Raw genomic sequence first — 72,089 nt, 5'->3', positions numbered from 1 at the left:
ATTTGACCACTGCAGTGAGCCCCAGTAACCTGGGAAAATATAGGCAGACTCCCTTAATCAATGAGAAACTGGCTTACGCCTACAGGGACACTTGTGCCAGTGTCACTATGGTTTGACCTCTCCCCAAGAATTGGGAAAGAAAACAGACAAATGGGTCAGAACAAGGATTAAGCAGAAACCCCAGAACCATGGTGACCAGAAGAAAACAGACCAGAAGGGTGGGAATCAGAAAGATAAAGATCAAGAAAAGGACCAGAAGTCTTCAGGCCCCCAAACTAGTAATGAGGAGGGTGGTTCCCAAAATGACAAAAAGAAAAAGAAGAATGATGGCCCAAAGAAACCTTAGTGTAATACCGGCAAATCAGTTTCACACTGGGGCAGTTAATGCACTAAGAAAAATCCAGTTCCTACCACTGCAGCTCCTAAAGCAGCTGCACCCCCTAGTACAGTCAGCCGTGGTAGTGCACAGCCTAAGGGGATAGTAGGGTTAACCTTGGGTACTGAGGTAGAATCTGGCCTAGTCAGAATCCCCACACAGGCAGTTCTCCTATATGATGTGGATTATATTTGAGCACTGCAGTGAGCCCCAGTAACCTGGGAAAATATAGGCAGACTCCCTTAATCAATGAGAAACTGGCTTACGCCTACAGGGACACTTGTGCCAGTGTCACTATGGTGACACCAGACTTTGTGGACCCTGGTCAGATTGTACTAGGTGAAAGTTACCTAGTGACCAATGCAAGCAACTCCACTACTTCACATAGTGTGGCTGTTGTGAACTTCTCCTGGGGAGGGGTAGATGGCCTAAAGATAGTTGTTGTGAGTGCAGACCTCCCAGTAGACTGTCTGTTAGGCAATGATCTTGAAAGCTCAGTTTGGTCAGAAGTGGAGTACAGGACCCATGCAGAAATGCTAGGGATTTCAGCTCATGTCCTTGCAGTGACAAGGTCTCAGGCTAAGAAGTGCCTTTCTGAACCAGTGGTGGATCTTGAAACATTAGACCAACCACAACCCAAGAGAAGGAGCAAGAGGGTTAAGGCTGTGCCTTCCCACTTGCCCCAGGTTGAGGATCAAGTTTCACAGGAAACTGATTCTGCAGTCCAAGAGGAGACTGTCTCTGAGGAGCTTGAACCTGACCAGGTTGAGTTTCTGGGGACAGGGGGACCCTCAAGGGCAGACCTGGGGCAGGCCCAATTAGATTGTCCTTCACTTGAACCCCTCAGACAGCAAGCTGCTGCTGAGGCTGCAGGGAATGCTCAAGGTGCCCATAAAGTTTATTGGGATGAAGGACTCCTTTATTCAGAGGCTAGAGACCCCAAGCCTGGCACAACCAGGAGGTTGGTTATACCTTTAAAGTTTAGGGGTTTCCTTCTCACCTTGGCCCATGATATTCCCCTTGCAGGACACTTAGGCCAGAATAAGACTTGGGACAGGCTTGTTCCACACTTTCACTGGCCTCACATGTCAGAAAATGTCGAAGAGTTTTGTCGCTCCTGTGTCACTTGCCAAACCAGTGGTAAGTCAGGTGGCACAACAAAGGCCCCCCTGATACCACTACCTGTGGTGGGGGTACCCTTAGAAAGAGTTGGAATAGATATTGTGGGTCCCATGGATCCTCAAACAGCATCTGGGCACAGATTTATACTGGTGGTAGTGGATCATGCCACCAGGTACCCAGAGGCAATTCCCCTGAGGACCACCACAACACCTGTGGTGGCAAAAGCCCTCATTGCAGTTTTCTCAAGAGTGGGCTTTCCAAAGGAGGTTCTTTCAGACAGAGGTACCAACTTTATGTCTGGATACTTAAAAGCAATGTGGAAAGAGTGTGGAGTAAACTATAAGTTTACCACACCCTACCATCCACAGTGCAATGGGCTTGTTGAAAGGTTCAACAAGACCCTAAAGGGAATGATATAAGGTTTACCAGAGAAGCTTAGGCGGAAATGGGACCTCCTTTTACCCTGCTTGCTCTTTGCTTACAGAGCGGTCCCACAGAAGGGGGTTGGGTACAGCTCTTTTGAACTTTTGTTTGGCCACCCTGTGAGGGGTCCATTGTGTTTGGTGAAGGAAGGATGGGAGTTACCTCTCAAAAAGCCTAAGCTAGATATTGTGGACTATGTACTTGGTCTCCGCTCCAGGATGGCTGAATACATGGAGAGAGCATCTAAAAACCTTGAGGCCAGTCAAGAATTACAGAAAGCTTGGCATGACCAAAAGGCTGTTCTGGTTGAGTTCCAGCCAGGGCAGAAGGTGTGGGTGTTGGACCCAGTGGGCCCAGCAGCACTCCAGGACAAATGGACTGGACCCTACCCTATCATTGAGAAAAAGGGAGAAGTCACCTATGTGATTGACTTTGGCACCCCTAGGAGCCCCCACAGGGTGCTCCATGTAAACCGTTTGAAAGCATTTGCTGACAGGGAGGACATGAGTCTCCTCATGGCCACAGATGGGGATCAGGAGGAAGAGAGTGACCCTCTCCCAGACCTGCTTTCTCAGAACCCTGATGATGGTTCAGTTGATGGAGTAGCCTTGGCAGGCAGCCTCACTGAGCAGCAACAGGTGGACTGCAGACAGGTGTTGCAGGCCAACAGGCATATGTTTTCACTCACACCCAGCCAGACTAATTGGTGCACCCATGAGGTGGACACTGGTGACAGTCTGCCTATGAAGAATAAGATCTACAGGCAACCTGACCATGTCAGGGATTGTATAAAGGCTGAGGTGCAAAAGATGTTGGAGCTTGGAGTGATTGAGCCATCAGAGAGCCCATGGGCTAGCCCAGTGGTCCTTGGCCAAAACCTCATACCCAAGATGGAAAGAGAGAAATGAGGTTTTGTGTGGACTACAGAGGTCTCAATGCTGTCACTAGGACAGATGCACATCCCATCCCAAGAGCAGATGAGCTCATTGATAAATTGGCTTCTGCCAAGTTTCTGAGCACATTTGATTTGACAGCTGGCTACTGGCAAATCAGACTAGCTGAAGAGTCAAAAGCCAAAACAGCATTCTCTACCCCTAGTGGACATTATCAATTTGTGGTAATGCCCTTTGGTTTGAAGAATGCACCTGCCACCTTCCAAAGGTTGGTGAATCAAGTCCTTGCTGGGTTGGATGACTTTGTGCAGCATATCTAGATGATATTGCTGTCTTTAGCTCCACCTGGGAGGATCACCTGATCCACCTGAAGAAGGTTCTAGAGGCCCTGCAAAAGGCAGGCCTGACTATCAAGGCTACTAAGTGCCAGATAGGGCAGAGCAAGGTTGTGTACCTGGGCCACCTAGTCGGTGGGGTCAGGTTCAACCACTGGAGAGCAAGATCCAGACCATACAGGACTGGGCTCCTCCAACTACCCAGACACAAGTCAGAGCCTTCTTGGGCCTGACTGGGTATTACAGAAAATTTGTAAAGAACTATGGGTCCATTGCGACACCATTGAATGACTTGACATCCAAGAAGATGCCAAAAAAGGTTCAGTGGACAGTTAGCTGTCAAAAGGCATTTGATGACCTGAAGAAGGCCATGTGCTCTGCACCTATCCTGAAGAGTCCTGACTACTCCAAACAGTTCATTGTACAGACAGATGCTTCTGAATTGGGGGTGGGAGCTGTGCTTTCACAACTTAATCAAGATGGTCAAGACCAGCCCATTGCTTTTATTAGCAGAAGGCTGACCCCCAGGGAGAAACGTTGGTCAGCTATTGAGAGGGAGGCCTTTGCTGTGGTTTGGGCCCTGAAGACGTTGAGGCCATACTTGTTTGGTACTCACTTCCTAATTCAGACAGACCATAAGCCCCTCTTGTGGCTAAATCAGATGAAGGGTGAAAATCCCAAACTGCTCAGGTGGTCCATTTCCCTACAGGGGATGGACTTTACAGTAGAGCACCGCCCAGGGACTGACCATGGTAATGCAGATGGTCTCTCCAGGTACTTCCACTTAGAACATGAAGACTTATCTGGTCAAGGTTAAGTTTAATGTCCCTTCGTTTGGGGGCGGGGGGGTGTGTAGGAGAGTAGGGTCTGCTATCCTATTGTCACCCCAATTTTATGCTTTTTGCTTCACTGGTTTTCGACTTACTGAGGCTGTGGGCCTGCTAATCAGACCCCCAGCCTGCTGTTCTCTCTCTAAATTTATAATACATGTGCTATAGGTACATACCACAATTGGAAATGGACTCCTTGTCAGCCCCTGTACTATGCACTATAGGTGCTCAGGGCATAGGTGCCACCAAGGCCTACCAGGGGCTGAAGCATAGCTTTTGCCACCCCTGGCTGGTTCTTAAATTGACACAACTGGCTGATCACTCAGCTGGGGCAAGTGGGTGTACTCACCCCTTGCTTAGATATAGTATACCTATATCTAAACCTATATCTGGACACATATAAACCTGTGAGTCACTCCTATGGAAGGCCTCATCAATCCTGGAGGCAAAGTGCGTGGTTTTATGTGAGCTGGAGCTCTGGCATGAGCTGAGCCTGTCTGCAGCTGTCGGGAACAACTCCCTAAGCTGATCCGGGATAATGCCTCGCGGTTATATAGCAACTTTGGTTTGGCTTTATCAAAACATGTCGTGTAAGGTGTTCTACGAATTGGAATACTACCCCCTCGCCAGTCCTGGCGACGGGGGTAGCATTCCACCCTTCTAGAGGGATAAGACATGTTACTTTACTGAAACGCGGTTGATTTAAAATGAGCCTCAGATCCACAAAATGGATGCCTCTGCCACAGACACGGGTCTGGCCTCCTGCTGCTGACCGAAACTCAGCAAATGGTGGCCTGGACAAAAGGTTTCCTGTCGCAGGGTGGTGTCAAACCACCCCAGACAGGAGATAGTGGATTGTAGCAGGGAGGTTTCAAAGAAACCAGACACTGCCTGGGGAGCACAAGGCTGCCCCTTGCATAATCCGGCCAAACCGGTTCTGGGGCATCCCAGCCCCAGTCCCAGCGCGGCCTGGATCAAAGGAAAGGGGTGTAACCACCCCCTTCCTGGGTCCCACCCATAGGAGGGGACCTAGCAGGATGTCCAGCCCACCAGATTCGAATAAGAGTGGGAGCAGTGCCAATGCAACTCAGATCTCCTGAAGAAACATAAGAAACGAATTCTGGACCCTTCGACATTCTACTCAACATAGAAGACTGAAGAATCTCCCTTGGGGTCAAGGAGTGACCACCCTGTGCAAACAGGCACCATCCAGCCCTTGACCCTTGCTTTGTTGCAGTTCCCGCCGGAACTCGAGCAATAGAGATCAACGAGATCCAGCTTGCCTGCCTTCTCGCAGCCCGATCCACAGTCCCTGCAGAGCTGAGACCCGTGGAGGCGACCGGAAGCGTGGGGCACGCCATCTTGAAAAGGCCATGAGACGCTGACCGTGCAGCCCACGAGTGACCCTTGAAGCTGTACACCGGGGTTTGAGAAGCCCCCACCCCGAGCTACACTTGCACCAAAGCTCAGCCCTCCACACTCGACAAGTGCTGCGTGGGGCCCTTCTGCTTGTGTTGGCTCGACTCATTGGCCCGGTCACTTGCCAGCTGGCTTGCGGCCCCTGTGCCGACGAAAACTTAAATACGACTTGCTTTTCTGGTTGCTCCAGATCTGCACTCGCTCCTGTGAAAAGGAGCCCCCACTCTGACCCTCCTGGTTCGAGTGAGAAGCAATCTCCCGGTTCCGCATGGATTGCTTTTGCCAAGTGCTGTTTGCTGCAATCTTGAAGCCGACGGTGCTGACGGCGAGAACCTGCGTGGGACAAATTGTGACCTGCTTCTGGACATCACAGATGCCCCAGAGCCCACGTGACAGCGGAGAGAAGCCTCTCGGCAACCATCTGATTGCGCCCAACATTGCCTGGTTCCGTCCTGGTTCCACCCTGGTCACTGCTGAGTGACTCAGACTCTGTCCCCTCTGCTTTCAGATACATCTCGACTTCGATCCGCCCTTGGATCACACCGGACACTTCTGCTTCCCATCGCCTGCAGCTTCTTCAGCTCCAAGCACCAAGAGACTGCGTGTCAAAACCCGACGCCACTTCGACCCTGTGCACCCACTTCCTGTGGGTGAGGTAACATTGCAACGCCAGTGTTCCTACACTGGTCCACACCTCTAGGGTCTGTGTCTTAAGTTTTGTTCCTCTAGGTTCAGCGGAAGTATCTTTAAACTCATTTTGTGTAACTTTTACGCACCATTGACATTGCATTGGTGTAAGCCGCACTTCCCGTGCTGCACCCGAATTCCGTGGGCTACACCCGACTTCAGCATTGCTAGTCCTGACTGCTCCCAGCGATTCTCTAGGCCCTAGGCCTAACCACTGTTCGATTGGTATCTCTTATACCACTTTTTTAGTATATGGTTTGAGTGGCCACCGGCCCTCATCCAAAATTGTGCAACTTTGTATGTTATACTGTGCTTTTGATTTAACGCTTGTGCCCCTTTGCTCATAAAGAGTACTGGGGATTACTTTAGAAATAAACACATATATTTTCATAAAATATACTTGTGTGGTGTCCTTTCATTTGATTGCAGGATTGTATGTGGTAAAACAGCTCGCTTAACACGACCTCTTAAGCTTAGCCTTTAAGGCTGCTTAGTCCATGCTACCACTAGGATAGCTTGTTGTGAGAAGTTGGCCTGATAGGTAGTGTTTCCAATTCTGGAACCACTGGTTATCAGTCCAAACAAACCCCAAAGATGTCAGGTTGTAAGTCAACCTTGTAGACAAGCTATCCTAGTGGTAGCATGGACTAAGCAGCCTTAAAGGCTTAACTTAAGAGGTCGTGTTAAGCGAGCTTGTTTTACCACATACAATCCTGTAATCAAATGAAAGGACACCACACAAGTATATATTATAAAAATATATGTATTTATTTCTAAATTACTCCCCAGTACTCTTTATGAGGAAAGGGGCACAAGCGTTAAATCAAAAGCACTGTTACACATATAAAGTTGCACGTTTATGGATGAGGGCGGGTGGCCACTCAGACCATATATTAAAAAAGTGGTATAAGTAACACTTATCGAACAATGGTTAGGCCTAGGGCCTAGAGATTCGCTGGGAGCAGTCAGGACAAGCAATGAAGAAGTCGGGAGTAGCCCACAGGAGACGGGTGCAGCACGGAAAGTGCAGCGCGCACCAATGCACTGTCAATGGTGCGTAAAAGTCAATTAAAGTGAATAAAAAGATACTTCCGCTGAACCTAGGAACACAAAACTTTAGACACAGACCCTAGAGGTGTGTACCAGTGTAAAGACACCGGCGTTGCAAAGTTACCTCACCCACAGGCCGTGGGTGCACAGGGTCGAAGTGGCGTCGGGTTCTGTCACGCAGGTTCTTGGTGCTTGAAGCTGTTGCAGCTGCAGGCGCTGTGAAGCAGAAGTGTCCGGTGGATCCAAGGGTGGATCTGAAGTGGTGAAGACCTGAAAGCAGAGGGGACAATGTTCAAAGTCACTGACCAGTGACCACCGTGGAACCAGATTGGAACCAGGCAAAGTCGGGTGCAAACAGGTGATCAGGGGTTGCTTCTCTCTGCAGCCACGTGGACACGAAGAAGTCAAGGACGTCCAGGAGTCGATCACGAGCTGTCCTTCGAAGGCTCTAGCTGATGGCGGTGTCGGCAACTCGATTGAAGCAAACAAGCCTTGGCTAATGCAAGCCACGGGGAAAGTAAAAAAAGGCTTATTACTCGGACCAGCAAGGTCAGAGCGGGTACTCCTTTCTACAGGAGCGAGGGCAGGTCTGGAGCAACCAGACCCACAGTGTAAATCGTAGGATTCGTCGCCAATATGGCCCCTGACCACGTGACAAGCGGCCGGGATGGCGAGTCGAGTGGCACAAAACAAAAGAGCCCCACGCAGATCGTGGAGATGCTGGAGGGCTGATCCTTGGTGCAAATGCTGCTCGGTTGTGGGGCTTCTCAAACCCCAAAGCACAGAGTCGAGGGTGCCTCGGGTGCTGCGCAGTCAGCGTTTCGGGGGTCTTTCAAGATGGCCGCTCCCACGTCTCTCAGTGCCTCCACGGGTCCCTTCTTTGCAGGGACTGTGGATCGGGCTGAGAGAAGTCTGGGAAGCTGGGTCTTGTCAGGCTCTGCACTCGGGCTCCGGCGGGAGGCGGCGGCAAAGCAGACGTCGAGGTGCTGGGTGGTGCCTGTGTTCACAGGGTGGCCCCTCCTAGGCCACAAGGGAGATGCTCTTCAGTCTTCTATCATCAGAATGTCGAAGTCCAGTCTTCTTCTTAGTTTAAAGTTGATTTCAGGATGATCTGAGTTGCATTGGCACTGCTCCCCCTCTTATTCCAATCTGGGGGTTGGATCTCCTGCTAGGTCCCTCCCCTATGGGTGGGACCAGGCAGGGGGGTGGTTACACCCCCTTTCCTTTGTCCAGGTCTCACTGGAGCTGGGGCTGGGCTGCCCCAGAACCGGTTTGACCGGATTATGCAAGGGGAAGCCTTGTGCTCCCCAGGCACTGTCTGGTTTCATTCAAACCTCCCTGCTACAATCCACTATCTCCTGTCTGGGGTGGTGTCACACCTCCCTGTGACAGGAAATCCTTTGTCCAGGCCTCCTCTGCTGAGTTTCGGTCAGCAGCAGGAGGTCAGACATGTGTCTGTGGCAGAAGCATCCATTTTGTGGATCTGAGGCTCTTTTAAAAATCAACCGCGTTTTAGCAAAAGTAACATGTCGTCCCCTCTAGAGGGGTGGAATGCTACCCCCATCGCCAGGACTGGCAAGGGGGTAGTATTCCAAATCGTATGACACCTTACACGACATGTTTTGATAAAGCCAAACCAAAGTTGACATATAACCGCGAGGATTATAATGCACTTAATAGTATATGGTATGGCATTATCCCGGATCAGCTTAGGGAGTTGTTCCCGACAGCTGCAGACAGGCTCAGCTCATGCCAGAGCTCCATCTCACATAAAACCACGCACTCTGCCCCCAGGATTGATGAGGCCTTCCATAGGAGTGGCTTAAAGGCTATATATGTGTCCAGATATAGGTTTAGATATAGGTATACTATATCTAAGCAAGGGGTGATTACACCCACTTGCCCCAGCTGAGTGATCAGCCAGTTGTGTCAATTTTAGATAGCCAGCCAGGGGTGGCAAAAGATATGCTGCAGCCCCTGGTAGGCCTTGGATGCACCTATGCCCTGGGCACCTATAGTGCTCTGTACAGGGGCTGATAAGGTGACCCAAGCCAATCTAGTTATGCACCTAGGGTACATGGAATCCATTTTACAGAGATAGCAGATAGCCTGGGGCCCTGATTAGCAGGGAACCAGGCCAACTAAGTCGAAAACCAGCTAAACACAGGGCAAAAAATCTGGGGTAACCATAGTCAGGTAGCCACCTTCCTACATAACCCCCCCCCCCAAACGAAAGGAGATAAGGCTATCCTTGGCCAGGTAAGCCTTTATTGCCTGAGTGGCCATATAAGGAAGTACCTGCACTAGCATGGGTACCCCCTGTCTCATGGTCCACTAAGCAGTCCCTCACCCTAGGGGTATTAGAGGGTCTCCACCATAGGGAATCACTACCTTGGGTGTGTTTATGCAAAGTTAAAGGCTGGTTTGGATATGGAGTATTGAAGTGAGGCTCCACTATTTTTGGGCTCAACTTCCTCCAATTATCTTCCACCATGTGTGCCTTTCTTTCTTCAACTGAGTTGCACTGAGCTCTCAGGGTCAACCTCTGGCTACCTAAAGCTGGAGGCTGGGTCCCTCTGTTTGGCTTGCTGGAGGGACAGTTCAGGTTTGGGCCCTTTGGGTCCCAGGTTTGGCTGTGCCCAACAGAATCCATCTGTGGGAGGTCCCTAACTGTTTTTAAGGGGGCTCCCTCAGGAGTTTTTAAAGTTTTCACCTTACTAGGCCTACTAGTTTTGGTGCCCCTAATCTGTTGATGGGGGTGCTTTATTTGACAGGGGGCCCTCTGGGTCTCACTGTCCTTCTTGTCCTCTGCAGCCCTGGGCGGACTGAGGCAAGGTAGAGAGGGGCAGGTTACCTGCTCCAGACTGGATCCCACCTGAGAAGGGTCCACTGCCATCAGAGGCTCGGTCAGGCCAGGCCTAACAACCTCTGGGGCAGTTCCTTCATCAGGGGTAAGATCAGTTCCCTGAGGAGGCTGATCCTGTCCTACTGTCTGGTGAGGGGGAGATTTCTCTTCCTCCTCCATGCTCTCAGTTTGGGTGGAGTGATCCATCATTTCAGGCTTCACAACACACATATCTGTTTGAGTTTGGGCTGTGGCCATCACAGCCCCACCAACCTTTTCAGGAGGAGACTCAGTTTGGGTTTCTGCTGTTATCATAACAGCTTTGCTATTCTGTTTTGGAAGAGCTTCTGGTAAAGATGGGGCAGAGAGTTGCTCAGCCCTACCAACCCTTTCAGGAAGGACATCTTGAATTGGGGCTATAGCCAGTACAGCCCCACTAACCTTTCCATTGGAATTTACCATTCTAGAATGGATTTCCTGTTCAACCTCAGCCCAGGCTGAGATTTCCAAATCATTACCCAGTAGACAGTCTACAGGCAAGTTTGGTGACACTGCCACTCTCTTTGGGCCAATGACACCTCCCCAGCTGAGACTTACTACTGCCATGGGATGATTTGTTTGGATGCCATCAATGTTTGTTACCTGGTATGTGGCACCAGGTAAAAGTTGCTTAGAGGGGACTATACAGTCAGCCACCATGGTGATGCTAGCCCCTGTGTCTCTAAAAGCTTCAACTTTCAAACCATTGATGATGGGTTCTTGTTTATATTTGCTCAAGGTATTTGGGCAAACAGAGAAGTTGGCAAACCCCATGCCAGTCTGATAAACAAGATCATTTGGGGATGGGGACCTGGATAGGCCAGGGTCCCCTTGGGCTCCAAAAGTAAACCCACCCAGATTCCTGGGTGTGCTCCCACTTCCTGGGGGATTACTGCTGACAGTAACAGGAGGTGTTGGAGCTGGCTTTGGAGGTATGTTCTCTTTATTGCCATTCTTGGGACAACAGTTGTCTGTTTTGTAATGCCCAACCTGTTTACAGGCATGACAATAAGGCTTTTTCTCTGTGGATGAAGTGTCTTGGGACCCACCCCCATTCTTGGAGTTTTGGGGCCCTGGGGAAGTCTTTTCTTTACTTTTATCCCCACCCTTATCTTGAGGCTTGGTAGACTCCTTCTTCTGGTTATTGTCCTGATTCTTAGGCCTAATCCTGGTTCTGACCCATTTATCTGCCCTCTTTCCCAATTCTTGGGGAGAGGTCAAATCTGAGTCCACCAGGTGCTGGTGTAAGAGCTGGTTCTGACAATTACTTAGGATCTGCTCCCTCATAATCAAATTATACAATCCTGTGAAGTCATGTACTTTGCTGCCATTTAGCCAACCCTCCAGAGCCTTAGTTGCACAATCAACAAAATCAGTCCAGTCCTGAGTCTGTGTCTTCTGGGTATCTCTGAACTTTAACCTGTACTGTTCAGTGGTTAAGCCAAACCCATCTATTAGGACACTCTTCAGGACTTTGTAATTGCTGGCATCCTCATGTCTGACAGTGAGGAGCCTATCTCTCCCTTTCTCTGAAAAGGAGTACCATAAGATTGCTGCCCACTGTTCCTCAGGAACCTGCTGAACCATGCAGGCTCTCTCCAGAGCAGTCATCCATTTGTGGATGTCATCCCCTTCCTGATAGGGGGGCACAATCTTTGTCAGGTTTCTACTATCATAGGACCTGTCTTTAGGAATTTTGCTGCCACCAGTGGCATCTAAGCCACTTAATTTCTGTTCCCTAGCCAAGGTAAGTTTAGCTTGAGCCAGAGCTACCTCCTCCCTCTCTATCTGGAGTTGGACAGCCCTCATTCTGGCCCTATGCTCTTTCCTCTGGGAGGGAGTCATCCCTCTTTGAGATTCTCTTGAGGCACTAGAAAGATGAGAGTCCCTTGATTGAGATCTCACCCTCCTGTTACCTGGGAGAATTTGGTTCTGAGATCTGGAGTGGTGCTGGCCCTCTCCATTCTCATGTAGGTCCAGGTTGGCCTGGTTAAGCCTGGCAACCTGTACCTGGTTTCCCCTCTGATCCTGATCTTCAGGCTCTTCTAAATCAGAGCCTTCCTCTTCCTCCTCCTCTTCTTCTTCTGGAAGATTCTCATTCTCAGGGGAGTTTATCCCTTCACCTGAATCTAAGGGAGCCTGACTCACCTTATCTAGATCATCCTTTTCTAGGAGAGCTATTAGGGAAGGAATGGTAGGGCCTCTGCCCTTTTTTAGCCCCCTGGCTGTGCACAAGGCACTCAGGTCTTTGTGGCTAAGGTTGTCATATCTGGATGTTGTCCCTATAGGATCAACTATTACAGGAGCAGAGCCTGAGGCTCTACCTGTATCAGACATGACTGCTAGTGAGGTGTAAGTGATGCACTTACCTACACTAAGTGTTTTCCTACTGTACCTTGCTAGTGAGTTGTAGGCAGGGTGTGCTAATCCCTTTAATCTACAACTACTAAGTTCAGTAGAACTTAATATGCTAAGCTTTTGATTTATATGTACCTAGAGGTACTTGATGTGATCTTTCAATTTGATAAAGATTGCAATGGTAAAACAAACAGCAAGCTCAAATCCGCACCGCTGCACACCAATGTGAGAAGTTGGCCTGATAGGTAGTGTTTCCAATTCTGGAACCACTGGTTATCAGTCCAAACAAACCCCAAAGATGTCAGGTTGTAAGTCAACCTTGTAGACAAGCTATCCTAGTGGTAGCATGGACTAAGCAGCCTTAAAGGCTTAACTTAAGAGGTCGTGTTAAGCGAGCTTGTTTTACCACATACAATCCTGTAATCAAATGAAAGGACACCACACAAGTATATATTATAAAAATATATGTATTTATTTCTAAATTACTGTGAGAAGTTGGCCTGATATGTAGTGTTTCCAATTCTGGAACCACTGGGTATCAGTCCAAACAAACCCCAAAGATGTCTGGTTGTAAGTCAACCTTGTTAGACAAGCTATCCTAGTGGTAGCATGGACTAAGCAGCCTAAAGGCTAAACTTAAGAGGTCGTGTTAAGCGAGCTGTTTTACCACATACAATCCTGTAATCAAATGAAAGGACACCACACAAGTATATATTGTAAAAATATATGTATTTATTTCTAAATTACTCCCCAGTACTCTTTATGAGGAAAGGGGCACAAGCGTTAAATCAAAAGCACTGCTAAACATATAAAGTTGGCACAATTATGGCTGAGGGCGGGGGGCCACTCAGACCATATACTAAAAAAATGGTATAAGTAACACTTATCGAATATTGGTTAGGCCTAGGGCCTAGAGATTCGCTGGGAGCAGTCAGGACAAGCAATGAAGAAGTCGGGAGTAGCCCACAGGATACGGGTGCAGCACGGAAAGTGCGGCGCGCACCAATGTAAAGTCAATGGTGCGTAAAAGTTAGTTAAAGTGAATTAAATGATACTTCCGCTGAACCTAGGAACACAAAACTTCAGACACAGACCCTAGAGGTGTGTACCAGTGTAAGGACACCGGCGTTGCAAAGTTACCTCACCCACAGGCCGTGGGTGCACAGGGTCGAAGTGGCGTCGGGTTCTGTCACGCAGGTTCTTGGTGCTTGGAGCTGTTGCAGCTGCAGGCGCTGTGAAGCAGAAGTGTCCGGTGCGATCCAAGGGTGGATCGAAGTAGAAAAGTACCTGAAAGCAGAGGGGACAGAGTCTGGGTCACTCAGCAGTGACCAGGGTGGAACCAGGACGGAACCAGGCAATGTCGGGCGCAATCAGGCGGTTGTCGATAGGCTTCTCTCCGCTGTCACGTGGGCTCTGGGGCATCTGCGACGTCCAGGAGCAGGTCACGATCTGTCCCACGTAGGCTCTCGCCGTCAGCACCGTCGGCTTGAAGATTGTAGCAAACAGCACTTGGCAAAAGCAATCCACGCGGAACCGGGAGATTGCTTATCACTCGAACCAGGAGGGTCAGAGTGGGTGCTCCTTTTCACAGGAGCTGGTGCAGATCTGGAGCAACCAGAAAAGCAAGTCGGTTTTCAAGTTTCGTCGGCACAGGGGCCACAAGCCAGCTGGCAAGTGACCGGGCCAACGCGTCGAGCACACACAGGCAGAAGGGCCCCACGCAGCACTCGTCGAGTGTGGAGGGGTGAGCTTTGGTGCAAGTGGAGCTCGGGGCTGGGGCTTCTCAAACCCCGGTGTACAGCTTCGAGGGTCACTCGTGGGCTGCACGGTCAGCGTCTCGTGGCCTTTTCAAGATGGCGTGCCCCACGCTTCCGGTCGCCTCCACGGGTCTCAGCTCTGCAGGGACTGTGGATCGGGCAGGTAGAAGGCAGGCAAGCTTGATCTCGTCGATCTCTGTCGCTCGAGTTCCGGCGGGAACTGCAACAAAGCAAGGGTCGAGGGCTGGATGGTGCCTGTTTGCACAGGGTGGTCACTCCTTGACCACAAGGGAGATTCTTCAGTCTTCTCACGTCGTGTAGAAAGTCGAAGGGTCCAGATTTCGTTTCTTATGTTTCTTCAGGATGATCTGAGGTCCGTTGGGACTGCTCCCCCTCTTATTCGAATCTAGGGGGTTGGACATCCTGCTAGGTCCCCTCCTATGGGTGGGACCCAGGAAGGGGGTGGTTACACCCCTCTCCTTTGATCCTGGCCGCGCTGGGACAGGGGCTGGGAGGCCCCAGAACCGGTTTGGCCGGATCCTGCAAGGGGCAGCCTTGTGCTCCCCAGGCAGTGTCTGGTTTCATTGAAACCTCCCTACTCCAATCCACTATCTCCTGTCTGGGGTGGTTTGACACCGCCCTGTGACAGGAAACTCTTTGTCCAGGCCTCCTCTGCCGGGTTTCGGTCAGCAGCAGGAGGTCAGACCCGTGTCTGTGGCAGGGGCATCCATTTTGTGGATCTGAGGCTCATTTTAAATCAACCGCGTTTCAGTAAAGTAACATGTCTTCTCCCTCTAGAAGGGTGGAATGCTATCCCCGTCGCCAGAACTGGCGAGGGGATAGTATTCCAATTCGTATGACACCTTACACGACATGTTTTGATAAAGCCAAACCAAAGTTGCTATATAACCGCGAGGATTATAATGCGCTTAAGAGTATATGGTATGGCATTATCCCGGATCAGCTTAGGGAGTTGTTCCCGACAGCTGCAGACAGGCTCAGCTCACGCCAGAGCACCATCTCACATAAAACCACGCACTCTGCCTCCAGGATTGATGAGGCCTTCCATAGGAGTGGCTTACAGGCTATATATGTGTCCAGATATAGGTTTAGATATAGGTATACGATATCTAAGCAAGGGGTGATTACACCCACTTGCCCCAGCTGAGTGATCAGCCAGTTGTGTCAATTTAGATAGCCAGCCAGGGGTGGCAAAAGATATGCTGCAGCCCCTGGTAGGCCTTGGATGCACCTATGCCCTGGGCACCTATAGTGCTCTGTACAGGGGCTGATAAGGTGACCCAAGCCAATCTAGTTATGCACCTAGGGTACATGGAATCCATTTTACAGAGAGAGCAGATAGCCTGGGGCCCTGATTAGCAGGGAACCAGGCCAACTAAGTCGAAAACCAGCTAAACACAGGGCAAAAAATCTGGGGTAACCATAGTCAGGTAGCCACCTTCCTACATAACCCCCCCCCAAACGAAAGGAGATAAGGCTATCCTTGGCCAGGTAAGCCTTTATTGCCTGAGTGGCCATATAAGGAAGTACCTGCACTAGCATGGGTACCCCCTGTCTCATGGTCCACTAAGCAGTCCCTCACCCTAGGGGTATTAGAGGGTCTCCACCATAGGGAATCACTACCTTGGGTGTGTTTATGCAAAGTTAAAGGCTGGTTTGGATATGGAGTATTGAAGTGAGGCTCCACTATTTTTGGGCTCAACTTCCTCCAATTATCTTCCACCATATGTGCCTTTCTTTCTTCAACTGAGTTGCACTGAGCTCTCAGGGTCAACCTCTGGCTACCTAAAGCTGGAGGCTGGGTCCCTCTGTTTGGCTTGCTGGAGGGACAGTTCAGGTTTGGGCCCTTTGGGTCCCAGGTTTGGCTGTGCCCAACAGAATCCATCTGTGGGAGGTCCCTAACTGTTTTTAAGGGGGCTCCCTCAGGAGTTTTTAAAGTTTTCACCTTACTAGGCCTACTAGTTTTGGTGCCCCTAATCTGTTGATGGGGGTGCTTTATTTGACAGGGGGCCCTCTGGGTCTCACTGTCCTTCTTGCCCTCTGCAGCCCTGGGCTGACTGAGGCAAGGTAGAGAGGGGCAGGTTACCTGCTCCAGACTGGATCCCACCTGAGAAGGGTCCACTGCCATCAGAGGCTCTGTCAGGCCAGGCCTAATAACCTCTGGGGCAGTTCCTTCATCAGGGGTAAGATCAGTTCCCTGAGGAGGCTGATCCTGTCCTAATGTCTGGTGAGGGGGAGATTTCTCTTCCTCCTCCATGCTCTCAGTTTGGGTGGAGTGATCCATCATTTCAGGCTTCACAACACACATATCTGTTTGAGTTTGGGCTGTGGCCATCACAGCCCCACCAACCTTTTCAGGAGGAGACTCAGTTTGGGTTTCTGCTGTTATCATAACAGCTTTGCTACTCTGTCTTGGAAGAGCTTCTGGTAAAGATGGGGCAGAGAGTTGCTCAGCCCTACCAACCTTTTCAGGAAGGACATCTTGAATTGGGGCTATAGCCAGTACAGCCCCACTAACCTTTCCATTGGAATTTACCATTCTAGAATGGATTTTCTGTTCAACCTCAGCCCAGGCTGAGATTTCCAAATCATTACCCAGTAGACAGTCTACAGGCAAGTTTGGTGACACTGCCACTCTCTTTGGGCCAATGACACCTCCCCAGCTGAGACTTACTACTGCCATGGGATGATTTGTTTGGATACCATCAATGTTTGTTACCTGGTATGTGGCACCTGGTAAAAGTTGCTTAGAGGGGACTATACAGTCAGCCACCATGGTGATGCTAGCCCCTGTGTCTCTAAAAGCTTCAACTTTCAAACCATTGATGATGGGTTCCTGTCTATATTTGCTCAAGGTATTTGGGCAAACAGAGAAGTTGGCAAACCCCATGCCAGTCTCATAGACAAGATCATTTGGGGATGGAGACCTGGATAGGCCAGGGTCCCCTTGGGCTCCAAAAGTAAACCCACCCAGATTCCTGGGTGTGCTCCCACTTCCTGGGGGATTACTGCTGACAGTAACAGGAGGTGTTGGAGCTGGCTTTGGAGGTATATTTTCTTTATTGCCATTCTTGGGACAACAGCTGTCTGTTTTGTAATGCCCCACCTGTTTACAGGCATGGCAATAAGGTTTTTTCTCTGTTGAAGAAGTGTCTTGGGACCCACCCCCCTTTTTGGAGTTTTGGGGCCCTGGGGAAGTGTTTTCTTTACTTTTATCCCCACCCTTATCTTGAGGCTTGGTAGACTCCTTCTTCTGGTTATTGTCCTGATTCTTAGGCCTAATCCTGGTTCTGACCCACTTATCTGCCCTCTTTCCCAATTCTTGGGGAGAGGTCAAATCTGAGTCCACCAGGTGCTGGTGTAAGAGCTGGTTCTGACAATTACTAAGGATCTGCTCCCTCATAATCAAATTATACAATCCTGTGAAGTCATGTACTTTGCTGCCATTCAGCCAACCCTCCAGAGCCTTAGTTGCACAATCAACAAAATCAGTCCAGTCCTGAGTCTGTGTCTTCTGGGTATCTCTGAACTTTAACCTGTACTGTTCAGTGGTTAAGCCAAACCCATCTATCAGAACACTCTTCAGGACTTTGTAATTGCTGGCATCCTCATGTCTGACAGTGAGGAGCCTATCCCTCCCTTTCTCTGAAAAGGAGTACCATAAGATTGCTGCCCACTGTTCCTCAGGAACCTGCTGTACCATGCAGGCTCTCTCCAGAGCAGTCATCCATTTGTGGATGTCATCCCCTTCCTGATAGGGGGGCACAATCTTTGTCAGGTTTCTACTATCATAGGACCTGGGTTTCTCTTTAGGAATTTTGCTGCCACCAGTGGCATCTAAGCCACTTATTTTTTTCTCCCTTGCCAAGGTAAGTTTAGCTTGTTCCAAAGTAAGCTTAGCTTGAGCCAGGGCTACCTCTTCCCTCTCTATCTGGAGTTGGACAGCCCTCATTCTGGCCCTATGCTCTTTTCTCTGGGAGGAAGTCATCCCTCTTTGAGATTCTCTTGAGGCACTAGAAAGGTGAGAGTCCTCTGATGGAGATCTCTCCCTTCTATTGCCTGGGAGAATTTGGTTATGAGATCTGGGGTGGTGCTGGCCCCCCCCATTCCCATGTAGGTCCAAGTTGGCCTGGTTAAGGCTGGCAACCTGTACCTGGTTTCCCTGCTGATCCTGATCTTCAGGCTCTTCTACATCAGAGCCTTCCTCTTCCTCTTCCTCCTCCACTACATCATCATCTGGAAGATCCTCATTCTCAGGGGAGTTTATCCCTTCCTCTGTTTCTAAGGGAGTCTGACTCACCTTATCTAGGTCATCCTTTTCTAGGAGAGCTATTAGGGAAGGAATGGTAGGGCCTCTGCCCTTTTTTAGCCCCCTGGCTGTGCACAAGGCACTCAGGTCTTTGTGGCTAAGGTTGTCATATCTGGATGTTGTCCCTATAGGATCAACTTCTACAGGAGCAGAACCTGAGGGTCTACCTGTATCAGACATGACTGCTAGTGAGGTGTAAGTGGTGCACTTACCTACACTAAGTGGTTTCCTACTGTACCTTGCTAGTGAGTTGTAGTCAGGGTGTGCTACTCCCTTTTATCTACAACTACTAAGTTCAGTAGAACTTAATATGCTAAGCTTTTGATTTATATGTACCTAGAGGTACTTGATGTGATCTTTCAATTTGATAAAGATTGCAATGGTAAAACAAACAGCAAGCTCAAATCCGCACCGCTGCACACCAATGTGAGAAGTTGGCCTGATATGTAGTGTTTCCAATTCTGGAACCACTGGGTATCAGTCCAAACAAACCCCAAAGATGTCTGGTTGTAAGTCAACCTTGTTAGACAAGCTATCCTAGTGGTAGCATGGACTAAGCAGCCTAAAGGCTAAACTTAAGAGGTCGTGTTAAGCGAGCTGTTTTACCACATACAATCCTGTAATCAAATGAAAGGACACCACACAAGTATATATTGTAAAAATATATGTATTTATTTCTAAATTACTCCCCAGTACTCTTTATGAGGAAAGGGGCACAAGCGTTAAATCAAAAGCACTGCTAAACATATAAAGTTGGCACAATTATGGCTGAGGGCGGGGGGCCACTCAGACCATATACTAAAAAAATGGTATAAGTAACACTTATCGAATATTGGTTAGGCCTAGGGCCTAGAGATTCGCTGGGAGCAGTCAGGACAAGCAATGAAGAAGTCGGGAGTAGCCCACAGGATACGGGTGCAGCACGGAAAGTGCGGCGCGCACCAATGTAAAGTCAATGGTGCGTAAAAGTTAGTTAAAGTGAATTAAATGATACTTCCGCTGAACCTAGGAACACAAAACTTCAGACACAGACCCTAGAGGTGTGTACCAGTGTAAGGACACCGGCGTTGCAAAGTTACCTCACCCACAGGCCGTGGGTGCACAGGGTCGAAGTGGCGTCGGGTTCTGTCACGCAGGTTCTTGGTGCTTGGAGCTGTTGCAGCTGCAGGCGCTGTGAAGCAGAAGTGTCCGGTGCGATCCAAGGGTGGATCGAAGTAGAAAAGTACCTGAAAGCAGAGGGGACAGAGTCTGGGTCACTCAGCAGTGACCAGGGTGGAACCAGGACGGAACCAGGCAATGTCGGGCGCAATCAGGCGGTTGTCGATAGGCTTCTCTCCGCTGTCACGTGGGCTCTGGGGCATCTGCGACGTCCAGGAGCAGGTCACGATCTGTCCCACGTAGGCTCTCGCCGTCAGCACCGTCGGCTTGAAGATTGTAGCAAACAGCACTTGGCAAAAGCAATCCACGCGGAACCGGGAGATTGCTTATCACTCGAACCAGGAGGGTCAGAGTGGGTGCTCCTTTTCACAGGAGCTGGTGCAGATCTGGAGCAACCAGAAAAGCAAGTCGGTTTTCAAGTTTCGTCGGCACAGGGGCCACAAGCCAGCTGGCAAGTGACCGGGCCAACGCGTCGAGCACACACAGGCAGAAGGGCCCCACGCAGCACTCGTCGAGTGTGGAGGGGTGAGCTTTGGTGCAAGTGGAGCTCGGGGCTGGGGCTTCTCAAACCCCGGTGTACAGCTTCGAGGGTCACTCGTGGGCTGCACGGTCAGCGTCTCGTGGCCTTTTCAAGATGGCGTGCCCCACGCTTCCGGTCGCCTCCACGGGTCTCAGCTCTGCAGGGACTGTGGATCGGGCAGGTAGAAGGCAGGCAAGCTTGATCTCGTCGATCTCTGTCGCTCGAGTTCCGGCGGGAACTGCAACAAAGCAAGGGTCGAGGGCTGGATGGTGCCTGTTTGCACAGGGTGGTCACTCCTTGACCACAAGGGAGATTCTTCAGTCTTCTCACGTCGTGTAGAAAGTCGAAGGGTCCAGATTTCGTTTCTTATGTTTCTTCAGGATGATCTGAGGTCCGTTGGGACTGCTCCCCCTCTTATTCGAATCTAGGGGGTTGGACATCCTGCTAGGTCCCCTCCTATGGGTGGGACCCAGGAAGGGGGTGGTTACACCCCTCTCCTTTGATCCTGGCCGCGCTGGGACAGGGGCTGGGAGGCCCCAGAACCGGTTTGGCCGGATCCTGCAAGGGGCAGCCTTGTGCTCCCCAGGCAGTGTCTGGTTTCATTGAAACCTCCCTACTCCAATCCACTATCTCCTGTCTGGGGTGGTTTGACACCGCCCTGTGACAGGAAACTCTTTGTCCAGGCCTCCTCTGCCGGGTTTCGGTCAGCAGCAGGAGGTCAGACCCGTGTCTGTGGCAGGGGCATCCATTTTGTGGATCTGAGGCTCATTTTAAATCAACCGCGTTTCAGTAAAGTAACATGTCTTCTCCCTCTAGAAGGGTGGAATGCTATCCCCGTCGCCAGAACTGGCGAGGGGATAGTATTCCAATTCGTATGACACCTTACACGACATGTTTTGATAAAGCCAAACCAAAGTTGCTATATAACCGCGAGGATTATAATGCGCTTAAGAGTATATGGTATGGCATTATCCCGGATCAGCTTAGGGAGTTGTTCCCGACAGCTGCAGACAGGCTCAGCTCACGCCAGAGCACCATCTCACATAAAACCACGCACTCTGCCTCCAGGATTGATGAGGCCTTCCATAGGAGTGGCTTACAGGCTATATATGTGTCCAGATATAGGTTTAGATATAGGTATACGATATCTAAGCAAGGGGTGATTACACCCACTTGCCCCAGCTGAGTGATCAGCCAGTTGTGTCAATTTAGATAGCCAGCCAGGGGTGGCAAAAGATATGCTGCAGCCCCTGGTAGGCCTTGGATGCACCTATGCCCTGGGCACCTATAGTGCTCTGTACAGGGGCTGATAAGGTGACCCAAGCCAATCTAGTTATGCACCTAGGGTACATGGAATCCATTTTACAGAGAGAGCAGATAGCCTGGGGCCCTGATTAGCAGGGAACCAGGCCAACTAAGTCGAAAACCAGCTAAACACAGGGCAAAAAATCTGGGGTAACCATAGTCAGGTAGCCACCTTCCTACAATTACTCCCCAGTACTCTTTATGAGGAAAGGGGCACAAGCGTTAAATCAAAAGCACTGTTACACATATAAAGTTGCACGTTTATGGATGAGGGCGGGTGGCCACTCAGACCATATATTAAAAAAGTGGTATAAGTAACACTTATCGAACAATGGTTAGGCCTAGGGCCTAGAGATTCGCTGGGAGCAGTCAGGACAAGCAATGAAGAAGTCGGGAGTAGCCCACAGGAGACGGGTGCAGCACGGAAAGTGCAGCGCGCACCAATGCACTGTCAATGGTGCGTAAAAGTCAATTAAAGTGAATAAAAAGATACTTCCGCTGAACCTAGGAACACAAAACTTTAGACACAGACCCTAGAGGTGTGTACCAGTGTAAAGACACCGGCGTTGCAAAGTTACCTCACCCACAGGCCGTGGGTGCACAGGGTCGAAGTGGCGTCGGGTTCTGTCACGCAGGTTCTTGGTGCTTGAAGCTGTTGCAGCTGCAGGCGCTGTGAAGCAGAAGTGTCCGGTGGATCCAAGGGTGGATCTGAAGTGGTGAACACCTGAAAGCAGAGGGGACAATGTTCAAAGTCACTGACCAGTGACCACCGTGGAACCAGATTGGAACCAGGCAAAGTCGGGTGCAAACAGGTGATCAGGGGTTGCTTCTCTCTGCAGCCACGTGGACACGAAGAAGTCAAGGACGTCCAGGAGTCGATCACGAGCTGTCCTTTGAAGGCTCTAGCTGATGGCGGTGTCGGCAACTCGATTGAAGCAAACAAGCCTTGGCTAATGCAAGCCACGGGGAAAGTAAAAAAAGGCTTATTACTCGGACCAGCAAGGTCAGAGCGGGTACTCCTTTCTACAGGAGCGAGGGCAGGTCTGGAGCAACCAGACCCACAGTGTAAATCGTAGGATTCGTCGCCAATATGGCCCCTGACCACGTGACAAGCGGCCGGGATGGCGAGTCGAGTGGCACAAAACAAAAGAGCCCCACGCAGATCGTGGAGATGCTGGAGGGCTGATCCTTGGTGCAAATGCTGCTCGGTTGTGGGGCTTCTCAAACCCCAAAGCACAGAGTCGAGGGTGCCTCGGTTGCTGCGCAGTCAGCGTTTCGGGGGTCTTTCAAGATGGCCGCTCCCACGTCTCTCGGTGCCTCCACGGGTCCCTTCTTTGCAGGGACTGTGGATCGGGCTGAGAGAAGTCTGGGAAGCTGGGTCTTGTCAGGCTCTGCACTCGGGCTCCGGCGGGAGGCGGCGGCAAAGCAGACGTCGAGGTGCTGGGTGGTGCCTGTGTTCACAGGGTGGCCCCTCCTAGGCCACAAGGGAGATGCTCTTCAGTCTTCTATCATCAGAATGTCGAAGTCCAGTCTTCTTCTTAGTTTAAAGTTGATTTCAGGATGATCTGAGTTGCATTGGCACTGCTCCCCCTCTTATTCCAATCTGGGGGTTGGATCTCCTGCTAGGTCCCTCCCCTATGGGTGGGACCAGGAAGGGGGGTGGTTACACCCCCTTTCCTTTGTCCAGGTCTCACTGGAGCTGGGGCTGGGCTGCCCCAGAACCGGTTTGACCGGATTATGCAAGGGGAAGCCTTGTGCTCCCCAGGCACTGTCTGGTTTCATTCAAACCTCCCTGCTACAATCCACTATCTCCTGTCTGGGGTGGTGTCACACCTCCCTGTGACAGGAAATCCTTTGTCCCGGCCTCCTCTGCTGAGTTTCGGTCAGCAGCAGGAGGTCAGACATGTGTCTGTGGCAGAAGCATCCATTTTGTGGATCTGAGGCTCTTTTAAAAATCAACCGCGTTTTAGCAAAAGTAACATGTCGTCCCCTCTAGAGGGGTGGAATGCTACCCCCATCGCCAGGACTGGCAAGGGGGTAGTATTCCAAATCGTATGACACCTTACACGACATGTTTTGATAAAGCCAAACCAAAGTTGACATATAACCGCGAGGATTATAATGCACTTAATAGTATATGGTATGGCATTATCCCGGATCAGCTTAGGGAGTTGTTCCCGACAGCTGCAGACAGGCTCAGCTCATGCCAGAGCTCCATCTCACATAAAACCACGCACTCTGCCCCCAGGATTGATGAGGCCTTCCATAGGAGTGGCTTAAAGGCTATATATGTGTCCAGATATAGGTTTAGATATAGGTATACTATATCTAAGCAAGGGGTGATTACACCCACTTGCACCAGCTGAGTGATCAGCCAGTTGTGTCAATTTTAGATAGCCAGCCAGGGGTGGCAAAAGATATGCTGCAGCCCCTGGTAGGCCTTGGATGCACCTATGCCCTGGGCACCTATAGTGTTCTGTACAGGGGCTGATAAGGTGACCCAAGCCAATCTAGTTATGCACCTAGGGTACATGGAATCCATTTTACAGAGAGAGCAGATAGCCTGGGGCCCTGATTAGCAGGGAACCAGGCCAACTAAGTCGAAAACCAGCTAAACACAGGGCAAAAAATCTGGGGTAACCATAGTCAGGTAGCCACCTTCCTACACTTGTCTAACAAGGTTGACTTACAACCAGACATCTTTGGGGTTTGTTTGGACTGATACCAAGTGGTTCCAGAATTGGAAACACTACATATCAGGCCAACTTCTCACAACCCTGTTACATCGCCTCAGAAACATCGGAATCCAAGGAAAAGCACAGGAATGGATTACCTTGTTCCTTGCCGGAAGAACCCAGCGAGTCCGCCTCCCACCATTCATGTCAGAGGCCACTGAAGTCATTTGCGGCGTGCCACAAGGATCCTCACTCAGTCCCACCCTCTTCAATTAATACATGAGCCCCCTCGCGGTCATCGCACGCCAACACAACCTCAACATCATCTCCTATGCTGATGACACCCAACTGATCCTCTCACTCACCAAAGACCCTAACAATGCCAAAACCAACCTGCATGAAGGAATGAAAGAAGAAGCCGAGTGGATGAAGCACAGCCGTCTGAAACTGAATTCCAACAAAACAGAAGTCCTTATCTTGGGCACCTCCCCCTCTGCCTGGGATGACTCTTGGTGGCCAGAGTCCCTCGGAAAAGCACCCATCCCGACGGACCACGCACGAAACCTGGGCGTTATTCTGGACTCCTCACTCTCGATGACCAGACAAGTCAATGCCGTTTCATCTTCTTGCTTCAACATTCTTCGCATGCTCAAAAAAACCTTTCGCTGGATCCCCACCGAAACCAGAAAAACGGTCACCCACGCACTGGTTACAAGCCGACTGGACTACTGAAACACCCTATACGCCGGTACCACCGCAAAACTTCAGAAAAAACTCCAACACATCCAAAACGCTTCAGCCAGACTCATACTAGACATCCCACGCAATGACCACATTTCTGGTCACCTGAAAAACCTCCACTGGCTCCCCGTCAATAAGAGGATCACATTCCGTCTCCTAACCCACGCACACAAAGCACTTTACGAACTTGGACCCGAATGCCTCAACACACGACTTTCCTTCTACACCCCCTCCCGCCATCTACGCTCCTCCAACCAAGCCCTGGCTGCTGTACCTCGCATCAACAAAACCACCATGGGAGGAAGATCCTTCTCCTACCTGGAGGCTAAAACCTGGAACTCACTTCCCATTCACCTTCGCCTCACTCAAAATCACCTAGCATTCAGAAAGCAACTTAAAACCTGGATATTCGACAAATAATTCCCCACCCCTCCCCAAGCGCCTTGAGACCCTCTGGGTATTTAGCGCGCTATACAAATTCCCTGAATTGAATTAAATAGGGCATTTATTAAATGTCCTGATGATGGTCTCCATGATTAAGTGGTAGGACCAAAACGCTGTCGGCCTGTTGTGCACCTTATACAAAAACTTGTTCCATATGTTATTTATATGTAATGGTGCGTGCCTGATATTTCTGTACATACAATTTTTACAGAAATTGCTGCTTTTGCCTTAACAAGCCCTGTTTTGTCTTCTGTCAACCTTCTGTACTGATCTGTGTTTGGGTATAGGCTTGTGCCCCAAACTGGTGATTTGTTGATGGTATTCCTTTTGTAGAAAACTTTCAATTGAGTAAAAAATTGAAGATCCTCGTCCGGCTGGACATGTCGCTCCAAATATAGAATTGATTTTGTCTATATTCATTGTCTCACATATATTTCCTATGCATGGGACCGTTGTTTTTTTACAAAAAAAACACATGACACATGACGACACATAACACCACATGAAATGTGATTACACATGACAACACATGACACAACACCACATACCACCACTTGACACATGACACCACATGTCACTACATGACAAATGACTGACACCACATGATGAAACATGACACCACATGACACCACATGACACCACATGACACCACATGACACCACATGACACATGATGACACATGACACATGATGACACATGACACATGACAATACATGACAACACATGACACCACTTGATGCATGACATATGACACCACATGACACATGAAACATGACCCCACATGACACATGATGACACATGACAACAAATGATGACACATGACACCACATGACAACAAATGATGCCAAATGACACCACATGATACCACATGACACCACATGACACCACATGACACATGAGACATTGACACCAAAAGACAATTGATACGTGACACCACATGACACATGAGACATGACACCACAAGACACATGATACGGACACCACATGACACCACATGACATGACACCACATAATATGACACCACATGATACCACATGACACCACATGACACATGACACCACATAACACATGACACCACATAACACATGACATCACATGACTACACAACACTATATGATTCCACATGACAGATGACACCACATGACTACACAACACCACATGACACCACATGACACATGAGATATGACTACACAAGACACATGACACCACGTGACACTACATGACACCACATGAAAACACATGACACATGATGACACATGACAAAACATGACCCCACATGATGACACATGACACCACATGACACCACATGACACCACATGACACATGACGACACATGACGACACATGACGACACATGGCAACACATGGCAACACATGCCGACACATGACACATGATGACACATGATGACACATGACACCACATGACCCACATGATGACACATGATGACACATGACACCACACGACACATGATGACAAATGATGACACATGATGACACATGACACCACATGACACATGATGACACATGACACCACATGGCCCACATGACCCACATGACACATGATGATGCATGACAACACATGACACCACATGACCACATGATGACACATGACACCACATGACGACACATGACAACACATGATGACACATGATGACACATGACACCACATGACACATGATGACACATGACACCACATGGCCCACATGACCCACATGACACATGATGACAAGTGAACAGAAATGTAGTCTCTGCCAAAGAGTACTTGTATCATTAGCAATGGCAGCTTTTCAGAACATATAACAATAAACTGTGACCCAAGTTTTTGGCATGGTGACACATGACACCACATAACACATGACACAACAAAACACATGACACCACATGACATGTCACCACATGACACCACATGACACATGACATCACATGACAGATGACACATGACACCACATGACAACACATGACACCACATGACACCACATGACCCAATTGACACATGATGACGCATGACAACACATGACACCACATGACCCACATGACGCCACATGACACATGAAACCACTTGACACCACATGACACCACATGACAACATATGACACCACATGACACCACATGACACCACTTGACAAATGATGACACATGATGACACATGACACATGACGACACATGACACCACATGACACCACAAGATACCACATGACACATTATAACACATGACACCACATGACACCACATGACACATGACACATGACACCACATGACACCACATGACACATGACACCACATGACAACACATGACACCACATGACACATGATGACACATGACACGACACCAGATGACACAACACCACGTGACACCACATGACACCACATAACACCACATGACACATGACACCACATGACACATGATAACACATGACACCACATGACTACATGACACCACATGACCCACATGACCCACATGACACATGATGACACATGACAACACATGACACCACATGACCCACATGACGCATGATGATGCATGACAACACATGACACCCCATGACCCACATGATGACACATGACACAACATGACAACACATGACGACACATGACAACACATGATGACACATGATGACACATGACACCACATGACACATGATGACACATGACACCACATGACCCACATGACCCACATGACCCACATGACACATGATGACACATGACAACACATGACACCACATGACACCACATGACCCAATTGAAACATGATGATGCATGACAACACATGACACCACATGACCCACATGTCACCACATGACACGTGAAACCACTTGATACCACATGACACCACATGACACCACATGACAACATATGACACCACATGACACCACATGACCCACATGACACATGACACATGACACCACATGACACATTAAACCACATGACACCACATGACGACACATGACGACACATGATGACACATGACGACACATGACGACACATGACACATGATGACACATGATACCACATGACTACATGACACCACATGACCCGAATGACCCACATGACACATGATGAAACATGACAACACATGACACCACATGACACATGATAACACATGATACCACATGACTACATGACACCACATGACCCACATGACCCACATGACACATGATGACACATGACAACACATGACACCACATGACCCACATGACACATGATGATGCATGACAACACATGACACCACATGACCCACATGATGACACATGACAACACATGATGACATATGATGACACATGACACCACATGACACATGATGACACATGACACCACATGACCCACATGACCCACATGACACATGATGACACATGACACCACATGACACCACATGACCCAATTGACATATGATGATGCATGACAACACATGACACCACATGACCCACATGACACCACATGACACATGAAACCACATGACCCACATGACGACACATGACAAAAGATGACAACACATGACAACACATGATGACAAATGATGACACATGACACCACATGACACATGATGACACATGACAGCACATGACACATGATGACAATTGACACAACATGACACATGATGACACATGACACGACATGACACATGACACCACATGACACCACATGACACCACATGACACATGACACCACATGACACATGATAACACATGACACATGATGACACATGACACGACACCACATGACACAACACCACGTGACACCACATGACACCACATGACACCACATGACGACATATTACACCACATGACACCACATGACCCACATGACACATGACACCACATGACACATGAAACCACATGAAACCACATGACGACACATGACGACACATGACAACACATGATGACACATGACAACACATGACACATGACACCACATGACACATGATGACACATGATGACATATGACGACACATGACACATGATGACACATGACACCACATGACACCACTTGACACATGATGACACATGACGACACATGACACATGATGACACATGACACCACATGACACCACAAGATACCACATGACACATGACACATTATAACACATGACACCACATGACACCACATTACACATGACACCACATGACACCACATGACACAAGATGACATATGACACAATATGACACCACATGACACCACTTGACCCCACATGACACATGATGACACATGACACCACATGACAACACATGACACCACATGACACATGATGACACATGACACGACACCACATGACACAACACGTGACACCACATGACACATGATGACACATGACAACACATGACACATGATGGCACATGACACCACATGACACCACAAGATACCACATGACACATGACACATGATAACACATTACACCACATGACTCCACATGATACATGACAACACATGACACATGACACCACATGACACCATATGACACATGACACATGATAACTTATGACACCACATGACTCCACACGATACATGGCACCACATGACTCCACATGATGACACATGACACCCCATGACACCACATGACACATGATACCACATGACACCACATGACACTTGCCACATGATGAGACATGACACATGATGACGCATGACAACAGATGAAACCACATGACCCACATGACACCACATGACAAATGAAACCACATGACACCACATGATGACACATGATGACACATGACAACACATGACACCACATGACCCACATGACACATGCTGACACATGACAACACATGACACCACATGACCCACAAGACACATGATGATGCATGACAACACATTACACCACATGACCCACATGATGACACATGACAACACATGATGACACATGATGACACATGACACCACATGATGATACATGACACCGCATGAGGCACATGACCCACATGACACAAGATGACAACTGACAACACATGACACCACATGACACCACATTACCCAATCGACACATGATGACGCATGACAACACATGACACCACATGACCCACATGACACCACATGACACATGAAACCACATGACACCACAAGACGACACATGACAACACATGACAACACATGACACATGATGACACCTGACACCTCATGATACATGATGACACATGACAGCACATTACACATGATGACACATGACGACACATGACACCACATGACACCACATGATGACATATGACACCACATGACCCACATAACACATGACACCACATGACACATTAAACCACATGACACCACATGACAACACATGATGACACATGATGACACAGGATGACACATGACAACACATGACACATGATGACACATGACACCACTATGACACATGATGACACATGATGACACATGACGACACATGACACATGATGACACATGACACCACATGACACCACTTGACACATGATGACACATGACGACACATGACACATGACGACACATGACACCACATGACACCACAAGATACCACATGACACATGACACATCCAGGTTCTGAAACTGGGATGGTGCAGTGAGCTAAAAAACGGTGTTGGATCTAGCCCTGATCTTTTGACTGGGTGAGAGCTTTCTGCTTAATTCAGAGACTCTGTCCTTCACCACCCCTTGTTGTAATTATTTTTGTCCACCCTAAGCGTGGAAGGGTATTCTCAGATGTGAGACCCTTGCTCATTGCACCATCAGGATTCAAGCAAACTGGGCCGAAGACGGCTGTAATGCCAGAAACCGGTCCCCGGGAGCTTGTTTCCTTCCCAGTGTAAGAATTGGCTTTTGTAGTTTGGTTTGCCCTGTTCCCATCATGCACTGGGACAGGAACAGACTAATTTGCATACAGCCAGGTTCTGAAACTGGGATGGTGCAGTGAGCTAAAAAACGGTTGTGAGAAGTTGGCCTGATATGTAGTGTTTCCAATTCTGGAAGCACTGGGTATCAGTCCAAACAAACTCCAAAGATGTCAGGTTGTAAGTCAACCTTGTTAGACAAGCTATCCTAGTGGTAGCATGGACTAAGCAGCCTTAAAGGCTTACCTTAAGAGGTCGTGTTAAGCGAGCTGTTTTACCACATACAATCCTGTAATCAAATGAAAGGACACCACACAAGTATATATTGTAAAAATATATGTATTTATTTCTAAATTACCCCCCAGTACTCTTTATGAGGAAAGGGGCACAAGCGTTAAATCAAAAGCACAGTAAAACATATAAAGTTGCACAATTATGGATGAGGGCGGGTGGCCACTCAAACCATATACTATAAAAGTGGTATAAGGAACACTTATCGAACAATGGTTAGGCCTAGGGCCTAGAGATTCGCTGGGAGCAGTCAGGACTAGCAATGCTGAAGTCGGGAGTAGCCCACAGGAGACGGGTGCAGCACGGAAAGTGCGGCTCGCACCAATACAAAGTCAATGGTGCGTAAAAGTTGGATAAAGTGAATTAAATGATACTTCCGCTGAACCTAGAGGAACAAAACTTTAGACACAGACCCTAGAGGTGTGTACCAGTGTAAGAACACCGGCGTTGCAAAGTTACCTCACCCAAAGGCCGTGGGTGCACAGGGTCGAAGTGGCGTCGGGTTCTGTCACGCAAGTTCTTGGTGCTTGAAGCTGTTGCAGCTGCAGGCGCTGTGAAGCAGAAGTGTCCGGTGCGATCCAAGGGTGGATCGAAGTAGAAAAGTACCTGAAAGCAGAGGGGACAGAGTCTGGGTCACTCAGCAGTGACCAGGGTGGAACCAGGACGGAACCAGGCAATTTCGGGCGCAATCAGGTGGTTGTTGATAGGCTTCTCTCCGCTGTCACGTGGGCTCTGGGGCATCTGCGACGTCCAGGAGCAGGTCACGATCTGGCCCACGTAGGCTCTCGCCATCAGCACTGTCGGATTCAAGATTGCAGCAAACAGCACTTGGCAAAAGTAATCCACGCGGAACCGGGAGATTGCTTATCACTCGAACCAGGAGGGTCAGAGTGGGGGCTCCTTTTCACAGGAGCTGGTGCAAATCTGGAGCAACCAGAAAAGCAAGTCGTATTTCAAGTTTCGTCGGCACAGGGGCCACAAGCCAGCTGGCAAGTGACCGGGCCAACGCGTCGAGCGCACACAAGCAGAAGGGCCCCATGCAGCACTCGTCGAGTGTGGAGGGGTGAGCTTTGGTGCAAGTGGAGCTCGGGGCTGGGGCTTCTCAAACCCCGGTGTACAGCTTCGAGGGTCACTCGTGGGCTGCACGGTCAGCGTCTCGTGGCCTTTTCAAGATGGCGTGCCCCATGCTTCCGGTCGCCTCCACTGGTCTCAGCTCTGCAGGGACTGTGGATCGGGCAGGGAGAAGGCAGGCAAGCTTGATCTCGTCGATCTCTGTCGCTCGAGTTCCGGCGGGAACTGCAACAAAGCAAGGGTCGAGGGATGGTTGGTACCTGTTTGCACAGGGTGGTCACTCCTTGACCACAAGGGAGATTCTTCAGTCTTCTAACGTCGTGCAGAAAGTCGAAGGGTCCAGAATTCGTTTCTTATGTTTCTTCAGGATGATCTGAGTTGCATTGGCACTGCTCCCCCTCTTATTCGAATCTGGGGGGTTGGACATCCTGCTAGGTGCCCTCCTATGGGTGGGACCCAGGAAGGGGGTGGTTACACCCCTCTCCTTTGATCCTGGCCGCGCTGGGACAGGGGCTGGGAGGCCCCAGAACCGGTTTGGCCGGATTATGCAAGGGGCAGCCTTGTGCTCCCCAGGCAGTGTCTGGTTTCTTTGAAACCTCCCTACTCCAATCCACTATCTCCTGTCTGGGGTGGTTTGACACCGCCCTGTGACAGGAAACTCTTTGTCCAGGCCTCCTCTGCCGAGTTTCGGTCAGCAGCAGGAGGCCAGACCCGTGTCTGTGGCAGGGGCATCCATTTTGTGGATTTGAGGCTCATTTTAAATCAACCGCGTTTCAGTAAAGTAACATGTCTTCTCCCTCTAGAAGGGTGGAATGCTACCCCGTCGCCAGAACTGGCGAGGGGGTAGTATTCCAGTTCGTATGACACCTTACACGACATGTTTTGATAAAGCCAAACCAAAGTTGCTATATAACCGCGAGGATTATAAGGCGCTTAAGAGTATATGGTATGGCATTATCCCGGATCAGCTTAGGGAGTTGTTCCCGACAGCTGCAGACAGGCTCAGCTCATGCCAGAGCTCCATCTCACATAAAACCACGCACTCTGCCTCCAGGATTGATGAGGCCTTCCATAGGAGTGGCTTACAGGCTATATATGTGTCCAGATATAGGTTTAGATATAGGTATACTATATCTAAGCAAGGGGTGATTACACCCACTTGCCCCAGCTGAGTGATCAGCCAGTTGTGTCAATTTAAGAACCAGCCAGGGGTGGCAAAAGCTATGCTTCAGCCCCTGGTAGGCCTTGGTGGCACCTATGCCCTGAGCACCTATAGTGCATGGTACAGGGGCTGACAAGGAGTCCATTTCCAATTGTGGTATGTACCTATAGCACATGTATTATAAATTTAGAGAGAGAACAGCAGGCTGGGGGTCTGATTAGCAGGCCCACAGCCTCAGTAAGTCGAAAACCAGTGAAGCAAAAAGCAAAATTTGGGGTGACCATAGGATAGCAGACCCTACTCTCCTACAACGGTGCTGGATCTAGCCCTGATCTTTTGACTGGGTGAGAGCTTTCTGCTTAATTCAGAGACTCTGTCCTTCACCACCCCTTGTTGTAATTATTTTTGTCCACCCTAAGCGTGGAAGGGTATTCTCAGATGTGAGACCCTTGCTCATTGCACCATCAGGATTCAAGCAAACCGGGCCGAAGACGGCTGTAATGCCAGAAACCGGTCCCCGGGAGCTTGTTTCCTTCCCAGTGCAAGAATTGGCTTTTGTAGTTTGGTTTGCCCTGTTCCCATCATGCACTGGGACAGGAACAGACTAATTTGCATACAGCCAGGTTCTGAAACTGGGATGGTGCAGTGAGCTAAAAAACGGTGTTGGATCTAGCCCTGATCTTTTGACTGGGTGAGAGCTTTCTGCTTAATTCAGAGACTCTGTCCTTCACCACCTCTTGTTGTAATTATTTTTGTCCACCCTAAGCGTGGAAGGGTATTCTCAGATGTGAGACCCTTGCTCATTGCACCATCAGGATTCAAGCAAACCGGGCCGAAGACGGCTGTAATGCCAGAAACCGGTCCCCGGGAGCTTGTTTCCTTCCCAGTGTAAGAATTGGCTTTTGTAGTTTGGTTTGCCCTGTTCCCATCATGCACTGGGACAGGAACAGACTAATTTGCATACAGCCAGGTTCTGAAACTGGGATGGTGCAGTGAGCTAAAAAACGGTGTTGGATCTAGCCCTGATCTTTTGACTGGGTGAGAGCTTTCTGCTTAATTCAGAGACTCTGTCCTTCACCACCCCTTGTTGTAATTATTTTTGTCCACCCTAAGCGTGGAAGGGTATTCTCAGATGTGAGACCCTTGCTCATTGCACCATCAGGATTCAAGCAAACCGGGCCGAAGACGGCTGTAATGCCAGAAACCGGTCCCCGGGAGCTTGTTTCCTTCCCAGTGTAAGAATTGGCTTTTGTAGTTTGGTTTGCCCTGTTCCCATCATGCACTGGGACAGGAACAGACTAATTTGCATATAGCCAGGTTCTGAAACTGGGATGGTGCAGTGAGCTAAAAAACGGTGTTGGATCTAGCCCTGATCTTTTGACTGGGGGAGAGCTTTCTGCTTAATTCAGAGACTCTGTCCTTCACCACCCCTTGATGTAATTATTTTTGTCCACCCTAAGCGTGGAAGGGTATTCTCAGATGTGAGACCCTTGCTCATTGCACCATCAGGATTCAAGCAAACCGGGCCGAAGACGGCTGTAATGCCAGAAACCGGTCCCCGGGAGCTTGTTTCCTTCCCAGTGTAAGAATTGGCTTTTGTAGTTTGGTTTGCCCTGTTCCCATCATGCACTGGGACAGGAACAGACTAATTTGCATACAGCCAGGTTCTGAAACTGGGATGGTGCAGTGAGCTAAAAAACGGTGTTGGATCTAGCCCTGATCTTTTGACTGGGTGAGAGCTTTCTGCTTAATTCAGAGACTCTGTCCTTCACCACCCCTTGTTGTAATTATTTTTGTCCACCCTAAGCGTGGAAGGGTATTCTCAGATGTGAGACCCTTGCTCATTGCACCATCAGGATTCAAGCAAACCGGGCCGAAGACGGCTGTAATGCCAGAAACCGGTCCCCGGGAGCTTGTTTCCTTCCCAGTGTAAGAATTGGCTTTTGTAGTTTGGTTTGCCCTGTTCCCATCATGCACTGGGACAGGAACAGACTAATTTGCATACAGCCAGGTTCTGAAACTGGGATGGTGCAGTGAACTAAAAAACGGTGTTGGATCTAGCCCTGATCTTTTGACTGGGTGAGAGCTTTCTGCTTAATTCAGAGACTCTGTCCTTCACCACCCCTTGTTGTAATTATTTTTGTCCACCCTAAGCGTGGAAGGGTATTCTCAGATGTGAGACCCTTGCTCATTGCACCATCAGGATTCAAGCAAACCGGGCCGAAGACGGCTGTAATGCCAGAAACCGGTCCCCGGGAGCTTGTTTCCTTCCCAGTGTAAGAATTGGCTTTTGTAGTTTGGTTTGCCCTGTTCCCATCATGCACTGGGACAGGAACAGACTAATTTGCATACAGCCAGGTTCTGAAACTGGGATGGTGCAGTGAGCTAAAAAACGGTGTTGGATCTAGCCCTGATCTTTTGACTGGGTGAGAGCTTTCTGCTTAATTTAGAGACTCTGTCCTTCACCACCCCTTGTTGTAATTATTTTTGTCCACCCTAAGCGTGGAAGGGTATTCTCAGATGTGAGACCCTTGCTCATTGCACCATCAGGATTCAAGCAAACCGGGCCGAAGACGGCTGTAATGCCAGAAACCGGTCCCCGGGAGCTTGTTTCCTTCCCAGTGTAAGAATTGGCTTTTGTAGTTTGGTTTGCCCTGTTCCCATCATGCACTGGGACAGGAACAGACTAATTTGCATACAGCCAGGTTCTGAAACTGGGATGGTGCGGTGAGCTAAAAAACGGTGTTGGATCTAGCCCTGATCTTTTGACTGGGTGAGAGCTTTCTGCTTAATTCAGAGACTCTGTCCTTCACCACCCCTTGTTGTAATTATTTTTGTCCACCCTAAGCGTGGAAGGGTATTCTCAGATGTGAGACCCTTGCTCATTGCACCATCAGGATTCAAGCAAACCGGGCCGAAGACGGCTGTAATGCCAGAAACCGGTCCCCGGGAGCTTGTTTCCTTCCCAGTGTAAGAATTGGCTTTTGTAGTTTGGTTTGCCCTGTTCCCATCATGCACTGGGACAGGAACAGACTAATTTGCATACAGCCAGGTTCTGAAACTGGGATGGTGCAGTGAGCTCAAAAACGGTGTTGGATCTAGCCCTGATCTTTTGACTGGGTGAAAGCTTTCTGCTTAATTCAGAGACTCTGTCCTTCACCACCCCTTGTTGTAATTATTTTTGTCCACCCTAAGCGTGGAAGGGTATTCTCAGATGTGAGACCCTTGCTCATTGCACCATCAGGATTCAAGCAAACCGGGCCGAAGACGGCTGTAATGCCAGAAACCGGTCCCCGGGAGCTTGTTTCCTTCCCAGTGTAAGAATTGGCTTTTGTAGTTTGGTTTGCCCTGTTCCCATCATGCACTGGGACAGGAACAGACTAATTTGCATACAGCCAGGTTCTGAAACTGGGATGGTGCAGTGAGCTAAAAAACGGTGTTGGATCTAGCCCTGATCTTTTGACTGGGTGAGAGCTTTCTGCTTAATTCAGAGACTCTGTCCTTCACCACCCCTTGTTGTAATTATTTTTGTCCACCCTAAGCGTGGAAGGGTATTCTCAGATGTGAGACCCTTGCTCATTGCACCATCAGGATTCAAGCAAACCGGGCCGAAGACGGCTGTAATGCCAGAAACCGGTCCCCGGGAGCTTGTTTCCTTCCCAGTGTAAGAATTGGCTTTTGTAGTTTGGTTTGCCCTGTTCCCATCATGCACTGGGACAGGAACAGACTAATTTGCATACAGCCAGGTTCTGAAACTGGGATGGTGCAGTGAGCTAAAAAACGGTGTTGGATCTAGCCCTGATCTTTTGACTGGGTGAGAGCTTTCTGCTTAATTCAGAGACTCTGTCCTTCACCACCCCTTGTTGTAATTACATTATAACACATGACACCACATGACACCACATGACATATGACACCACATGACACCACATGACACAAGATGACATATGACACAACATGACACCACATGACACCACTTGACCCCACATGACACATGATGACACATGACACCACATGACAACACATGACACCACAAGACACATGATGACACATGACACAACACCACATGACACAACACCACGTGACACCACATGACACATGATGACTGTGAGAAGTTGGCCTGATATGTAGTGTTTCCAATTCTGGAACCACTGGGTATCAGTCCAAACAAACTCCAAAGATGTCAGGTTGTAAGTCAACCTTGTTAGACAAGCTATCCTAGTGCTAGCATGGACTAAGCAGCCTTAAAGGCTTAACTTAAGAGGTCGTGTTAAGCGAGCTGTTTTACCACATACAATCCTGTAATCAAATGAAAGGACACCACACAAGTATATATTGTAAAAATATATGTATTTATTTCTAAATTACTCCCCAGTACTCTTTATGAGGAAAGGGGCACAAGCGTTAAATCAAAAGCACAGTAAAACATATAAAGTTGCACAATTATGGATGAGGGCGGGTGGCCACTCAAACCATATACTAAAAAAGTGGTATAAGGAACACTTATCGAACAATGGTTAGGCCTAGGGCCTAGAGATTCGCTGGGAGCAGTCAGGACTAGCAATGCTGAAGTCGGGAGTAGCCCACAGGAGACGGGTGCAGCACGGAAAGTGCGGCTCGCACCAATGCAAAGTCAATGGTGCGTAAAAGTTGGATAAAGTGAATTAAATGATACTTCAGCTGAACCTAGAGGAACAAAACTTTAGACACAGACCCTAGAGGTGTGTACCAGTGTAAGAACACCGGCGTTGCAAAGTTACCTCACCCACAGGCCGTGGGTGCACAGGGTCGAAGTGGCGTCGGGTTCTGTCACGCAGGTTCTTGGTGCTTGAAGCTGTTGCAGCTGCAGGCGCTGTGAAGCAGAAGTGTCCGGTGCGATCCAAGGGTGGATCGAAGTAGAAAAGTACCTGAAAGCAGAGGGGACAGAGTCTGGGTCACTCAGCAGTGACTAGGGTGGAACCAGGACGGAACCAGGCAATGTCGGGTGCAATCAGGTGGTTGTCGATAGGCTTCTCTCCGCTGTCACGTGGGCTCTGGGGCATCTGCGACGTCCAGGAGCAGTTCACGATCTGTCCCACGTAGGCTCTCGCCGTCAGCACCGTCGGCTTCAAGATTACAGCAAACAGCACTTGGCAAAAGCAATCCACGCGGAACCGGGAGATTGCTTATCACTCGAACCAGGAGGGTCAGAGTGGGGTCTCCTTTTCACAGGAGCTGGTGCAGATCTGGAGCAACCAGAAAAGCAAGTCGTATTTCAAGTTTCGTCGGCACAGGGGCCACAAGCCAGCTGGCAAGTGACCGGGCCAACACGTCGAGCGCACACAAGCAGAAGGGCCCCACGCAGCACTCGTCAAGTGTGGAGGGGTGAGCTTTGGTGCAAGTGGAGCTCGGGGCTGGGGCTTCTCAAACCCCGGTGCATAGCTTCGAGGGTCACTCGTGGGCTGCACGGTCAGCGTCTCGTGGCCTTTTCAAGATGGCGTGCCCCGCGTTTCCGGTCGCCTCCACTGGTCTCAGCTCTGCAGGGACTGTGGATCGGGCAGGGAGAAGGCAGGCAAGCTTGATCACGTCGATCTCTGTCACTCAAGTTCCGGCGGGAACTGCAACAAAGCAAGGGTCGAGGGCTGGTTGGTACCTGTTTGCACAGGGTGGTCACTCCTTGACCACAAGGGAGATTCTTCAGTCTTCTAACGTCGTACAGAAAGTCGAAGGGTCCAGAATTCGTTTCTTGTGTTTCTTCAGGATGATCTGAGTTGCATTGGCACTGCTCCCCCTCTTATTCGAATCTGGGGGGTTGGACATCCTGCTAGGTCCCCTCCTATGGGTGGGACCCAGGAAAAGGGTGGTTACACCCCTCTCCTTTGATCCTGGCCGCGCTGGGACAGGGGCTGGGAGGCCCCAGAACCGGTTTGGCCGGATTATGCAAGGGGCAGCCTTGTGCTCCCCAGGCAGTGTCTGGTTTCTTTGAAACCTCCCTACTCCAATCCACTATCTCCTGTCTGGGGTGGTTTGACACCGCCCTGTGACAGGAAACTCTTTGTCCAGGCCTCCTCTGCCGAGTTTCGGTCAGCAGCAGGAGGCCAGACCCGTGTCTGTGGCAGGGGCATCCATTTTGTGGATCTGAGGCTCATTTTAAATCAACCGCGTTTCAGTAAAGTAACATGTCTTCTCCCTCTAGAAGGGTGGAATGCAACCCCCTCGCCAGAACTGGCGAGGGGGTAGTATTCCAGTTCGTATGACACCTTACACGACATGTTTTGATAAAGCCAAACCAAAGTTGCTATATAACCGCGAGGATTATAAGGCGCTTAAGAGTATATGGTATGGCATTATCCCGGATCAGCTTAGGGAGTTGTTCCCGACAGCTGCAGACAGGCTCAGCTCATGCCAGAGCTCCATCTCACATAAAACCACGCACTCTGCCTCCAGGATTGATGAGGCCTTCCATAGGAGTGGCTTACAGGCTATATATGTGTCCAGATATATGTTTAGATATAGGTATACTATATCTAAGCAAGGGGTGATTACACCCACTTGCCCCAGCTGAGTGATCAGCCAGTTGTGTCAATTTAAGAACCAGCCAGGGGTGGCAAAAGCTATGCTTCAGCCCCTGGTAGGCCTTGGTGGCACCTATGCCCTGAGCACCTATAGTGCATGGTACAGGGGCTGACAAGGAGTCCATTTCCAATTGTGGTATGTACCTGTAGCACATGTATTATAAATTTAGAGAGAGAACAGCAGGCTGGGGGTCTGATTAGCAGGCCCACAGCCTCAGTAAGTCGAAAACCAGTGAAGCAAAAAGCAAAATTTGGGGTGACCATAGGATAGCAGACCCTACTCTCCTACACAACCCCCCCCAAACGCAGGGACATTAAACTTAACCTTGACCAGATAAGTCTTCATGTTCTAAGTGGAAGTACCTGGAGAGACCATCTGCATTACCATGGTCAGTCCCTGGGCGGTGCTCCACTGTAAAGTCCATCCCCTGTAGGGAAATGGACCACCTGAGCAGTTTGGGATTTTCACCCTTCATCTGATTTATCCACAAGAGGGGCTTATGGTCTGTCTGAATTAGGAAGTGAGTACCAAACAGGTATGGCCTCAACTTCTTCAGGGCCCAAACCACAGCAAAGGCCTCCCTCTCAATAGCTGACCAACGTTTCTCCCTGGGGGTCAGCCTTCTGCTAATAAAAGCAATGGGCTGGTCTTGACCATCTTGATTAAGTTGTGAAAGCACAGCTCCCACCCCCAACTCAGAAGCATCTGTCTGTACAATGAACTGTTTGGAGTAGTCAGGACTCTTCAGGATAGGTGCAGAGCACATGGCCTTCTTCAGGTCATCAAATGCCTTTTGACAGCTAACTGTCCACTGAACCTTTTTGGGCATCTTCTTGGATGTCAAGTCATTCAATGGTGTCACAATGGACCCATAGTTCTTTACAAATGTTCTGTAATACCCAGTCAGGCCCAAGAAGGCTCTGACTTGTGTCTGGGTAGTTGGAGGAGCCCAGTCCTGTATGGTCTGGATCTTGCTCTCCAGTGGTTGAACTTGACCCCCACCTACTAGGTGGCCCAAGTACACAACCTTGCTCTGCCCTATCTGGCACTTAGTAGCCTTGATAGTCAGGCCTGCCTTTTGCAGGGCCTCCAGAACCTTCTTCAGGTGGATCAGGTGATCCTCCCAGGTGGAGCTAAAGACAGCAATATCATCTAGATATTCTGCACAAAAGTCATCCAACCCAGCAAGGACTTGATTCACCAACCTTTGGAAGGTGGCAGGTGCATTCTTCAAACCAAAGGGCATTACCACAAACTGATAATGCCCACTAGGGGTAGAGAATGCTGTTTTGGCTTTTGACTCTTCAGCTAGTCTGATTTGCCAGTAGCCAGCTGTCAAATCAAATGTGCTCAGAAACTTGGCAGAAGCCAATTTATCAATGAGCTCATCTGCTCTTGCAATGGGATGAGCATCTGTCCTAGTGACAGCATTGAGACCTCTGTAGTCCACACAAAACCTCATTTCTCTCTTCCCATCTTTGGTATGAGGTTTTGGCACAAGGACCACTGGGCTAGCCCATGGGCTCTCTGATGGCTCAATCACTCCAAGCTCCAACATCTTTTGCACCTCAGCCTTTATACAATCCCTGACATGGTCAGGTTGCCTGTAGATCTTATTCTTCACAGGCAGACTGTCACCAGTGTCCACCTCATGGGTGCACCAATTAGTCTGGCTGGGTGTGAGAGAAAACATATGTCTGTGGGCTTGCAACACCTGTCTGCAGTCCACCTGTTGCTGCTCAGTGAGGCTGCCTGCCAAGGCTACTCCATCAACTGAACCATCATCAGGGTTCTGGGAAAGCAGGTCTGGGAGAGGGTCACTCTCTTCCTCCTGTTCCCCATCTGTGGCCATGAGGAGACTCATGTCCTCCCTGTCAACAAATGCTTTCAATCTGTTCACACGGAGCACCCTGTGGGGGCTCCTAGGGGTACCAAAGTCAACCAAGTAGGTGACTTCTCCCTTCTTTTCAATGATAGGGTAGGGTCCAGTCCATTGGTCCTGGAGAGCTGCTGGCCCCACTGGGTCCAACACCCACACCTTCTGCCCTGGCTTGTACTCAACCAGAACAGCCTTTTGGTCATGCCAAGCTTTCTGTAATTCTTGACTTGCCTCAAGGTTTTTGGATGCTCTCTCCATGTATTCAGCCATCCTGGAGCGGAGACCAAGTACATAGTCCACAATGTCTAGTTTAGGCTTTTTGAGAGGTAACTCCCATCCTTCCTTCACCAAACTCAATGGACCCCTTACAGGGTGGCCAAACAAAAGTTCAAAAGGGCTGTAGCCAACCCCCTTCTGTGGGACCTCTCTGTAAGCAAAGAGCAAGCAGGGTAAAAGGATGTCCCATTTCCGCCTAAGCTTCTCTGGTAACCCTTTTATCATTCCCTTTAGGGTCTTGTTGAACCTTTCCACAAGCCCATTGCACTGTGGATGGTAGGGTGTGGTAAACTTATAGTTTACTCCACACTCTTTCCACATTGCTTTTAAGTATCCAGACATAAAGTTAGTACCTCTGTCTGAAAGAACCTCCTTTGGAAAGCCCACTCTTGAGAAAACTGCAATGAGGGCTTTTGCCACCACAGGAGCTGTGGTGGTCCTCAGGGGAATTGCCTCTGGGTACCTGGTGGCATGATCCACTACCACCAGTATAAATCTGTGCCCAGATGCTGTTGGAGGATCCATGGGACCCACAATGTCTATTCCAACTCTTTCAAAGGGTACCCCCACCACAGGTAGTGGTATCAGGGGGGCCTTTGTTGTGCCACCTGACTTACCACTGGCTTGGCAAGTGACACAGGAGCGACAAAACTCCTTGACATTTTCTGACATGTGAGGCCAGTGAAAGTGTGGAACAAGCCTGTCCCAAGTCTTATTCTGGCCTAAGTGTCCTGCAAGGGGAATATCATGGGCCAAGGTAAGAAGGAAGCCCCTAAACTTCAAAGGTATGACCAACCTCCTGGTTGTGCCAGGCTTGGGGTCTCTAGCCTCTGAATAAAGGAGTCCTTCATCCCAATACACTTTATGGGTACCTTGAGCATTCCCTGCAGCCTCAGCAGCAGCTTGCTGTATGAGGGGTTCAAGTGAAGGGCAATCTAATTGGGCCTGCCCCAGGTCTGCCCTTGAGGGTCCCCCTGTCCCCAAAAACTCAACCTGTTCAGGTTCAAGCTCATCTGAGACAGTCTCCTCTTGGACTGCAGAATCAGTTTCCCGTGAAACTTGATCCTCAACCTGGGGCAAGTGGGAAGGCACAGCCTTAACCCTCTTGCTCCTTCTCTTGGGTTGTGGTTGGTCTATTGTTTCAAGATCCACCACTGGTTCAGGAAGGCACTTCTTAGCCTGAGACCTTGTCACTGCAAGGACATGAGCTGAAATCCCTAGCATTTCTGCATGAGTCCTGTACTCCACTTCTGACCAAACTGAGCTTTCAAGATCATTGCCTAACAGACAGTCTACTGGGAGGTCTGCACTCACAACAACTTTCTTTAGGCCATCTACCCCTCCCCAGGAGAAGTTCACAACAGCCACACTATGTGAAGTAGTGGAGTTGCTTGCATTGGTCACTAGGTAACTTTCACCTAGTACAATCTGTCCAGGGTCCACAAAGCCAGGTGTCACCATAGTGACACTGGCACAAGTGTCCCTGTAGGCCTGAGCCAGTTTCTCATTGATTAAGGGAGTCTGCCTATATTTGCCCAGGTTACTGGGGCTTACTGCAGTGGGCAAAGGTAAGTGCACATCATATAGGAGAACTGCCTGTGTGGGGATTCTGACTAGGCCAGATTCCACCTCAGTACCCAGGGTCAACCCTACTAAACCCTTTGGCTGTGTACCACCACTGTTAACTGTACTAGGGGGTGCAGGTGCTTTAGGAGCTGCAGTGGTGGGGACTGGGTTTTTCTTAGTGCATTCCCTGCCCCAGTGTGAAACTGATTTGCAGGTATTACACCAAGGTTTCTTTGGGCCATCATTCTTCTTTTTCTTGTTTCCATTTTGGGAACCCCCCTCCTTATTGCTAGTTTGGGGGCCTGAAGACTTCTGGTCCTTTTCTTTATCTTTCTGATTCCCACCCTTCTGGTCTGTTTTCTTCTGGTCACCTTGGTTCTGGTTTTTCTGCTTAATCCTTGTTCTGACCCATTTGTCTGCCTTCTTTCCCAATTCTTGGGGAGAGGTCAAATCAGAGTCAACAAGGTATTGATGCAACAGCTGGTTCTGACAGTTATTAAGGATCTGCTCTCTCATCATAAGATTGTACAATACTGTATAGTCTGAAACTTTACTTCCCTGCAGCCAACCCTCCAGAGCCTTAGTGGCACAATCTACAAAATCAGTCCAGTCCTGAGTCTGTGCTTTTTGGGTATCTCTGAACAACAACCTGTATTGCTCAGTGGTTAGGCCAAACCCTTCAATAAGAGCACTCTTCAGAACAGAGTAGTTTTTGGCATCCTCAGGTCTAACAGTGAGGAGCCTGTCCCTCCCTTTCTCAGAAAAGGAGTACCATAAAATTGCTGCCCACTGATCCTCAGGGACCTGCTGTACCATGCAGGCCCTCTCAAGAGCAGTCATCCATTTGTGGATATCATCCCCTTCCTTGTAGGGGGGCACAATTTTTGTCAGGTTTCTATTGTCATAGGCCCTGTCTTTTTCTTTAGGAACTTTGCTGCCACCAGTGGCATCTAAGCCACACAATTTTCTTTCTCTTGCTAAAGCAAGTTTAGCTTGAGCCAAGGCTACCTCTTTCCTTTCTATTTGGAGTTGGACAGCCCTCATCCTGGCCCTATGCTCTTTTCTCTGGGAGGGAGTCATCCCTCTTTGAGATTCTCTTGAGGCACTAGAAAGATGAGAGTCCCTTGATTGAGATCTCACCCTCCTGTTACCTGGGAGAATTTGGTTATGAGACCTGGAGTGGTGCTGGCCCTCTCCATTCTCATGTAGGTCCAAGTTGGCCTGGTTAAGCCTGGCAACCTGTACCTGGGTCACCCTCTGATCTTGATCTTCAGGCTCTTCTACATCAGAGCCTTCCTCTTCCTCTTCCTCCTCCTCTTCTTCATCTTCTGGAAGATTCTCATTCTCAGGGGAGTGTATCCCTTCACCTGATTCTAAGGGAGCCTGACTCACCTTATCTAGGTCATCCTTTTCTAGGAGAGCTACTAGGGAAGGAATGGTAGGGCCTCTGCCCTTTTTTAGCCCCCTGGCTGTGCACAAGGCACTCAGGTCTTTGTGGCTAAGGTTGTCATATCTGGATGTTGTCCCTATAGGATCAACTATTACAGGAGCAGAGCCTGAGGCTCTACCTGTATCAGACATGACTGCTAGTGAGGTGTACGTGATGCACTTACATACACTAAGTGTTTTCCTACTGTACCTTGCTAGTGAGTTGTAGTCAGGGTGTGCTAATCCCTTTAATCTACAACTACTAAGTTCAGTAGAACCTAATATGCTAAGCTTTTGATTTATATGTACCTAGAGGTACTTGATGTGATCTTTCAATTTGATGTAATGGTAAAACAAACAGCAAGCTCAAATCCGCACCGCTGCACACCAATGTGAGAAGTTGGCCTGATATGTAGTGTTTCCAATTCTGGAACCACTGGGTATCAGTCCAAACAAACTCCAAAGATGTCAGGTTGTAAGTCAACCTTGTTAGACAAGCTATCCTAGTGGTAGCATGGACTAAGCAGCCTTAAAGGCTTAACTTAAGAGGTCGTGTTAAGCGAGCTGTTTTACCACATACAATCCTGTAATCAAATGAAAGGACACCACACAAGTATATATTGTAAAAATATATGTATTTATTTCTAAATTACTCCCCAGTACTCTTTATGAGGAAAGGGGCACAAGCGTTAAATCAAAAGCACAGTAAAACATAAAGTTGCACAATTATGGATGAGGGCGGGTGGCCACTCAAACCATATACTAAAAAAGTGGTATAAGGAACACTTATCGAACAATGGTTAGGCCTAGGGCCTAGAGATTCGCTGGGAGCAGTCAGGACTAGCAATGCTGAAGTCGGGAGTAGCCCACAGGAGACGGGTGCAGCACGGAAAGTGCGGCTCGCACCAATGCAAAGTCAATGGTGCGTAAAAGTTGGATAAAGCAAATTAAATGATACTTCCGCTGAACCTAGAGGAACAAAACTTTAGACACAGACCCTAGAGGTGTGTACCAGTGTGAGAACACCGGCGTTGCAAAGTTACCTCACCCACAGGCCGTGGGTGCACAGGGTCGAAGTGGCGTCGGGTTCTGTCACGCAGGTTCTTGGTGCTTGAAGCTGTTGCAGCTGCAGGCGCTGTGAAGCAGAAGTGTCCGGTGCGATCCAAGGGTGGATCGAAGTAGAAAAGTACCTGAAAGCAGAGGGGACAGAGTCTGGGTCACACAGCAGTGACCAGGGTGGAACCAGGACGGAACCAGGCAATGTCGGGCGCAATCAGGTGGTTGTCGATAGGCTTCTCTCCGCTGTCACGTGGGCTCTGGGGCATCTGCGACGTCCAGAAGCAGGTCACGATCTGTCCCACGTAGGCTCTCGCCGTCAGCACCGTCGGCTTCAAGATTACAGCAAACAGCACTTGGCAAAAGCAATCCACGCGGAACCGGGAGATTGCTTATCACTCGAACCAGGAGGGTCAGAGTGGGGGCTCCTTTTCACAGGAGCTGGTGCAGATCTGGAGCAACCAGAAAAGCAAGTCATATTTCAAGTTTTGTCGGCACAGGGGCCAAATCCAGCTGGCAAGTGACCAGGCCAACGCGTCGAGCGCACACAAGCAGAAGGGCCCCACGCAGCACTCGTCCAGTGTGGAGGGGTGAGCTTTGGTGCATGTGGAGCTCCGGGCTGGGGCTTCTCAAACCCCGGTGCACAGCTTCGAGGGTCACTCGTGGGCTGCAAGGTCAGCGTCTCGTGGCCTTTTCAAGATGGCGTGCCCCACGCTTCCGGTCGCCTCCACTGGTCTCAGCTCTGCAGGGACTGTGGATCGGGCAGGGAGAAGGCAGGCAAGCTTGATCTCGTCGATCTCTGTCGCTCGAGTTCCGGCAGGAACTGCAACAAAGCAAGGGTCGAGGGCTGGTTGGTACCTGTTTGCACAGGGTGGTCACTCCTTGACCACAAGGGAGATTCTTCAGTCTTCTAACGTCGTGCAGAAAGTCGAAGCGTCCAGAATTCGTTTCTTATGTTTCTTCAGGATGATCTGAGTTGCATTGGCACTGCTCCCCCTCTTATTCGAATCTGGGGGGTTGGACAACCTGCTAGGTCCCCTCCTATGGGTGGGACCCAGGAAGGGGGTGGTTACACCCCTCTCCTTTGATCCTGGCCGCGCTGGGACAGGGGCTGGGAGGCCCCAGAACCGGTTTGGCCGGATTATGCAAGAGGCAGCCTTGTGCTCCCCAGGCAGTGTCTGGTTTCTTTGAAACCTCCCTACTCCAATCCACTATCTCCTGTCTGGGGTGGTTTGACACTGCCCTGTGACAGGAAACTCTTTGTCCAGGCCTCCTCTGCCGAGTTTCGGTCAGCAGCAGGAGGCCAGACCCGTGTCTGTGGCAGGGGCATCCATTTTGTGGATCTGAGGCTCATTTTAAATCAACTGCGTTTCAGTAAAGTAACATGTCTTCTCCCTCTAGAAGGGTGGAATGCTACCCCCGTCGCCAGAACTGGCGAGGGGGTAGTATTCCAGTTCGTATGACACCTTACACGACATGTTTTGATAAAGCCAAACCAAAGTTGCTATATAACCGCGAGGATTATAAGGCGCTTAAGAGTTTATGGTATGGCATTTTCCCGGATCAGCTTAGGGAGTTGTTCCCGACAGCTGCAGACAGGTTCAGCTCATGCCAGAGCTCCATCTCACATAAAACCACGCACTCTGCCTCCAGGATTGATGAGGCCTTCCATAGGAGTGGCTTACAGGCTATATATGTGTCCAGATATAGGTTTAGATATAGGTATACTATATCTAAGCAAGGGGTGATTACACCCACTTGCCCCAGCTGAGTGATCAGCCAGTTGTGTCAATTTAAGAACCAGCCAGGGGTGGCAAAAGCTATGCTTCAGCCCCTGGTAGGCCTTGGTGGCACCTATGCCCTGAGCACCTATAGTGCATGGTACAGGGGCTGACAAGGAGTCCATTTCCAATTGTGGTATGTACCTGTAGCACATGTATTATAAATTTAGAGAGAGAACAGCAGGCTGGGGGTCTGATTAGCAGGCCCACAGCCTCAGTAAGTCAAAAACCAGTGAAGCAAAAAGCAAAATTTGGGGTGACCATAGGATAGCAGACCCTACTCTCCTACAATGACACATGACGACACATGACACATGATGGCACATGACACCACAAGATACCACATGACACATGACACATGATAACACATTACACCACATGACTCCACATGATACATGACAACACATGACACATGACACCACATGACACCATATGACACATGACACATGATAACTTATGACACCACATGACTCCACATAATACATGACACCACATTACTCCACATGATGACACATGACACCACATGACTCCACATGACACATGACACCACATGACACCACATGACACTTGCCACATGATGAGACATGACACATGATGACGCATGACAACACATGAAACCACATGACCCTCATGACACCACATGACAAATGAAACCACATGACACCACATGATGACACATGATGACACATGACAACACATGACACCACATGACACATGATGATGCATGACAACACATGACATGACACATGACACCACATGACACCACATGACACCACATGACACATGACACCACATGACACATGATAACACATGATACCACATGACTACATGACACCACATGACACATGCTGACACATGACAACACATGCCACCACATGACCCACATGACACATGATGATGCATGACAACACATTACACCACATGACCCACATGATGACACATGACAACACATGATGACACATGATGACACATGACACCACATGACACATGATGACACCTGACACCACAAGACGCACATGACCCACATGACACATGATGACAACTGACAACACATGACACCACATGACACCACATGACTCAATCGACACATGATGGCGCATGACAACAATTGACACCACATGACCCACATGACACCACATGACACATGAAACCACATGACACCACAAGACGACACATGACAACACATGACAACACATGACACATGATGACACATGACACCTCATGACACATGATGACACATGACACCACATGACCCAAATGACCCACATGACACATGATGACACATGACAACACATGACACCACATGACCCAATTGACACATGATGAAGCATGACACCACATGACACATGACACCACATGACACATTAAACCACATGACACCACATGACGACACATGACGACACATGATGACACATGATGACACATGACGGCACATGACAACACATGACACATGATGACACATGACACCACATGACACATGACACCACATGACACATGATACCACATGACTACATGACACCACATGACCCACATGACCCACATGACACATGATGACACATGACAACACATGACACCACATGACCCACATGACACATGATAACACATGACACCACATGACCCACATGATGACACATGACACCAGATGACGACACATTATCACACATGACAACACATGATGACACATGATGACACATGACACCACATGACACATGATGACACATGACATCACATGAACCACATGATCCACATGACACATGATGACAACTGACAACACATGACACCACATGACTCCACATGATGACACATGACAACACATGACACCACATGACACATGACACCACATGACACCACATGACACTTGCCACATGATGAGACATGACACATGATGACGCATGACAACACATGAAACCACATGACCCACATGACACCACATGACAAATGAAACCACATGACACCACATGATGACACATGACAACACATGACACCACATGACCCACATGACACATGATGATGCATGACAACACATGACACGACATGACACATGACACCACATGACACCACATGACACCACATGACACATGACACATGATAACACATGATACCACATGACTACATGACACCACATGACCCACATGACACATGCTGACACATGACAACACATGCCACCACATGACCCACATGACACATGATGATGCATGACAACACATTACGCCACATGACCCACATGATGACACATGACAACACATGCCACATGATGACACATGACACCACATGACGCACATGACCCACATGACACATGATGACAACTGACAACACATGACACCACATGATGACACATGACAACACATGATGACACATGATGACACATGACACCACATGACACATGTTGACACATGACACCACATGACCCACATGACTCACATGACACATGATGACACATGACAACACATGACACCACATTACCCAATTGACACATGATGAAGCATGACACCACATGACACCACATGACAACATATGACACCACATGACACCACATGACCCACATGACACCACATGACACATTAAACCACATGACACCACATGACGACACATGATGACAAATGATGACACATGATGACACATGACGGCACATGACAACACATGACACATGATGACACATGACACCACATGACACATGACACCACATGACACATGATACCACATGACTACATGACACCACATGACACATGATGACACATGACAACACATGACACCACATGACCCACATGGCACATGATAACACATGACACCACATGACCCACATGATGACACATGACACCACATGACGACACATGATCACACATGACAACACATGATGACACATGATGACACATGACACCACATTGGAGTTCTGGACTTTTTGGTTCCGTCCAGAGGTGTCAGGGAACAACACCCGAAGACCCCGGAGTTCCACCTGTCTTGGTGCACAAAGAAACAGAAACACGGGCTTCTCGATGGTGGCGTCAAAGACCAAAGGTTTATTACTGCAGGGACATAGAAGTCACAGAAACTACGCATGGGTAGTGTCTAGGAGCCTGTTCGATTTGTACAAAGAGGGTTGCTCCTTATATACTAAAAATTGGGCTTCAGGCAAATTCTTCACATGTTAGTACATTCCCAAACCTTTGTGTCCTAAACAATAAATATTTGGCGTTGCACAGGAATCGTCGACAATATCTGATGTCAAAACATTACGAATGAGGGGTTCCCACTTTTCCATCATAATCGCATGTCAGCTTTTCATTCAAGACCCGGACCGCCTCATCGTAAATTTCGTTACCTCCCCCTAATAAAGGCCCAGAAGGAAAGGAGCAGAGCCAGGTGCAGAAGATAGAAAAGCAGGATAAGAGATGTTTGTGGGTTGTAAATGGGCAAGGCTACCGGCTTCGGCCGCCTAATCGTGATCAGGTCAACGACCACAAGAACCAGTATAGCAGGACTGGCCTCGGGAAGAGGAGGCAGCCTTTGTCGAGTCATGCAGCTACAGCGTGTTCTGTTCCAAGGTGCACGTGTCACTAAAGAGGTGAATCGCCGGCTAAGGTTACGTGTCCTTAATTGAAATGAAGTGATCAGAGGTTATTGCGTATGTGAGGGCAAGAAACACAAAATGGCTGCCATGATCTAAGATGGATGCCATGGGTAGATCAGAAATGTGTTTGTAACAGGAGTACTCTTGCTCGTAGCATAGCGAAAACACCAGGATATGCTAAATGGATCATTTGCGGATCGCTGATACCAATATTATGTATTTCCGACAATATTGAAAACACGGGTTCAAATTGTCACGGAACCTCAGACCCTCCTTTTGCCCTCACATAGGCAATTACTCAATCTATGTCAGAGTCTAATTCTATGCTCATCAGGTCAGTGACATGTTGTTGTATCATCATCCTTTCTCGCGCCTTTTCTCCAAACGCAGGTGGTTTCCTAAAACAAATTGCAGCACAAAGACTACACAGAGCAGGACCACACTGGATAATCATGCAGCATGAGAATAGGAATACTAAGATGACACCAATGACCATCAGAACCTTCCATCCCCACGCTGATATCAGAGTCCAGTACCACTCCATGAAGGACCAGTTTCCCTTGTCTACGTGTATAGAGTCGGAAATCTTGTGTAGCTTAGAGATCGCCTCATAGACTGTTGGAGCATTATTGGGAATAAAGACACAGCAGCTCGATTGGATCATTCTGCATACCCCACCTCGATCTGCAAGTATTACGTCTAGAACCATACGGTTCTGCAACATCATGAGTCTATCCGCCTGAAGCTCAGCTGTCAAATTGCTAAGGGCACCAGCAGTTTCGGTGATAGTAGATTCAACTACCCGTGTTAGCTGACGTATGTTTCTACTATTGGCCATAGGCCCCCAGAACGGAAGGAAGCCTTTGAAGAAGTCTCCAGCTTCCTGACCAGCGGTGTCTTCCTTACTGAAAACACCCCTTGCTACTCTGGTTTTGTGGTAGTCAGAAGAAGCAGTGTATGTCGAAGGCAACAGTCGAGCAATATAACATGAACCTGAAAAGTCAGCAGGCAACCATGTATACGCTCTGTCTTGACAGATGAAGTAGGTACCCCTAGCAGTAAGAAAAGCAGGGGAAGAGTTAGACGGAAACACGTAAGTTTCTACGCACTCACTCCTCCCTAGCTGAGCTCTCGGATTTCTCCCATTTCCTTGCAAACAGACCTGACCTCGGTGAGGTACGACCCAGATTGGAGTTGAGCTTTAACGCTTGCTTTCTCCCAAACTAAGACGATACTCTGAAGAATTCCAACTCAAATATACTCGCAATTCGTCTCTAGGGTAAGATGGAGTATTATTGACGTCCTTGATCATGTCAATAATTCCCTGGACTAAAGCTTTGTTGGCAGAGTTATATTTAGTGGAACGTGGTGGACGCGGAGGATAGGTTTCAAGGGCATAAGCAAAGATGGTTTGAAGGGCCTGAAATGATCCATTATAGCTAAAAGGCAAAACCAGATAGGGAATGCCTTTATCCATAGTGTGGGGTATCAAGCCACACACCCAGCAGTCTGTAGTGTTAACTACTAGTTGGTGTTGGTGCAAGAGCTGTACAAAAGTGTTATTGATAAATTCTGAGCGTCGAGCTTGCTCATGTTCAGGAAACGAGTGAAAAGAGTGTATAGAAGAAACAGTGGAAGTAGCAGGATCAAGGGGAGGTACTGTAGTTACTGGTACAAATATTAAATTTATACCAAAAACGATTCCACCCACCAACGTTATCAAAACAATTAGAAATGTAATAGCACATTGCATCAGAAAACATTTACTATGAAGTATTCTGTAAAGTCTGTTTCTGCGAACATAAATCACATTTTCTCGTTGCAGCGCAGGAAGCTCCATCTTCTACAATCCGCTCGCGACCACTGATGATGTGTACGTAGATGAAAATGCCTCTATCAGCCCTGGGAGTTCCCAGAACCAACAGAAAGATCGACCTTGTGTCTGACCCCCGCAGATTCAACTAGGCACACAGCCACGACCCTACGGCTACCCAGACGGCAAGGCAATTTTAAAAACAATAAAACAATAGCAAACTTCCTGGCTGAAGGCAAAAGTTAAAGATTTCAAATATCACAATAGGCAGTTTCCTGCTTTATTTGTCCATATTACGAGATTGTAAGTTGTATCTTAGTTTTGCAGGAATCGTTTGATCAGTAAACAGTGTGTTGTCAGTAGAGTTTGCAATGTTCAAGTTCGCAGATGGCAAAGTTTCTTCTGATGCAGAGGGCAAGTGTTCAGGAGTCAAAGAAGTAGTAGTTTCAGGAGGAGAGTCAGAGTTCGGAGTGTCAGTTATCAATTCGGCATCGCTGAAAGGGATGAACTTGGGCGTTTGCTCAAATTCAGAGGCACCAATTCCCTTCTTCACCCAGTTGTCGTAAGGAAGTGGTAGGGGCACACGTTTGACATGGGATGCATGTATCCAGTGCTTGCGACCAGCCACACGAACAGCAGTTCTCGTTGCTAACAACACCTGGAAAGGGCCAACAAATTTGGGCTGAAGGTTCTTCGTCCTCGTAAAATTTCATACCACAACGTGGTCGCCGGGTTTCAGCTGATGACCTGGACTCTCCGGAGGCTTTGGCAATGCATCGAAAACCTGTTGGTGAATAGGACTCAATTTAGCAGTCAAGTCGTAAAGGTAGTCAATTAACATTGGATATTCTAGAGAACAAAACTCCTTTGGCCTTGGCACTCCCCAAACATTCGCAGGGCGGCCAAAGACAATTTCGTATGGACTAAGCCCTACTCTAGAATGCACAGTTGCTCTTGTGGATAACAAAGCCAAGGGTAGTGCGTCTGGCCAGGATAACCCCGTGGATGCCTGTATTTTAGCAAGTTTTAGTTTGAGGGTGCCATTGTAACCCTCAACTAAACCAGCAGACTGGGGATGATTAGCACTGTGAAATTTTTGCCTAATACCTAAACCGGCACACACACTCTGCATAACTTTCCCTATAAACTCACTTCCGTTATCTGACCATACAATCCGTGGCATTCCAAACCTCGGGAAATATTCTTTGAGAAGAATTTTGGCAGTTGATAGGGCAGTATTGTCCTTTAGTGGATATGCTTCGATCCATCTGGAGAAAGCACAAACTACCACCAGGACGTATTTTAAGTTATTGCACCGATCCATGTGAATGAAGTCTAACTGAATCACTTCAAAGGGGCAAGAAGGTGGAGCGAAGTGACCAGCAGGAGTAGGAGTTCCCTTGCCAGGATTATGCATCAGGCATACCATACAATTTTTCACCACTCTCTCTGCACATTTACTAATCCCATCATTCTTCCAAACTGGGGCCAACATTTTACAGATTCCTTTAGAACTTATGTGCGCTACTCCATGTGCCATTGTCACCACTGCAAGCACATACGCATCAGGCAACATCCAACGCTGTTGTTCCGACAAGTCAATCCAACACCCACTCGAATCCAACTTGCCCGTACTTTCTCTACATGTACGTTTCTCCTCCTCAGTTGCCTCTTTCTGAATCTCTTTCACACTTTCCACTGTATCCTCACACATTCCAGACTCAGAAATCCATCTTGCAGATGTTGCAACATACATTCTACTCATCTTATTTCTAGCTGTCTGTTTGGCAGTCTCATCAGCAAAAGCATTCCCACAACCAACATCATCCGTGATTGCTTTATGCGCACTGCATTTCACAATCGCCACTTCAGTCGGCAAGGTTAGAGATTCCAACAAGTCGTTAACTAGCTGACCATGTTGAATCTTAGTCCCATGGGACGTAATGAAATCTCTTTCTTTCCACAAACGGCCAAAATTATGGGCCACGCCAAACGCGTACTGACTATCTGTGAACAAATTCACTCTCTTTCCCTTGGCTAGAACACACGCTCTTGTTAGAGCAATTAATTCTGCAGCTTGGGCAGAATTCTGACTCAGTCTTGCAGTCTCCACAATCGTCCCCAAAATCGTTACTGCATAGGCAGCAGTCACATCACCATTCTCCAATTTAAAACATGACCCATCAACATACAACGTGCCATCTGGATCTAACAATGGGGTGTCTTTTAAATCAATTTGTCCTTTTGTCTCCTCCTCCATTCTGAAACAACAATCATGAGGTTCGGAATCACTCGACTCTTGATTAGCCGGCAACAGCGTTGCTGGATTCAATACATTGCATCTTTTGATCTGAATATGACTCGCTAGCAATGTCAGCTCGTAACCAGATAATCTCGCACTGGTAAGGTGTTGTGTCTTGGTTCGGTTCATGAGTGTATCCACAGCATGAGGAACCATGACCACTAGCATGTTGTTCATCACCAAACCAGCAGATTGTCGAATGGAAGCCGCAGCTGCCGCTGTAGCTCTCAAACAACTAGGTAGCGCTCTAGCTACTGGATCTAATGTTGATGAAAAATACGCACAAGGGCGTTGTTTATCACCAAATTTCTGTGTCAGAACACTCAACGCACAACCTTCTCTCTCGTGAACGTAGAGCGTGAATGGCTTGCTGTAATCGGGTGTACCCAATACAGGAGCTGAACAAAGTGCATGTCGTAACTCAGAAAAACTCTCCTGACATTCAGCAGACCATGGCACCGGACTCGGAACATTTTTCCCAGTCAAAGCTACCAACGGTTTCGCTAAAAGAGAAAAATTTGGGATCCACTGCCTACAGTAAGAGGTAATACCTAAAAAGGCACGTACTTCTCTCTGTGTGCGAGGAACACTCATCTGCGTAATTGCTTTTATTCTCTCTGGGGTCAACTTCCTTCCCTCCTTTGACAAGAGATGACCTAGGTAGGTCACTTCTTGGCAGCAATATTGCATTTTCGAAGGTGACACCTTGTGATTCAAATTGGACAAATGATGCAATAACGAAATTGTAGCTGCTTTGCAAGTTTCCTTGTCATCGGCAGCCACTAGAAGGTCATCTACATACTGCACTAAAACAGAACTTGGAGGAAGTACAAAGGAATCTAACTGACTTTTTAATGCCTGACTGTAAATAGATGGGCTCTCACAATAGCCTTGTGGAGCGCGTTTAAATCTGAAACTTCGACCTCCTAGACAGAAGCCGAAAATATCCCTGCTTTCCTCGGCTATTGGAATGCTGAAAAAGGCATTTTTCAAGTCAATGACTGAAAACCATGTGGCTGTAGCAGGAATCAATGTTAACAAGGCAGTAATATCTGGAACCACAGGAAACTGCGGGACCACAATCTTATTAACCTCTCTGAGATCAATGACAAACCTATATACTGGAGGTTTTGTAGGATCAGTTCGTTTCAAAATCGGTAATACAGGACTGTTACAGACATTTCCTCTAGTTTCTTCAACCACCCCTTTCTTAATCAAATCTTGCACAATCAGTAAAAGTGCACGTTCACCTTCATTAGAGATCTTATATTGAGGAATTCGTGGAAATTTGACATTTGCTTTCAAAGTGACTACATATGGTGGTATTTCTAAAAGGCCTACATCATTAGGACCAGTCGCCCAAAGAGTATCAGGGAGTGAACGCAGCTCTGGCGGGAGTGCATCCATTGACAAGTACATCGGGGAGGTGATTCTTTTACCCAACGTAAGCTGTACTCCTTCCGGAGAACAGTACAATGTCGCATATAGGCGTTTTAACAAGTCTAAACCAAGCAGATTTTCATTACATCCTGTCGTCAAAATCAGGGGTGCTTTCAATTGACACGGTCCAACAGAAATAGACAAAGGACCAGATACGGGGTTGTAAACAGGGGCACCTGAAAAACCTACAGAAACATTTGTTAAGCCGGACAAAGGTGCGCCAGGGAGTTTCGCATGAATGATCGAACTTTTTGTGGCACCAGTATCCAACAGAAACGGTTCGACTACACCTGATGTTGCTACTGCGACATAAGGCCCACTCTGATCCACTGGAACTGATACTACTCCCTCTCTCTTTCCATGGCTGTCCTAGTACTCACTTTGTTGAAATCCCTCATCATTTTCACAATAGTCTTCAACATGATACTGTTGAGATCTATTTTGTTGGGCAGACTGTCCATTTCGCTGATCAAAGTGATTGGAAGGGCGATCATTTGTCTGTGGAGGCATAGCACCTCGTCCTCGACCTCTAGAATTCTGCACAAAACCACCACGACCTCTCTGAGCTGCTGCTGCGTTATTTTGCGCTAAAACTGGACACTCATTTTTATAATGACCCTCTTTCTTACAATGCGCACACTGATTCCACTGATATTGTGGCCTAGGTGAACTATAATCTGTCCTTTGATACGAGCCTTGCTGTGTATTAGTCTGATTCATGCGAGGCGGATACGCCTGTTGCAAAAGGACTTTAGTCTTTAAATCTTTCGTTTTCTTGTCTGATTTCTCTTTCTCTTCTTTATTCCTGTTTTCATAATACTGTGCAGTTGCAAGTATTTGCGCAGTTGTAGAGACAGCCCACGCACTCTCGGAATCTTTTAATTTATTGCATAGCTCAGGTAACAAATTGTGTACGAATTTATCGACAAACAATCTCTGTCCTCCTTCTGTGCTCATATCCTGACCACTGTGATCTACAAAAGTCTCTTCGAACCTTGTGAAAAAGTCGGAGACACTTTCGTCTTTCTTCTGCCTGCATGCGGACAACTTGTCCCAATTAACATGCAATGCGGGCATCAGAGTCTTCATTAAGTCGATTATTCTACCTGGAAGATTAGCAATTAGAGGTTCGGGTTTGGAACCACCTATTTGCTGACCATCCGCTGCAATGATAGCTGCCCAATCACCACCTAGAGCAACTGGATGATTCTCTTTACGGATTTTAGCCCAAATTGGTTGCGGTACTACATTACCAAATAACATGTCAATGTCCGCCAGATTCATTACACAAGCCTCAACTGTTTGCGCTAATTCCTTATAGTATCCGGCAGGATTTTTACGCGGGTCTGGCAAGGCCTGCTTAACTGCTAACACTTCGGCTCGCTTCCACTGAATGTGTATCCACACTCTCTGGAATTGCGCCGGAGCGGCAGCAATACCACGGACTGCATCAGCTTGCACAGCATCGCGCCAAATCGGAGGAACCTCCCTCATTGGATATTGGCGATTCAGCTTCGTACTACTTTTCTCTAAGTCTCTCGGTGAACGAAGTGATGGATCATTCCTATAACTTAAAATCAGTTCCATCGCTTCTTTTATATTTTGACCTACTATCATTCCTGCAGCAAACTCCTTCTGAACCTTAATTAAGTCTTCTAAATTCAATTCAGAGTCATCTTCTTCTAGTTCCTCACGTAAAAGCGAGCACATCTCGTCAAAGACATATCGTTGCGTTGGTTCATTCCACTGCATAAATGTATCTAGTACATCTCTCGTACTATATCTCCTACTTTTCGAAATCCATCTGAGAGCCGTGGAATCTAATATTCCCCGTTCTTCAGTACTTGGGAGCTGACTACGTCTTTGTACAGAGTCAGAAGTAGGAGTCTTAATTAAAGTTTTATAAAGAGGAGACAGAATGTTAGAAACAGAATCAGTGATTCTTCGACGAACAGAAAGCGGAGTCAACATACTAGCAGATGCAGAGAACACAGTAGCAGTTGGAATAGATAATGGGACAGTAGGAGTATCGAGGAAGATAGCTTGTGGAACAGTAGGTGTAAGCGATACAGGTATAGGTAGAGAAGTCGGCAACCCAGGAAGAGGAGGTGCCGTAGGAACATTCACATTAACCACAGGATGTACAGGAACTTGATTCTGAGGTGCAGGAGCAGGAATACCAGGTTGTCCAGCAACCGGCAATTGAACATTTGGTACAGGTGGAGCCACAATACCCTGTGCATACGGTGGTGGTGACTGTAACAAGTAAGACAACAGAGGATCGTTTTCGGGATCCTCTACTATCTTAGTCGTACTCAATGGCAAGACAGGATAGCACTTATCTATCGCTAAGTTACGCTCTCTAGTAGCTATCTCCATTGCCTTCTCAGACTCGTTATCTTGCAGCTGTTTAGCCGCTTGTTCTAAAGTTAACTCTTGCTCTTTCTGTTCTTTCTTCAACCTTTTAATCTCTCTTTGTTTAGATTCTTTTCGCCAATAACGGAAAGAATCAAACATTGCCGGCCGGGCTTTCTTCTTAAACAATTTCACTTCTAAATTGTCAAGGATTTCGGGTTCAAAACTACCATGCAGTGGCCAACTAAGGACACCGTCCTTTTCAGTGTATCGGACCCACACCTCATTATAAGATATAGGACCCACACCATGCTTACAGTAAAGATCATATGAAGGAGTCCCAATCGGAGGAACCAGACATGAGTCCTCCAATCGTGAATCACTGTTGCAACCAAAACACCACAACATACAATTTCTCTGACTTACCATTTTGTAATCCGGAACACAGAACAGACAACACAAACAGGGATGTGCACTCGAACCAAGATCTTAGGCCTACCAAGAGCGAACAAATGTATCGATACCCAAACTAAACCAAATAGATTATCGTAACCAGAACAACCAGTGATAATCTTACAAAACCAAACCAAACCAAGAACCGAAAAAGGATTTTAACAACCCTCACGAAATAACCAGCTAGCAACCACTAAATACTTAACTGAGGCACTGAAGACGTCACCAAGGAGAAACCTGTCACGTTTCGCCGTACTAAGGACTGCACCTCGGGTCCAAGACAGGGCGACGGTCAAGGCAACGGCCCACTGCAGCCGTCCTGAACGGGAACCCTCGTGGAAGAGAACGTCGGGCCACTTTTGCGATATGCCGGGATCGATGAAGTGGGGCGCCTCCCTCAGGAATCTTCACACAAAGCTTCTCGAACTCTTCAGGCTTTTGGACCGGTACCGAATGACCGGTCCAAAAGCCAATTGGGCGCCAATTGGAGTTCTGGACTTTTTGGTTCCGTCCAGAGGTGTCAGGGAACAACACCCGAAGACCCCGGAGTTCCACCTGTCTTGGTGCACAAATAAACAGAAACACGGGCTTCTCGATGGTGGCGTCAAAGACCAAAGGTTTATTACTGCAGGGACACAGAAGTCACAGAAACTACGCATGGGCAGTGTCTAGGAGCCTGTTCGATTTGTACAAAGAGGGTTGCTCCTTATATACTAAAAATTGGGCTTCAGGCAAATTCTTCACATGTTAGTACATTCCCAAACCTTTGTGTCCTAAACAATAAATATTTGGCGTTGCACAGGAATCGTCGACAATATCTGATGTCAAAACATTACGAACGAGGGGTTCCCACTTTTCCATCATAATCGCATGTCAGCTTTTCATTCAAGACCCGGACCGCCTCATCGTAAATTTCGTTACCTCCCCCTAATAAAGGCCCAGAAGGAAAGGAGCAGAGCCAGGTGCAGAAGATAGAAAAGCAGGATAAGAGATGTTTGTGGGTTGTAAATGGGCAAGGCTACCGGCTTCGGCCGCCTAATCGTGATCAGGTCAACGACCACAAGAACCAGTATAGCAGGACTGGCTTCGGGCAGAGGAGGCAGCCTTTGTCGAGTCATGCAGCTACAGCGTGTTCTGTTCCAAGGTGCACGTGTCACTGAAGAGGTGAATCGCCGGCTAAGATTACGTGTCCTTAATTGAAATGAAGTGATCAGAGGTTATTGCGTATGTGAGGGCAAGAAACACAAAATGGCTGCCATGATCTAAGATGGATGCCATGGGTAGATCAGAAATGTGTTTGTAACAGGAGTACTCTTGCTCGTAGCATAGCGAAAACACCAGGATATGCTAAATGGATCATTTGCGGTTCGCTGATACCAATATTATGTATTTCCGACAATATTGAAAACACGGGTTCAAATTGTCACGGAACCTCAGCATGACACATGATGACACATGACATCACATGAACCACATGACCCACATGACACATGATGACAACTGACAACACATGACACCACATGACTCCACATGATGACACATGACACCACATGACACATGACACCACATGACACCACATGACACTTGCCACATGATGAGACATGACACATGATGACGCATGACAACACATGAAACCACATGACCCACATGACACCACATGACAAATGAAACCACATGACACCACATGATGACACATGACAACACATGACACCACATGACCCACATGACACATGATGATGCATGACAACACATGACACGACATGACACCACATGACACCACATGACACCACATGACACATGACACATGATAACACATGATACCACATGACTACATGACACCAAATGACCCACATGACACATGCTGACACATGACAACACATGCCACCACATGACCCACATGACACATGATGATGCATGACAACACATTACACCACATGACCCACATGATGACACATGACACCACATGACACATGATGACACATGACACCACATGACGCACATGACCCACATGACACATGATGACAACTGACAACACATGACACCACATGACACCACATGACCCAATCGACACATGACAACACATGACACATGATGACACATGACACCTCATGACACATGATGACACATGACAGCACATGACACATGATGACACATGACAACACATGACACCACATGACGATATATGACACCACATGACCCACATGACACATGACACCACATGACACATTAAACCACATGACACCACATGATGACACATGACGACACATGACGACACATGATGACACATGACGACACATGACACATGATGACACATGACAACACATGAAACCACATGACCCACATGACACCACATGACAAATGAAACCACATGACACCACATGATGACACATGACAACACATGACACCACATGACCCACATGACACATGATGATGCATGACAACACATGACACGACATGACCCACATGACACATGATGACAACTGACAACACATGACACCACATGACTCCACATGATGACACATGACACCACATGACACCACATGACACATGACACCACATGACACCACATGACACTTGCCACATGATGAGACATGACACATGATGACGCTTGACAACACATGAAACCACATGACCCACATGACACCACATGACAAATGAAACCACATGACACCACATGATGACACATGACAACACATGATGACACATGATGACACATGACACCACATGACACATGATGACACATGACATCACATGAACCACATGACCCACATGACACATGATGACAACTGACAACACATGACACCACATGACTCCACATGATGACACATGACACCACATGACACCACATGACACATGACACCACATGACACCACATGACACTTGCCACATGATGAGACATGACACATGATGACGCATGACAACACATGAAACCACATGACCCACATGACACCACATGACAAATGAAACCACATGACACCACATGATGACACATGACAACACATGACACCACATGACCCACATGACACATGATGATGCATGACAACACATGACCCGACATGACACATGACACCACATGACACCACATGACACCACATGACACATGACACATGATAACACATGATACCACATGACTACATGACACCACATGACCCACATGACACATGCTGACACATGACAATACATGCCACCACATGACCCACATGACACATGATGATGCATGACAACACATTACACCACATGACCCACATGATGACACATGACTCCACATGACACATGATGACACATGACACCACATGACGCACATGACCCACATGACACATGATGACAACTGACAACACATGACACCACATGACCCAATCGACACATGATGATGCATGACAACACATGACACCACATGACCCACATGACACCACATGACACATGAAACCACATGACACCACAAGACAACACTTGACAACACATGACAACACATGACACATGATGACACATGACACCTCATGACACATGACAGCACATGACACATGATGACACATGACAACACATGACACCACATGACGATATATGACACCACATGACAGCACATGACCCACATGACACATGACACCACATGACACATTAAACCACATGACACCACATGATGACACATGACGACACATGATGACACATGAAGACACATGACACATGATGACACATGACAACACATGAAACCACATGACCCACATGACACCACATGACAAATGAAACCACATGACACCACATGATGACACATGACAACACATGACACCACATGACCCACATGACACATGATGATGCATGACAACACATGACATGACATGACACATGACACCACATGACACCACATGACACCACATGACACCACATGACACATGACACACGATAACACATGATACCACATGACTACATGATACCACATGACCCACATGACACATGCAGACACATGACAACACATGCCACCACATGACCCACATGACACATGATGATGCATGACAACACATTACACCACATGACCCACATGATGACACATGACACCACATGACACATGATGACACATGACACCACATGACGCACATGACCCACATGACACATGATGACAACTGACAACACATGACACCACATGACACCACATGACCCAATCGACACATGATGATGCATGACAACACATGACACCACATGACCCACATGACACCACAAGACAACACTTGACAACACATGAAAACACATGACACATGATGACACATGACACCTCATGACACATGGCGACACATGACACATGATGACACATGACACCACAAGATACCACATAACACGTGACACATGATAACACATTACACCACATGACTCCACATGATACATGACAACACATGACACCACATGACACCATATGACACATGACACATGATAACTTATGACACCACATGACTCCACATGATACATGACAACACATGACACAAGACACCACATGACACCACATGACTCCACATGATGACACATGACACCACATGACAACACATGACACATGAAACCACATGACCCACATGACACCACATGACAAATGAAACCACATGACACCACATGACGACACATGATGACACATGACAACACATGACACCACATGACCCACATGACACATGATGATGCATGACAACACATGACACCACATGACCACATGATGACACATGACACCAAATGACGACACATGACAACACATGATGACACATGATGACACATGACACCACATGACACATGATGACACATGACACAACATGACCCACATGACCCACATGACACATGATGACACATGACAACACATGACACCACATGACACCACTTGACACATGATTACATATGGCACCACATGACTCCACATGATACATGACAACACATGGCAACATAAGATGACACATGATTATGCACGGCACATGACACAACATGACACCACATGACACCACATGACCCCACATGACACATGATGACACATGACACCACATGACACCACATGACACATGATGACACATGACACCACATGACACCACATGACACGACACCACATGACACATGATGGCACATGACAACACATGACACATGATGACACCTGACACCACATGACACCACAAGATACCACATGACACATGACACATGATAACACATGACACCACATGACTCCACATGATACATTACAACACATGACACATGACACCACATGACACCACATGACACGATATGACACATGACACATGATAACACATGACACCACATGACTCCACATGATACATGACAACTCATGTCACATGACACCACATGACACCACATGACTCCACATGATGACACATGACACCACATGACACCACATGACACATGACACCACATGACACCACATGACACTTGACACATGATGACACATGACACCACATGATACCACATGACACCACATGACACTTGACACATGATGACACATGACACATGACACAACACCACATGACACAACACCACGTGACACCACATGACACATGATGACACATGACGATACATGACACATGATGACACATGACACCACATGACACCACAAGATACCACATAACACGTGACACATGATAACACATTACACCACATGACTCCACATGATACATGACAACACATGACACCACATGACACCATATGACACATGACACATGATAACTTATGACACCACATGACTCCACATGATACATGACAACACATGACACAAGACACCACATGACACCACATGACTCCACATGATGACACATGACCCACATGACACCACATGACAAATGAAACCACATGACACCACATGACGACACATGATGACACATGACAACACATGACACCACATGACCCACATGACACATGATGATGCATGACAACACATGACACCACATGACCACATGATGACACATGACACCACATGACGACACATGACAACACATGATGACACATGATGCCACATGACACCACATGACACATGATGACACATGACACCACATGACCCACATGACCCACATGACACATGACAACACATGACACCACATGACCCAATTGACACATGATGATGCATGACAACACATGAAACCACATGACCACATGATGACACATGACACCACATGACAACACATGACACCACTTGACACATGATGACATATGGCACCACATGACTCCACATGATACATGACAACACATGGCAACATAAGATGACACATGATGATGCATGGCACATGACACAACATGACACCACATGACACCACATGACCCCACATGACACATGATGACACATGACACCACATGACACCACATGACACATGATGACACATGACACCACATGACACCACATGACACGACACCACATGACACATGATGAAACATGACAACACATGACACATGATGACACCTGACACCACATGACACCACAAGATACATTACAACACATGACACCACATGACACCACATGACACAATATGACACATGACACATGATAACACATTACACCACATGACTCCACATGATACATGACAACACATGACACCACATGACACCATATGACACATGACACATGATAACTTATGACACCACATGACTCCACATGATACATGACAACACATGACACAAGACACCACATGACACCAAATGACTCCACATGATGACACATGACACCACATGACAACACATGACACATGAAACCACATGACCCACATGACACCACATGACAAATGAAACCACATGACACCGTATGACGACACATGATGACACATGACAACACATGACACCACATGACCCACATGACACATGATGATGCATGACAACACATGACACCACATGACCACATGATGACACATGACACCACATGACGACACATGACAACACATGATGACACATGATGACACATGACACCACATGACACATGATGACACATGACACCACATGACCCACATGACACATGATGACACATGACAACACATGACACCACATGACCCAATTGACACATGATGATGCATGACAACACATGACACCACATGACCACATGATGACACATGACACCACATGACAACACATGACACCACTTGACACATGATGACATATGGCACCACATGACTCCACATGATACATGACAACACATGGCAACATAAGATGACACATGATGATGCATTAACACCATATACAGGGTCTGGGCTTACTGGCAATAAGGACAAGCCTCACCAGAACAATGATAAACCAAGAAAAGTACCAATATTGCCACGTTATTTGAATACTGGATCTCGGGTGATCTCTCGAATGACTGAATTAAGCAGTAATTCTCAATGAACCATGTTTCAGACTGAATCGGTTTTGTTTTATTTTTAACTTAGATGCATGTATCAGTTCAATATGCAATTTTTTTGTTTTTTTGATTCAGGGAACATTTCTTTAGTTCCACAATGAGCACAGATTTGAAACAAATAACAATACGTAAAAACAATAATTAGACAGCAAAATCACAACTAACACTCGTCATTCATACCACACAAAACAATCAAGATATAATACAATTATTTACAATCTATACAATATCACAATTGAAATACAGACAAAGCATTGGAAATCAGTAAGTACACAATGTTATTATTTTCTGAAATGATCAAAGGTTCCTAATGCTGAATAGAAGAGGTCTACGCGTTTCGATAACCCCTGGTTATGGGGAAATCTCATCAGGACCGTGTGCCTGTGAATGGAGAACGAGATTCGGTCAGAAGGGGGGACAAAACCAACTTCCTCACAACGCTACAGTGGGAGAAGAGAAAACTAATCATACCTCTCAGTAGCTGGCTTTGCTTTTGTGGTTATCACTGTTGGTAAAAAATGAGGTGGATTTTAAACCTCTAAAGTGAAAGTGCCAGAGAGTCAATTATTCAATCTCAACAAGAACATTCACTCGTGTCTACTTACATCGTGTTACGCCTACTGCGGCTGTTTGTTGAACTGGAAAAAAGGTCGGGTTGATGCGGGTAGTTGGGGGGTAGAGGAAATGGTTTTAAACTTTTGGGGGGAGCAACTCGGTTTCTTTTGTTATTGTTTAAAACAAGGAGACTTACTGTTATTTGTTAAGCGCAGGGAGTTCACATGTATCACAGTTTAAGTTGAGCGAATCAATAGCGTGCTCCGGTTTTCCTGTAAGTAAAATGGAGCAGGTATCAGGTATCCGGATTAATTGTAAAGATCGCCTAACTTGCGGTGGTTAACTGGCTTGTGTAAGCGTTTTACCTGTATGCGTCGTGTCCGCTGTCTTAATCGGGGGGTCTGCGCTCATCGATCTCTGTTCAGTTAGTCCAGTGACCGGCACCTTCCAGTCGGTAACTTAGCTCTCGCGTTCGGTTGGGTTTAAACTCACTTCCTGGTTACCCGGGGATTATGGGGATTGTAGTTCTTTCGCCCGTTGTCATGGAGACGGGCTGCGTTTGGAGTCTAGAGTGTATGGGGCCGTAGGTCTCGGTCTCTATGGGAAACAGCAGTCTGAATCTCAGTCTTTTCATTATCATCAGCCTATTAAAGGCGGTAAAGCTCGGAGAGTTCATTAAGACCGTTTATAGCAGAGTTAAATTTAACTATTAGCATTGCTTCCGTGTGTGACAGTTTCTCTTCCATGTCACCACCTCTGGGGTCTTTCTCAATTTTAGCAATTACTGTCCATCTTAGCTCGTCAACGGTATGTTTGTGGTTGATCCAATGGTTAACCAGTGGGGCCGTTAACACATTTTTAGCAATTACTGTCCATCTTAGCTCGTCAACGGTATGTTTGTGGTTGATCCAATGGTTAACCAGTGGGGCCGTTAACACATTCTTTTTAATGCGTGATTTGTGCTGGGTAATGCGACATCTCACCTCTTGACTTGTTTTGCCGATGTAAATTTTATCACAGGGGCATTTGATTCCATATACGACGAACTTGGATTTACAATTTGTAAATTTGTCATGTTTCCACGATATCTGTTTGTGCTGGAACAGATTTCCTTCCTCAGTACTGGCACAGCAGATACAAGAGCCACATCTATGATGGCCTTGGATCGGTGGTAATCCAAGCATGGTACTGATTGTTGGTATGCTCGGTTTGACTGCTGCTCGAACTAGGTGATTGGCTACGCTTTGGTCCTTTTTGAAGGCAAATAATGGTTTATCTTTAAGTGTCTCATCGATGTTTTCCACTAGATGCCAATTTTGTAGAATTGTTTTTTTGAAATCATTTGAATTTGGGCAGAATGTAGAGACACAAACCATCCTATTTTGGGGTGGTTTGACCTTATTTGTTAAAAGTGTATCTCGGGGGATCCACCATACTCTTTTCATTGTTCTTCGGAGAAGTTTTATAGGGTAGCCTCTTTGGGAAAGTTTTTCAGTCAAGTTAGCAGCATGTAGCATATATGCGTCCTTGAAATAGCAATTTCTCTTGATCCGCAGGTATTGTGAAAAAGGAAGATTCTCTTTTAGATTCCGTGGGTGGCTGCTGTTAAAGTGCAGTGCCTTGTTTCTGTCCGTCAATTTTTTGTACAGTGTTGTGACCAGACCATCATCTGTCGGGTACACTTCGACATCGAGGAATGCCATTTTAATTTTGGAATAGTTAATGGTGAATTTGATTTCCTCCGTTCTCGCATTTAACCAGTGGTGAAATTCCTTCAATTCTTCTTCCGTCCCTTTCCATGTCATAAAAACATCGTCGATGTATCGACTCCAACTTGTGATCTTTTCTATGAATGGGTTCGACTGGTACACAAACTTTTCTTCAAATAACGCCATAAAAAGTATGGCTAACTCCGGTGCAAAGGGGCAACCCATGGCTACCCCACTTATTTGAAAAAAGAAGTCTCTGTTGAAGTTGAAGAAGTTCTTCTTTAATGCCAGTGTGGCTAATTGCAGAATGAATTCCGTTGGTACTCTGGTAGGTCTTGGTCGTTGATCTAGAAAAAACTGTATTGCATCCAGTCCATCACTCTGGGGGATCTGGGTATACAGTGAGCATACATCCATCGTGACTAGGAAGTCTTCATTTTGGTTGAATGGGATAGTTGGTAGTTTGTTCATAAAATCAGTTGTATCTCTAAGAAAAGATTTAACTTCTGTCATAAAAGGTTTCAGAAAAAAGTCTACAAACTTAGACACTGGTTCGAATAGTGACTCGCATCCCGAGACTATTGGTCTGCCGGGGGGATTTTGTTCATCTTTGTGGATCTTGGGCAAGACGTAAAACAAAGGTATTCGTGGGGTGTTGCATTTCAGGTATTCGAATTCTTTTTTGCCAATTATGCCTTCTGCGAAACCTTTTTCCAGAATTGGGTTGAGTTGTTGTTGTAATTCTGCGGTCGGATTGTGATTTATTTTCCTGTAGCATTTGACATTATCCAGTTGGCTCATTACTTCTTTTTTGTAGTTTTCAGTGTCCCAAATTACAATGGCGCCACCCTTGTCCGCCTGTTTTATTACGATTGAAGTGTCTTTTTTGAGATTTTCTAAGGCACGTTTTTCATCATATGTGATATTAAATTTGGTCCAATTTTTTCTTTCTTCCATTTTACTTAATGCTGATATGATGGTTTTTTCAAAAATGACGGTTTCTTTCGCAATTTTGTTTGATGGTGGGCAAAATTTTGATTTTCTCTTCAGTCCGGTAACCTCTAATGGTTGATTTACTGGTGTTTGGGCGAAGAAGGATTTTAGTTTGATTTTGCGGCAAAATTCCAGGGCCTCCATTTTTAGTTTAACAAAGTTGGTGTGTCTCCTGGGGACAAAGGAAAGACCTTTTTCAAGTATGCTTCTCTCTGACGATGTGAGAATTTTGTTTGACAGGTTAAAGATCGGGGAAGCTACCAGTTCTTGTAGTTCCGTCTCCGTGTCGACATTTCCCATGGCTGGTTGTACCGTGGGCGCGCTCGGTTTTCCAGTTGGCCTCTTCCTAAAAAAGGACCTGCAGAGGGTCCTGGTTGTTGTTGGAAGGCTCCTCTTTTGTTCCCACCTCTCCTTTGGTTGTAGCCGTCACTGTCACTATTGCTTGATGCCGATGAGGTGTCTGAGAAGGAAATAAACTTATTGTTTGAACGTCCTTGATATTCTCCTAAGTATCTTCTTGACTCAACTCTGGAGTAAAAATCCGTTTGTAGGTAGGGATATGTTCTTTCGAAGTTAAAGTTTTTCTTGTCTTTTTGGAACTGATTTTCTTTTTGATTAATTGTATAATCCTTAAATTCTAAAATGTCCTTTTCAACTTTTTCCAATAATGTTTTTGCGTCCGCGATGAGTGGGTTAGTTTGTATCTCACTTTCCAGTGTTTTGATCTCTTCTAACTGTTGCAACGAGATTCTTTGTGCCGTCTCAACCGTTAAGACCATAAGGTCTCGGCTGCACTTGGTCTCTATAAAGCTGTATCCTTTCTTGTAGATAGGGTCGTCGGTGAATATCACGGGGATATTTTTAATCTGTAGTCCTCCTGGTATTGTGCCAGCTCGCAGATGCTGGAGGAGATAATGACCATGTAGGTCTGTGCGAATTTGTTTCTTTTTAAGTCTCAAGAGTTTCTCTGTCTCGTTTTGGTTTTTGGCAGTTGTGCTTAATGTAGCTGAAGCGAAGGGAGGGGGTTTTGCCAAAAGGTTTTTTATGTGTTCCTCATTATAGGCAAATGTTTGATCTTCAGACATACTGTGCTAAGTATCACTTGTAACTCAAACAAATAATCACTCAAAACTAAACTCAAACCAACATGCAACAACACTGAGCTTTGGTCAGAACAAAGTCAGTCCCTCCAAGTGGGGCCTAAGAAGGACCTCGCAGAACGGCTTCTGCAAAAGTATTAACACCATATACAGGGTCTGGGCTTACTGGCAATAAGGACAAGCCTCACCAGAACAATGATAAACCAAGAAAAGTACCAATATTGCCACGTTATTTGAATACTGGATCTCGGGTGATCTCTCGAATGACTGAATTAAGCAGTAATTCT

This window comes from Lissotriton vulgaris, chromosome 2_2 (genome assembly GCF_964263255.1).
Source record: "Lissotriton vulgaris chromosome 2_2, aLisVul1.2, whole genome shotgun sequence".
NCBI classification, from domain to species: domain Eukaryota; kingdom Metazoa; phylum Chordata; class Amphibia; order Caudata; family Salamandridae; genus Lissotriton; species Lissotriton vulgaris.
The sequence above is the reverse complement of the archived record's forward strand: the minus strand, read 5'-3'. Positions refer to the sequence as shown.